The sequence below is a fragment of the Lycium barbarum genome, chromosome 12, assembly GCF_019175385.1.
Source record: "Lycium barbarum isolate Lr01 chromosome 12, ASM1917538v2, whole genome shotgun sequence".
NCBI lineage: Eukaryota > Viridiplantae > Streptophyta > Magnoliopsida > Solanales > Solanaceae > Lycium > Lycium barbarum.
Window position 1 is genome coordinate 97563909 of NC_083348.1, and position 71886 is coordinate 97635794.

The window sequence follows — 71886 nt, forward strand, 5'->3', positions numbered from 1 at the left end:
GAGATTAAAGAAGTTCATGATGCTATGATGATAATATATTATCTAAAGATAATTAATCAGTGGGTTAAAGGATATAATTGTGCAGCAATCACATGAACATCCTAGGGGTTGTCACTAGAATTCCTGCATTGTTCTATTTGTCTACTTGTATAGCTCCCAGCCTTCCACCAGGATGCCCCTGCCATTGTTTTCATCGCCTAGTCAATTCCCTGTCAGCTACAACTATATATTTTTTTCCTTTATTTCTTTTTCTTATTATGTTGATTTAATTGCTAAGTGTTCGATTACTAAAATTTAAGAACATCTTTTTACAATATGATTATGCATTTACGGCTTGCATTGGACTTCTAGTATAGCTAATTCCCTAGGTCAGTTGGTGAGATCCCAATCTTCCACAATTAAAGTGAAAGGTTCAAACTTTATTAGCAGATTATTAATCTTTTTTTCCTTCCCCATTTTCCCTCCCACGATGTAACAAAAATAATTCAAAAAGTATAGAAACTCCACGGTTTAACATGAATTTCAACGTGTTGATTCTCTTTAATTGCCAAGCATATGAATTTTCTAAAAAGATAATCGATAACTATGAAATTTGAAGCCAATACCTCTATTTGCTCTAATACTATATATGTCAAAGTGAGATTATTTCATCTCAAAGGTTAAGCAGAAGCTGTTTTGAGCATAAAGCAAAATTTATGACATCACGAGAGGACCCATATAAACGTACATATTAATGGAATACAATACAAGAATCAGTTTGTTTTTGGATAAGAACAGATCAAAAAGGTGACGATCACAATTTTTTCAAACGGGCAGTTAACTTTTTTTCTTTCTTTCGTGTGTGTGTTATATCATGTTTCTCGGTGTTTATGTTACACTGGTTTTGCTAGAATCCGTTCTAGTCACGATACTAATAACTCAACTATGTCTTTCATAGAGTGAGATCAGTCAAATTTGGTAGTTATGGGCGCAATTCAATTAACAGTTTAAATTATATACATAGTTAGTGTAAGATCTTTTTATATTATAATAGATAATTTATCTTATTTTGAACAGTACAAATCCTACATTTTAAGGCTGATGGTGTATGTAACTTAAAGTCATCAATTATTGGTGGTAAAGGCAAAATGATATGGGATAAATGCTGCGAAACGAGCATGTTCTACAGTTGATAGTGTTTCGAAGGGTCAATTCAACTAAAAGATGAGAATCTCGTGTGCGTTGAGAATTCCTGAAATGGGAGACACCAACTTTATGAATAATTTGTACGTTTCTTCACTTATGGTTTGATACCTCGTGGCCACTAAAACAAAATGGACCTTGCTCAGTTGCCCTTGCAAATTGCAATTATCTCATGATAATGAGGGATGATGAAACCCCAGACCCCAGTACGGTGGACCCCTACAAGTGTATTTTGCATGGAGTAGTGAAACGCGGGGAGAAGAAGCATTTTGCGAACTCAACTTAGCATTTTTCCTTTCTTTTACTAATGTCATGTGTTCCCTATTGCGTTTTAATTAAATATTTTTCCTTTATTTTTCTTTGTTTGTTTTGCTTATTCTTTCAAAATACTCAAGTTTGACACGTTAGATTCCCCATACTCCTAATATTATTGCCGATAAATTTTGCGTGATTAAACCGAATGCCTATATTCAAATTAGTGGTCGTAGACGATTTTGCGTGATTAAACCGAATGCCTATATTCAAATTAGTGGTCGTAGACGATGTAACATATTCTCAATGGCTCAAGTGTTCAACTAATCCAAATATTTTCAATACGGAATATAGATACATATGTGAAAAATTACTAAAATTGAAAAAACAACAAATTAATTTTAAACCTATAAATTTAAAAGTATGATAAGTTAATGCTAAAAATTTAAAAGTTGAACCCGCCAAATATAAATCATAAGTTGAACCCGCCAAAATAAATCATGAATACACCTCTGAACGTACGAGTTTCAATTAAGTTGGTAAATTTTCACTGTTATTCTAGCATGCGTCGTTCCTAGTTTTCTGATTTTATAATGCTGTTTGTTTGTTCATCCAGTTTTCCGAAGTCATTTCATCGCTATAAAGAGATACAAGGTCATCGTGGTCGAATTTCATGTAAATTGTAGTAATGATCATTCACCAAAGTCTGGCATGTTTATCACTGGGAAGACAGAAAATCTTATGTTTTGGCGTGACTTATATATATGTTTTGGCCAAAGTCGCGCACGTCTATCACTGACCAAAATCAATTTTGATGGAAGCCATATTTTGGCGTCAGATTTTGACTAATAATTAGGACAGTATATTTGCTATGTACTAGCTAGCTAGCTAATTAAGTCATCAAGATTTTTAACTTATTACGTAGGATTGCCATGATGTCTCATGCCAAAAATTAGTATTCTTATCTTAATTTTAAGAATCCTAGAAAACTATATATGCCTTGTTGCAGAAAAAAAGAAAAAGAAAAAAGAAATGAACCACATATGTGAAGGTTATATCATATGTACTGAAGCTATAAATTCTTTTACATTATTAGTGTACGTGTTTTGACCATTTATAGAAGATTGCTTCTATTTTTTCTAAGGTAACATTATATAGAGAATTTACAGCAGTTCCTAATTGTGTAAACCTTTTTTACACCATTGAGCATAGACCTTCTACTTTTTATTTTATCTAAAAGAACCCTATAAAACTACATAAATTCAATTACAACGAAAGTACTCTCCAGTAGGGGTGCTCACGGTTCGGTTTGGATTGGTTTTTATTTAAAAATAATCAAACCAATTAAGTCGGTTATGCAAATAGTCAACCCAAACCAAACCAAACTATATCGGTTTTTACCATTCGTTTTTTATCGGTTTTTTCGGTTTTTGTTGGTTTTTATCGGGTTTTTCGATTTTTATCGGTTTTTAAAAATACATTGCAGTCACTATCTAAAACCAAACTCATCTGAAATAGAAAACTGGATATTGCCACAAAAGTTTGCCACACCTTTACTAGTTATTACCTTTCTAAAAATAAAAACTTGCCACATCCTAACTATGAAAACATGGAAACGTGCCAAAGTACCTAACAGAACTAGTGACTCACTGGTCTATAGATATAATACTCCTTGGCAGAGCTTGCTATAGACATGGAAATGTGCCAAAGTAATTTTTTCAAAAGCATGGTCCAAGAGTATAAAAACATAATATAAATTGTAATTTTTTCATAAAATAAAATAAAATACACACACTTATATATACAAATATAATTTTTAAAATATGTATATATAAAGTCGGTTTGGTTCGGTTTTTTTCGGTTATTTTATACTTGAAACCAAAACCAAATCAAATATAGTCGGTTTTTAAATTTAAAAACCAAACCAAATAAATGTCGATTTTTTTTCCGATTTGATTTGGTTATCGGTTTGGTTCGATTTTTCAGGTTGGTTCGATTTTTCAATTTTTCGTGTTCAGCCCTACTCTCCAGTCTTCAATTAATTTTTACTAGGGAGATGTGACCAAGAAAACATGACAAGAAGATGACTAGGAATAGGAAAGTTGTCTAGTTTAAGAGTGACGGAGTAATTACCAAGAATTCCTCTTTATCCGTTTGATTACCTTGTGGTTGTTCCGAGGAAGCTTCAAATTTTCAGTCTTTCGGATTTTGTTTCACAAAGCAAAACAAAGAATTAGAGAAGGACAAAATTCCGCAGTTAAAAATTTCATGCTAATCTCATTTAGATACTGATTATAATTGGAAAATCTAATTAGCTAGGAGTTATTTACCAACGGATTAGCTGAAAATTATTGACATAATTCCGTAGCTAATTTTATGTTTTCTAGTAGTTTTATAGCCGGTTTGGCCAAACTTCTAAAATCAGCGTATTTTAAAAAGTAATTTTTTCAAAAGTGCTTTTCAAAAAAAATACTTTTGGCGAAAATCCGTGTTTGACCAATTAATTTGAAAAACACTTTTGAGCAGCAATTAGTGTTTGGCCATACTTTTAGAAAGTTTTCTAAGGATATTTTCTCAAAAATGTTTTTGGGCAAAAACTATTGTTTTTAGCTTCTGAAAAACTGCTTCTGCTACTCCCTAGAAGCACTTATTTTTTCCCAAAAGTTTGGCCAAACACCTCATTTTTTTAAAATAAGCACTTTGAGAAAAAATAAGCTCGGTCAAACAGGCTATTAGAGAAGTATCTAGAATAAGTAGGGTGAATCTAGAGGAGCAGAAGGGTTTTCCGAACCTCTTTTATTGAAAAATCACATTATATATAGAAGGTCAATTCCTTTTTTTTTTACGCGTAGTGAAAATCCTCCCTCCACCACTACAGAAAAAAGTATGACGATTTTCAATCTTCATTTCCCTAAGCTAATTGACTTTAAGAGCCTTGCCGTGTACAAAGTATTTTTGGAGGTTGTTTGTCTGAGTTGAAATGGAAATTTAACAACATACATAGAGCCCGATTGGATTGGCTTATAAGTTGCTTATAAGCTGTTTTCAGCTTTTTTGAGTGTTTGGCTAACCAGCTTAAAGTCATTTTGTGCTTAAAATAAGCTTAAAAAAATAATTGGACTCATTTAACTTAGCTTATCTAAAACAGCTTATAAGTCAAAAAAAATAAGTTAGACTACCCCAACTTATATTTTTTAGCTTATAAAGCTTATAGGCATAAGCCCATCCAAACAGGCTCATAGACTATACATAGTTACAGTTGAAGAGCAGCGTAAGAATAATATTTTTGACTTATGACAGACGTTCATGCATTTGATTCCATCTGCAGTGTCGTGGTCGTATTTTGCTTTCCTAAAGAACGATAGACAAAACATATAAATGCATATCTATCTTCTCTGTTGAACGATACAAGTATTATCAGATCAATAATAATGTCAGAATATTTTACTAAAAAGATTTAAAATATAAAAACGAAAATGTATATGCATAAGAATAAGTTAAGGTGAATTTACATTTATTATATATGCATAAAAATATGTTTAATATTATATATAAAGTATGATATTTCGGTATATAAAGTATAATATTTCGGCGAAGGGAATTCGGATGAACCCAAAAGCTCCCTAGCTTTGCGCCAGAGTATGACTCAACATAGAGTTACAACGGGCTTTACATGTTCATTTGAACTTATTATTTTCAGTTAGTACTGTGTATACATTTGAATTTTTATTTTTTAAAAATAACTCTGGATTCGTATCAAAGTGAAAGCCAATTACATACCCAGAAGGCTACTGATTTGTACTTAGCTAATGCGTCTTGTTAGTCATCACATACCGGTAATAAGGCAGAGGGTTTTCTGTTAGACTTTTGGAAGGTCTTACATTAATACCAACTAGTAAATATGTCCGCGCCTCACGGTCATAAATTACCTTATTGAACTTACGAAAATTCCTTCTCTAATATTTGAATATTAAAAATAACAAACGGCATATTGTTGTAAAAATTAGAAATGTTTAGAATGGTTCAACATAAAGTTAATACTTTAAAAGTAACAAAAGGCAGATTCTTGTAAAAATTATAGATGCTGAGGATATTCCAACTTAAATTAAAAGATATTGAATGATATAAAAATATTACTCTTTAATTATTTTTTTATCTTCTATATATTCTCTGATGGTAGAATTTGTCCTAAATATATATTTATATTATATTATATTATACATAAAAAAGAATGAATTCTTTAACTTTGCAGCGTACGCTATACACAAATTTATGAAATGGTCTTTTGTTAATTTAGTAGAAACATAAGAGATTAAATTATCATAAATACAAAAAAAAAAATATATATATATATAACTAAGTTATACACAAAAAATCTTAAAATATTATAAGGAAAAAATGATTAAGACATAAAACAAAATATGGATTGAGGCACTACTTTTGTAGTTACTCAACGGTGGTGTCCTTGAGGAGCGAATAACAGTCATTTTGTCTATTAATTCTAATTGAAATTATTATAAATATCAATCAATCTCACTTGTATTTTTCACAACAAACATTTTTAAGGCCATTAAGAAGATAGTGTCAAGTCTTCTTTTCAGATTTATAATCAATGTTACACACATTCCTTATTGTCTTCTAACTATGGTACCATTGTGTCTTCATAAACACATTAAAAAATATATATTCAATTAATAGACCTTGCACAGGTACATGTGGAAACGTAAGTGTATTTCTTCAAATGTTTTTAAAGTATCAAATTTAAAAAATTATCCCCCCTATTCAGCATGCCTTTTTCTCTTTATCAAAATTTCAAGTTTAAAAAAAAGCTCTCTACTTTATCTTACTCCTCTCTCCACGCCAATCAAATTTTCAGTTTTCCTTCTAATTTCTTTTGCAAAATTCTCATGCTTCTGCAAAATCAAGAAACAAAAAAATATGTTATTTTCCTTCATTAGTTCCTCTTATCATTCCTAAATAATAAAATAAATTGAAGAGAAAAAGAAAGTATTGGAGCAACACTATACATGTACACAGAGAGGAAATTTTTCTTAAAAAAGCAAAATCATACCCAAAAATGAAAGCGTTAAAAGCGAAACATAAGAATACATGTACAAAAATAAAAATTACGTAAACAATAGTGTCAATGACCGCTAAGGAGAGAATTAAACTACTAATGTAATTCATCAACTCTGTTACCTTTATTATTGGAAATTCTAAGCACATTAAAAAACATACTGCTTCTCCAAAAGCATGTCTGAAACAACAACATAGTTATACCAATTTAAATTCAAAGTACTGCTAAAATCAAAACATAATTAACAAATTGGTTAAATATAGAGCAAGAAATGCTATATTGATTGTCAGTAAATGACAAAGGAAATAGCAGCGTATAGGCAAAGGAACTCTACAATATTAGAAGTAATCGGCATGAGAAAAAGATGAATATGAATATAAATATAAAATAATAGTTAGATTAAATGAAAAGCAAAAAATTCTATATTGATTGTCAGTAAATGACAAAGGAAATAGCAGCGTATAGGCAAAGGAACTCTACAATATTAGAAGTAATCGGCATGAGAAAAAGATGAATATGAATATAAATATAAAATAATAGTTAGATTAAATGAAAAGCAAAAAATTCTATATTGATCCTCAGTAAACAACAAAGGAAATGGCAGCGTACAAGCAAAGAAATTCCACAATAGTAGAAGTAATCGGTATTTAAAATGGATGGATATGAAAGTTTAAAGGAAATGGGATTGGATGGAGGAAAGGGTCGTGGGAATGTGACGTAGGAATAGATGGGGATTAATTTACTAAGTAATAACTATAAGGAGAGAGAAAAGCAAGATTTTGGGAGACGACGTTTAAAAATTGGACAGAAAATTTTGAAAAGGAAATGTCGATTAATTTTTTTTTTACTACTTAATTAATTAATACAATAAAGGCAAAAAATTGAGGATAAAAATAAATGTGAATGCTGATTTTTTAGACTATCACATCAGCGGGCTTATGCAATTATATATATAGATTTTTCTTATCCCAACACAGGTAAAATCTAGAAAACAGAGAAGTCTTAGTTAAGATTTGAAAAAAAAAAGTCTTAGGCTAAGGGTGTGTTCGGTATGGAGGAAAAAATGTTTTCTTAGAAAATAAGTGAATTTTCATTTATTTTCTCATGTTCATTTGGTTGATAGAAAAACGTTTTCCGGAAAATACTCATCCAAGCCTCACCAACTCCAACCCAACCCCAGCCACACCCCACTCCCACCCACCCCACCGAACCCCCTCCAATTTTTTTTTTTTTTGTTTTTTACACCCCCACCCCAACCCTCACCAACCCCAACCCAACCCCATACCCCCCACCCACACCCCACTCCCACTCACCCACCCCTAAGCCCTCACCCCCCCTCCATTTTTAATTTTTTGCACCCCCTCCCCCAACCACTCCCTTAACCCATACACCACCCCCTCCCCCCGCACCTTACCCCCCACCCACCCACGCCCTCCCACAACATTTTTTTTTCTAAATTTTCTACATGACCACATCCCCCATCACCCCCCTCCCTCCTTGCGTGGAACCCATACCACACTAACACCCCCCATCCTCAACCCCAACCCCAATTTTTTTTTTTAAAGTTTTTTATTGTCTTTTGCAGGTTTCGACACCCTAGACACCTCCTACCCCAAAAAAAAACTTTTCACCACACACCCCCACGCCCCTCACCCAAAATACCCCATCACCCCTTCCAAAAGTTTTAATTTTTAACCACGCAAACATTCAATTTTTATAATTGTCAACTTTTTTTCAATTTTTTTTTTGGGGGGGGGGGGGGGGGGGGGTAAGGTGCGGAGTTGGGGGTGCAAAAAACCAAAAAAAATGTCAAAAAAAAATTTCAAAAATATTTTTTTTTTGCGGGGGGAGGGGGTCAAAAAAAAAACTTTTTTTTTCAAAAAAAATAATTTTTTTGCTGGGGGTAGGGGTGCGGGGGTGGGGGAGGGGTAGGGTGCTGGGTGGGGTGCAAAAAAAAAAGTCAACTTTTTTTTATCGGGGGAGGTAGGGGGTAGGGTGCGGGGTGGGGTGCAAAAAAAAAGTTAACTTTTTTTTTTCAAAAAAAAATTATTTTTTTTTGGGGGGGGGGTAGGGGTGAGGAGGTGGGGTGGTGGGGTGCGTGGGGGTTGGGAGTGGTTGGAGTTTGGTGGTTGGGATTGTGTTGGGCGGTGGTAGGGTGGTTGGTGGAATGAACTTGTTTTCTCTACTTTGATTAGGGAAGTCATTTTTCCTAATTTTGAGAAAAATATTTTTCAAAATTTTTGACCAAATGAACATGAGAAAACTGGAAAACAGAAAATGTTTTCCTCCATACCGAACACACCCTAAGACTTTTCATTGAGGAGTTCAAGGTAGATAAGGCAAAGCCACAAAGGATATAAAAACGAAATGTAGCGGAGTTACGTTGTTCTAGCTAAACTTAATTTATAGTATCGGAATTCCCCTATCCCATTTTAGTCGTCGTGTTTTGTTTAAAAAATTATTTTAAAATAAGTGTCACTTAATAATTCAAGATCAAAGTTGACAACTATTTTCAACTATAACCTTAACATTAAAGAAGTATTCCTTTTTAATATTGTCCAATTCGCAAAAAACATCTACTTTCATTGTTTCAATTTGTTTGACTTGAATCGGAGTACGGGGTCAAACTAACTAATGTTCAGTGTGCATTCGAAAAATAAAATCTTCAACTTTTTTGAAATAAAATTTACATATTTAGAAAGTACATAAATATAAGTCACAATAATTAAAAAAAAATATATTTGAAAAGTACTTGAAATTATGGTCAACGAAAATATCATTTTGGCTTTCCAAATAATAACTAAGGCAAACAAATTAAAATGGAGGGAGTAATAAATAGGGTAACTTAGTAAGCTATACATTGTATTAAATATTTTTTTAATGGACAGAAAAGTGCTGACAATTGAAATGGGACGGAGGGGGATCTTAGTAGCTCAGTGTTGGCTACCTGAACTTTCACCTGTACGGGTATTATTTTATGTAAGATAGAAGATGAAATAAATAATTAATACATGAATAAAAAATTGAGATGATAATATGACCCTTATCATTCCTCACTTGAAAAGTTTTACTATGTGTCTCACACAACTGACATTAGTTGTGTGAGACACATATTAAAAAATTTCGTTCTAAGAGGGAGTTCAAACATAAATTTGTACACGGGTGCAGGAAATGCAAGTTGGCGTAACTCAACTTTTGACTTGAACTTTACATATATACGTGAAAAATAAGTGCAAATAAAGTTAAAACATATATTTCAAAAGTTACATTCTGAACTTGTCTAAATCCTGGATTCTCTATTGATTGTGTTTAACTTCTGCTTAGAGAGACATTAAAATAGCAAGCGTGACAAAGAGAACTTGACAATTAAAAGACAAGTGACAAGAAAAGGTTTTAATTAACATTTGATTAGATTAGCCGTTGAATTATGGTAACAATGATTAAGGAATCTACAGCTAAAACCCAATATGTTATCATTGCCCTTTAAATTAATTTTCACTTTAAGGGCGTTATGCAGAATACATGTTTCTAGCATTGAGACGAAGCACATGACTGATGGAAGCTAAAAGGAAAGCAGTAATAATAGTACGCTTTCCGTAAAGCTTTAAAGGGTGGAACATCTTTATGGACGTAATATCACTTCGCTTCAAGTTTTAAGGGTTGTCGAGAGGAATTTGTTGGAAAAAATCTTGAATTCATGGAAATATTCGTAGCTTGAGGCGTGTCAATTAAAACACTATCCTTAAGGATATTTCACCCGGTTAAGGTGTATTCTCTCAGGATCCAACAAACTCTTCTAGTACAAAATTAGGAGTCAGAATCTAATAAAGATTAAACAATTTTATGAAACCCAACAAAAGGAAGTGAGGAGTAGGAGAATGTTTTTTGTTTCTTTCTGTGTATTTTCTATAAAAGAAAAGATATTGAAATTTATATGCTTAAGAAGTTAAATCAGATAACTTTTGAACAGCTAGCTAGTCATAGAGGCTAATCAAAGCTAATAAAAGGTTAGCAAATAACGTGGGACTTGAATACAAATAATATTCCCTCCGTCCCACAATATGTATCATCTTAGTCAAATGTTTTTGTTTCAGAATAAGTGTCACCTTAGGAAATCAATGCATATATTGACAAGTTTTTTCCTACTTTGCCCTTAGACAAAAACTGACAAATTTATGTATTCAAGACAAAAAGCACATAGAAACTTGGTATTGTTGGATTCTCAATGTTAAAATGCTTACTTTTCATGCATGCTCTAATCAAAAGAGAAAAATAATTTATTTTTATTATATAAGCGTAGTTTAGTAAACTTTACATTGCATTATTGGTTTCTTAATATGTGTGTTTTTGGCTAAGATGACACTTATTATGAGACGGAGGAAGTAGCACTTAATACTATTCAAGGATATCAACGTGGGCCGTCAGTTACTATTTCAAAAACTTGACAACTACAGATATTTGATATTATTAGTATATCAAATACTCATTAAGAAAGAATTAAGGAATGAATCTAGACCATAAAAGGTGACCAAAATTCAACCATAAAGGCTGACCAAAATTAGTGACAAAACGTTGGCACAATCAATTTCTCTCATTAAGAAATCTGCCATTAAGGCTAATAAACTATAGAATTAATACTCTTATTTCAAAGTAGTCATTAGGAATAGTCCTTCTATTTTTGAGATATCAGATAGAAAATAATATTTTTCTAACAGAATTTAACTACACAATATTAAAAGGATGTGACCAGTAGAGTCAAAATTTAAATTTTACAGGTTCTAAATTTCAAAATAGTGCCATCACATGTTAGTAATTATGTTCTAAATTTAATTATTGCACATTATAAATTTTAATGCAATTACAAGATTTGAACCAAAGTTACTAGATTCGACCGAACTCATAGCCCCGCGCCCAGTGACCATCATGATTCATAAGTATGGGAATTACAAGCAAATTGCTTATATTCCAAAATTGTTTTTGTTCTTTTGGATACAAGGAGTGATCACCCATGTATTAATTAGTTTATTACTTAAAAAGTTATTATTCTTTGTTTTATCACACAAAAGTTACTTTCATCGGAAAATGTATATGCCCGGTTAAAGTTTTTGCACATTACTAATTACCTAAGTGGCATTTCCATACCACTTATTTGTGGAACCACTTTCAAACTCAAAAAAATTAGACTCATTTAACCCACTAGAGAACTCATGTTTATCAAAATGGGACCTTGATAAGGGCTTAATTTGAGGAATAGGTTTTAATAATCCAACTGTCTATCATACATGCGATTAACATTGTATGGAAGTTCTAAACTTACAAACTAAATAGCCTAAAACAGAAATCTTCACCTCTTGTGACAAGAAAACAATTTGGCGTAATGCTATTTCCGGAACCTTTTGGAACATGCAATAAAATGCATTGCTGATTAAGAAAATCATATTGACTGTAATGCTATTTCCGGTTATATATATCCACTACATATAGATGAGATGTTTGCTTTTCTGCTTCTTTATTTTTAATAATTGCAACATAATTTTTTGGCGTTAGTCATCCTTCTTTTGGGAACTAAACTGTACATGTTGTCCTGAATAATGGACGAGGTGGGGTAAAAAATCAAGAAGACGTCTCCATTATCAACTTTTTGCTTTCTGCTCATTCTTCTGATATGTTTAGCTTTTCTTGGCAATGCTTGATAACACATATCTTTTCTGTTTGCCAACTACTAGCTTCTTTCCGATCAGCAGCCCACTCCATTGTTTAATTTTTTTCAGAAGTTTTGTACACTAATAGTGTAAAATATTTTTTGCACGATCAAGTAACTATCCACACTTGTGGTACTAGTTACCTGAAAAATAAGACAAATTAGTTTCAACAATAGGTTAAATCTATATCTATACATAATATAAAGTTAGGCATAGACAATGTGCTGTGACATCTCTCTGGCCTCCATTGGTATTTATCTTTTTTCTCAAATTTTTGACCACTTTCCTATTTTTAAAATCTATGTGCTATTTAAAAAAGTGCAAAAATAAAAAACATGAAAAGTCATCTTTAAATGTCATTTTAACTGAAATATCATTTTTATATCCTTCTTAACTGTCCAATTTACCGCACCATAATGTTTCCTTCTCTGCCTCTTCATTCTTGCACATATGTAAATCTTTATTTCTTGCACGTTAAAATATGACTATAATTTATATATATAATAAAGTTATGCATAAAGAAAGTGATGTGGCACCTCTCTATGACAAGTATTCCTATTTGTCTTTTTTTCTCTTTTTTTTTTTTTTACTTTTTATGTAATTTTCTAATTAAGTCTTTATATATTTATGTAATTACAATATAATTTAATGTTTACCAATAGTGATTGTGATTACTTTACATTAAATCTATATATAATATAAAACTAGGCATAAACAAGGTGATGTGGCACCTCTCTATGATCACCATTCTTATTTATCTTTTTTCTCCTTTTTTTGAATTTTCTCCTCATTTTAAAAATTAATAATTAATGTGCTATACTTCACAAAAGAAAAACCAATAGTCACTCATTTTAAGTTTCTTAATTACACCTCTTAATTCGTGTAATCACATCTTTTCCTTTATTTCTCTTCAGTTTCGCACAGCTTAAAAAGATCAACAGTCATAAAATGTTTCATTTGTGTTCTGCTTAAACATTGTTTCATTTGTGTTTAGTCTTCTGCTTAACTCACTTTTCTTTTTATGTAGATTGTGGTGCGGAGATTTCTACAGAGCTCAAAAGATTTTGATGACAATTCAGGTTAGTTATTCTCATAAATCTAATTTCTTTTGTCAAAAGAAACACCATATATTTTGTGGTTATTTTAAAGATATTCCCTCGATTATGTTTCACTCACCCAGCAAGAATGAATTATATGGTTTGCAAAGGTACTCTTTTCTTACAATTTAGCTATTTAGCCGAATTATATTTCATATGCAATATGTGGACCATTTGTTTTTTTTTTTTTTTTTTTTTTTTATTTCTTCTTTGTTCTTTATTTTATGTAAGAAACTCTTTTTTTCTTTGTTTTTTTCCGTGGTGATCACGGGGATGATAAATTATTATGAATATGGATGTTGTAAAGGAAATTCTCTCATCAGACATTAATTAGCTGACTATTGATTTCATTGTCATTATTTTCGAAGTATTTAACAACCAAAAGGTTTGGTTTTAAGTTTTGAAAAATAATATCATGAGTATAGTTATACTTCTTTTTAGACATTATTAATTAGGGCAGGACAGTTCGGTACACAAAGCATCTCATGTTAACAGCGTCCGGAAAAGGGTCACACCAAGGGATGTGAATTGTGTTCAAATAGCTAAATTTTTTATTTGAATAAAATGATTTTATCACGTGTTGAACTTGTATTTTACATGAGTAGTTTGACTATAGGTTTATTATATATAGTGTTGACTGATTAAATTCCTTTGAGTTGAATTACCATCACAAATTTTGAATTTATCCAGGTATATGGGAGCTCGAAATATATCTCTCTCTCTTATATATATATATATATATATATATATATATATATATATATATATATATATATATATATATATATATATATATATATATATATATATTAATGACACATGAGATATTTCGAAACTTTTGTTTTAGACTTTTCGTTACTGTGCTGCTACGTTTACTTTTTTTATTATCATTAAAAACTTTGGTGATGTTTTTATCTGTTTTCATTTTTAGTTTAGTTTTTGAATATTTAAGTTTTGAAATATACATAACGATTGAATTTATAAGCTTATACATTTATTTTATTATATTAAGATTATTTTTAATATTTGGGGTATTTGAAAAATAATCGCAAATTTAATTAGATCTTTTTTGACCGCGCGAAGCGCGGAGAAGTGCACTAGTTAATAGTAAAAGCAAAGAACTTCCCCACTCCCCCCATATATCACTAACTCCTCTTCACTCGTTCCCCTATAATTGATTGTGATTAATTTGTAGTAGTAAATTCGTTAGTAAAAGCAAAGGACTTTTTCTCTCCCCACGTTTAAGAGTTAAGACCGCTACTGCAATTGCTAAAAAAAAAAATTCTTCTTTGTATATTTAAATGGTCTAGCTTCATGTTGGGTTCCCAAAAGTGCTCCAAATTTAGAGATAAGGGTCAAAAACTATCTTAACAATTTTATTTTTTTTAGTTTCATACCTAAACTATCATAAAGTTGAGAAAACTACCTAAACTATCAATATCTAGTTTCCAAAACACACCTGAACTAAATGTGTGAACTCACTCTCCAAAAGGCAAGTGAAACTGAAATTTTCTCAAAAAAATTGTCCACATGGCATAAGTAATGCTATGATGGCACCTATATGGAAATGAAAAATAATATTTTTTATAAAAAATATCAAAAAATTTAGAAAATCAGAAAAAAAAATGATTTAAAAAATGGAAAAGTTGATTTTTTTTAAATGTGAAAACTAAATAATCAGTTTTCTTATTTTTTTTTAAAAAAATACCTTTTCCATTTTTTAAACTATTTTTTTCTATAATTTTTTATTTTTTTTTTACAAAAATTATTATTTTTCAGTTTGTTTTTTAAAACAAGTAGTTTTTTTTTTTTTTAAATTCCATGTAGGTGTCATTGTGACATTATTTATCCACGTGGACAACACTTGGCAACATTTTTATATAAAATGGAGAGTGTAGACCACATGCCATTTAAGAATAATTTGAGGTGTGTTTTGCAAATTAGATAGTGATAGTTTAGGTAGTTTTCTCAACCTTCTGATAATTTAGGTATGAAACTAAAAAAAATGATAGTTGGGGTGTCTTTTTTACCCTTATCTCCCAAATTTACGATGAATGATTATCTGTTATTCTCATGACCATCTTCAAACTAAATTCAGGTGAGAATTATCTTTATATTTCTCTCCTAATTATTTTTGTCACTTGATTTTTCTAATCAACTTAATTACTATATAAAATTTCAGAAACTCTGATCTATTTGGATAACCAATTATTTGAAGCTTTTGCTCCTTCTCTATGTGTTTGTTTGTTAATTATATATTGTTGATATGTAAGATTCTTATATGTAATTAAGGTGTTTTTGTTATACAAATTTTTTATTTAGTTGGATGATTGTTTTTGTCTTGAACAACTCGATGAACTTAGTACTTCCCCCCGGATAAGAAAAAGTGTTCACTTAATTCTTTTTTCTTGGGTCAAAAAAGGTGTTCACTTATTAAATGAAGAAACAATTGACCTTACCTTTTCAGATTTGCCCCTATTAAGTGTTATGCGATCAAATCCCAATGTCTATTTAATTAGAGATAGTTTAGTCAATTTATATATTTTTTTTTCTTGAAGTGAGTAGTTTCTTAAGGGGTGTGCAGATGGCTAAGTAGACTCTTTTTTTTATCCGGAGGGAGTAGTGTTTTAGGAGGAGGCTCAAATAACTATAGATCCAACCTATCAAATTTTACAGTACGATAATTTCTTATTTTTTCCTGAAGAAAAGATAATGTTTGGGTGCTTTTTTTTACATTATTCCATTAGTAATTACAAAGCATCTTTTTCGGGAATCTTTCTTTCTATTGATGCTCACACACATGGAATTAGAAGGTAACACACATGAAATTATGGGAGAGAATTTTTTAAAATTTATACTTCCTCCGTCCCAATTTATGTGCCACCATTTGACTTGACACGAAGTTTAAGAAAGAAAGGAAGACTTTTGAAATGTGTGGTCCAAAACAAGTCTTTTATAAATATGTGATTGTAAATCATTACATAAAGTTAAATTGTTTCTAAATATAGAAAAGTGACATTCTTTCTGGAACAAATCAAAAGAAAAATGGTGTCACATAAATTGAGGGAGTAAGTTATTGAGTGGACTGATTTAGACAAATGACTTCTGTTTCAAAGGATTTTTTTTTTTTTTGGGATCAGAAGTAATGACCTATCAATGACTATTGAGCTTTATCTTTTTTTTTTCTTCATGATCATTAAACTTTTGATTACTTTTAGAGTATGGATCATCAAAGGAATATGAAAAGAGCACTATTGATATGTTGAAAAATAAAAGTTTTTTATTTCCTTGAAAGCTTAAGTTATACATATTTTTACCATTTTTCTTATTTTAGGATGTTGTCACGGTTTAGAGGAACTATTTCATAGAGTGGAACACACATAAAAATTCAAAAATCGGTAGGTGTATATCTCTATTATATATCTTATCGCTTTATTTTCATAAAATCGTGCTTAGAAAGTGTTTGTATTTTTGGATATGTATGAAATCCTTTTTTGTTAAATTTGTGAACTTTTTAGTACATTTTAATCGAGAAGTTACATGTATATATTTTGAAGATGCATTCATAGTATAAACTTTTAATTTACGATTTAAATGGAAAGGGTATATGTAATTTGATTCCTCCCGGAGATATCACTCTTTTGCGGAAATATTTCTGTTTATCTTAATTAAATATATTTATCAAAAATAAATTAATCTTCATGAATTCTAACTGAAAGTATATTGTATATATTATCTTTTTTTTTTTTTTTTTTTTTTTGCAAAATCTGAAAATATGTTATCACATAAGAGTATTATTTGTATTTGTAGAATTTCTCTTCACAAAATATATTAGAAAAGTGGCCGGAGAATATCAGAAAAGAGCAATCAACCATGAGATTACAATTATATCAGAGAATGAATAATATTAGATTGATGTATTGGTGTAGAGAGATAAATATTTTTACTATGAAACTTATAAAAGTATTTATTTAGTCATATTTAATTTTTAATATTCGCGCGAAACGCGGACGTATTCACTAGTTACATTGATAAGGGTAAGACAATTATATTGTCAGTTTATTTTCTTTTTCTTTACTCCTTCATATTTTCAGGATGTTGCAGAAATTGGTTCATGCTGGAATCCTTGATTGTTTAGTGAAGATTGACTGAGACAAACTGAAAAAGGAAAGTGAGGAGTTCTGGTCCATAAAGATCAAAGCGTAGCGAGGCAAAGCACATGTGGAGATGACTCTGTCTACAAAAAGCAGATTGATTTATCCTTAAAGGGTGTGTCAAGTGGAGAAACTACTACTTTGTCTGTAAAAAAAAATGGATCTACTTTGGCGTTTGCATTTATTTCCCCATCCTTGCTTGTTTATTTGTCGATAATGACACTATTTCTACGGGTTATTCTTCTTTTTCTCTTTTTTCTATCTATTTTCTTCTTCCAACTCAGCCACTCAAACATCTGTTGCAAGTCTCCATCAGGAGAAGCAAATACAACGGGTGCGATAATTAATTTATCGAGGCATGCTCTTCAATTAGCTAACTTCTTAAAAAGGTACGCTCAAGTGAAAAATTTCAGAGAACTTTAGCGTTGCAATTCTTAAACTTTAGGATAGACTATTTAGCATTAGAATAAAATAAAGCAGAATTCAAGTTAAGATTTAGGCGCAATTAGTTGGTTGATTAAACGGACTAAAATCATTTGCTCCTGGTAGGATGTTAATTTGGTGGTAGAGGTAGCAATTCGGTGAGTGGAAGTAATGGTACATGAGAATAAATGACGTCAAATGAAGAGGGGTGTAAGGCAAAATCAATGAAGTAACGTTGTTCAAAGACGAAACGTGTGCTTTGCATTAATTAGAGAGTCAAACATTTGAGAGTCAAATGTCTCCTGAAATTGCAACAATTGACCAGTCATTATGGAAAACGATTATGATAGAACAATTCAAGGCCCAATACTTTGAACCATCCCAAATTGAGAGAGTCAATGAATTCATCAATTAGTGACAAGAAAATATCTAACCAATTTCAGCATCTTAGAATTAGGTAGCTGAATAGGTTAAACTTCAACTCCGGAATTCACCCAAACACCAAATACCTCATTCTAGAACGTCTTTCATTTTTAAAAATGTACAAAGAAAAATGTTTTTCATCCAAGCGGGGATTGAAGTAGGCGTTTTGCCATAGATTCCTAAGATTTTTCACTGTATTTGGAATTTATGGAGTTAAGAGTTAATGATGGAGTTGTGTTTGGTATACTTTTGGCAAAAAATATTTGAAATAATTTCATGCTTGAAAGTACTTCTTCAAATTTGAAATAAAACTTCAAAAGTGAAAACAAGTTATAAGTTGTTTTCCAAATTTGAAATACAACTTCAAGTTGGATTTGAAATTTTTATGACCACACTCATTTCCAAAAAAAGTGAAAAATTATTCCGGAAAAAAGCGAATACTATTTTTATGGCCGAAGGGGTCCTAAATCTCCAACATTTGGCCACAAACTTTTTTTTTTTTTTTTTTGCGATGAGAAAATTGTCAGGAATAACCCCTGGGACCAACCGCAACCTTTGGCCCCCCCTCCACTTAAATATCAGATTTAGTTTGCTTGTCACCAGGTTCGAAATCTAAGTCACAACTCATAAGTGCTGAACCCTTGTCAATTGAGTTAAGTTCTAAGGAAAGCATTTGATGGTGAACCTACAAGCTACTGGGTAGATATCGATCCACACCCAGCCCACTACGCAATGTCAGCTGGATCACGAATTGCATGTACTGCTTTATAAAGGGCTAGTATTTTGCTAACACTGTTACTTTTTGCTTACAGAAATTTGTGTGTCAAGCAGAGTGGTGCAGTAAAATATAAGAGGAATAGCAAGAAAACAAGGTAAGGGTTGACCAACACGATTTTACTTCTGCAATCTGTACGGGTCACTCGTATAGGAGTTGTGAAAGGTGAGGCCTGAAGCACCAGCACTAACAGAGACAATGAAAGAGATGGAAGCTTTTCAAACTGGTACTTGTAATTCCATACATTCTACTTGTTAAACATAGATAAATTCTCACACTTGTGACGGTTATGTGAGACATCAACTAAAAAAATTAACAAAAGGTGGATGAAATTAGAGTTACATCCATTAGTCTATATGGAGAATTCGAAGAAACTACTAAAATTCTTGGATCACACCCAGAGATTAGGACAGCCACGAGAACTAAAAAAAATTGTAAAGCTTGTGGAAATCCAAGTCTTCCAAATTAGTTCCAAAAAATTCTTAATCATGCATAATGAGAAATTTCGTCTCCAAAACACAAGTACACAATCTCATTACAGCAAAGGTTTGAATTGCGTCAAGCGTCTCCAAAACACAAGTACACAACAAAACCTTCCACTTCATAAATGAATAGTATGCCTAGAATCAAGTAACTGAATATTGAGAATAGTTACATCTCAATAGACACACAGAAGCATCATTTTCATATACACCACAATAATTACTGCATAGAACATTCGTCACTAATTCTGCATCAGATGGTAACTAAAGACTACAACATATGCTTTTTATGGATTTAATCAAATTGGAAGTTTAGAATCATTCTAAAAAGATGTGAATTTATTTGGCAAAGGAGGACATGAGCAGTCAGGCCCAGAATCAGATTTTCTCAGTTAAAAGCACCATCTTTTGGCAATCATTACATAGCTTTCAGGATCTTTATCCCGTAAGTGACAGCCAATCAAAAAATTTAAATACTTCAAATGAAGAGATGTCCTCTATCAACATAAAACCGTATGGACTGCGACAAGTTCTTCTAGAGAATTATCATTTCAGAGCTTTCAAGAATTCTGGAATTTCCAATATCAACCAAAAAAAAATAGGAAAGCACATTGAATTTAGAGCTTACAGCTTTGTACTTCCAGGGAAAAGTTCACCAAAAATCCTCCAAATGTTTGGTACAACAGCTTTTCCAGCTAATACGTAATGCATCCTTAAGTACCTATGGCAGATAGAAATAACGATTCAAGCCTGTATTGATTAGAAAACCATTCTACCAGTAGGGTGATTAAATCTAATAAAATTATCTTCTTGTTCTGAGATATATCTTTCACCAGCCCCCACCCAATCCTGCCGAGCTTGTGAATACCAGATGACTGAAAAAGCAAACTAAAAAGAACAATAATTCTATAAGCTGCGAACAGCAAGTATGAAGAATTGGTCAAAACGAAAACAAAACACAAAGAGGGTGATGTTGCTAGAAGCAGTATGAGTTGTGACAAGTGAAGATCTCATGAATCTTAACTTCCTAATGATTGAACTAAATTTTTTTTTTTAATAACATGGGAACCCGCAGCCACTACCCTTCGGGTGCGCACAGGGTAAACCCAGCTCCTGTGCAATAGCTCACAAATCACACATAAGAGATAACCCGCACTAGGCAAGCCCCATGCAACGAGCTCGACCCAGAAGGCAAATCTCCTGTTGCTTAAGCAGAGGGTTTCGAACCTGAGACCTCCATTAAGAAAGCCCCATGCTCAACCAACTGATCCACCCTTGCGGGTCCGAATGATTGAACTAATAATTATTAAATACCATACTAGTATTACTTCCAAAAAACAAATGACCTGAACTGACAAAAAACTTTACCAGAACACAAACAGATTATAAGCTACTCAGACAACAAACGATCCATATAACAGTTACGTGGCTAAAAGATGGCATAACACTTTTTGCATCTTATCAGTTTCTTAAACACATCCTATACTACATAAAAGAAGAAGTAGAGCAACTACATAAAGTATTGCCATCCTTAACCTCATTATCATGCAATGACTCTATCCCAAAAGAACTTCAGATCAATCAACCGTCCAGAACGGAGCTCTTCAATTTCCTGAGAAAAGCTTCTTCATTTGTTTTTAAGGAGATAAAAGCTTCTTCATGTACTTCAATCAGAGGACCTCTTCATTTACCATCACCTGATTTTCCCTCTCTGTTATGGATTCTCTCTGTTACTCAGTTCTTGTTCCTTCCCTTCAAAGTAAGCTTTTAAGAAATCCTACTCCAGCCTCTTGAAGACACTTCCCATCCTCTATGGGGATACCATCTGGACAACAGGCTTTTCTAGTCCTTATATTTTTCACGACATCTTTTACCTTTGCCGGTACAACTCTGTGAGTGTGGCTAAAGTTTCCTTCCCACACAGATGTATAGAGATCTAAGAAGTTATTCCGGAGGTTCGAGTTGAACAATTGATCCATATAGCCTCCCCATCTTTCTTTGATCTCATTATCTCCCGTCAGCGCTTGTTGAGAATCTTCTTTTAACACACTTCACCTAGTTTTAAGTCCTTACTCCTCTTCTCTCTCAGGAGTGCTAGTTTCATCATTTCTTTCTCCCCGGTCACCAACTTTTGGTACAAGACATCAAGGTCTTCCTGTCGAACTTTGCTAATAGCCTTCTTAGCCTCCTCTTACCTATATTACACTCTTGAAAGACTTCTCCATCTTGTGTTTTATAATTAGAGATATAAAATCCTATTATGTTTGGGAAACACTGCAAAAATGTGTGATTTGTTTAGATGTCTATAAATTTAAGTGAAAGGCAGAATACTTTATCAGATGTTCGAATTACCATGGGATCATTAGTGTCACTGTGGGACCAATTTATGCCCTAAATTATGTTCAAGTCCAGCCTGAACTACCTGGTAGACAAATTCAATGGTAAATAAACATCCTTCTTGGACCTGCTACAACATTTGCGTTTGACATCAAAATCCTTATGAATGCTATATTCTAGCAGTGAATATCCATATACAAAGAAAGATTATTCAGAATTCTGCCTCAATTTGCAGTCAGAACTCAATAGAGTACTAAAAACATTTAGCACCATATTTGCAATTCGTAAATACAATCCTATAATACAGAATATTCTAAACAGTCAAATTCAATGTACAGGGAAAGAGACTGACATAACTTGGACTTTCACATTGTAGTAACTAGTCGAGTGTATATGTGAAAATACCTACTAAAGTTCAAAACTACTTTACTTAGCCAAAAAAAAGGTTCAACACCACTAGCATGTGCACTTTCGCACCTTAATACGTGTAAAGCACATGTAATGCCTTGATGTCACGAAGGTTTACAATGAAATCTCGTTGTCAGTGGTATTGCATGATGGTTTGCTTAACTTAGGTTCTGTTAATGTATTTAGTAGTTGACAAGAGAAGACAAGACAAGTTGTCCCTCATTAGTAGAATGCAAGAGGAAAGAAGTGCTTTTAAGCACTTCAAATACCACTTGAAATAAAATACTTGAAGAGAAATTTGGAGGAGAAATCAAATTTGACTATATAATATATATATTCAAAGAAGTGCACTTAGGCACTGGCACCTAGGGACTAAAAGGTAGCCCAAAATTGCATATTTTACTTAAATCATCTTTTATTTTTTATGACAAGGAACCCGCAGCCGCTACCCTTCAGGTGCGCACCGGGTAAACCCCGCTCTTGTGAAATAGCCCGCAAACATTTGTTTTGAAGGTACCTTTAAAATGTCAATTAAGACGTGTATGTTAAAAACAATCACATCTATTCTGAAAAGACACTTAAATACAACCATCCAATTTTTGAAATTTTCAAAACATATAAAATGAATAATAATAAAAAAGTTAAAATAAGTTAATACGATGGTTGAAGCAAAATATTTAATCAGGCTACCTTTAAGCTCAAGGCCCAAGTGCCCTATATATATTTATATAGTCAATTTTGACTTCCCTCCAATAATTTTATTTCAAGCCGTACAAGAAGCGGTAAAAACACTTTTCTTTTGAATTCTACCAATGAGGGACATCTTGTCTTATCTTTTCTTTCCATTCACTAAGTACACTAAAAATCATCTACTCAGTGATTGATGTAGATGTAACTATTTATGATTTATGCATATAGTAGTTGTCTATTACCTTGAACCAACTAGTTGTACAAACTTTTTACTTAAGACCTCGTGGAATGCATTGCGTACACAAAATTGCCAATTACACTGGCATAATCTAATGGAGTAACAAATCTTCCCAAGTATTGAATAATTTATTATTAACAGAAATGGAGTGTTAAACTCTGTAATACCCAAAAGATTGGACTTGGAAAAAACTTTGTTAATGAAGTGAGGTTGACATAAGCAAAACAGCAACTACATTTTATGCTTGATACCTAAGATAGTGTTAACTTCAACCAAATCTTTCAGTTTAAATGGAAATGTTAAATACTTATTAGTTCATCTATGCTTAGTTCCTATGATTAGCATAACCTTAACCTAAAGACATACCATCACTCCGTAACCCTTCGTAAACTTGGATTAAATCAATTTATCAGCTCCATTATGTCAAACTTTACTTGACAATATAATGCCGCTGCTTCAGAGCTTGTTTCAATCCATACAATGACTTACCCAATTTGCAAATATTTTATCATTTTCAGAAAGCATAAAGCTTGCAGGTTGCTCCATATACACGTCATCAAAATCACCATTTATGAATGTTGTTTTGGCATACATTCGATGGACATCTAAATGATATACTGATGACAATCAAACAACATTTTTATTGAGGTAATTCGCCACCGGCAGAGGCAGATCCACGATTTCGATTTGATAGGTTCAATCTTTATCTTCTTACTTATCTTCTTACCACTGAACTCATTACACATTTGAAATTATGGATTCAGAATCTATTATTTATTAATATTTTAATAATTTTTCACATATATTTCTATACTTTGTGTCCAAAATGTTGGGTTCATATGAATCCATTACTTATAATCTATATTTTCCATTGGCCAAAGGAGCATATCTGTTAAAATAATCTACTCCTGCCTTTTCAGTTTTCACTAAATCTTTTGGCAACTACTCTAGCATTAGACAGAATGAAAAATTTACTATGTGCCTCACACAACTGACATTAGTTGTGTGAGGCTCTAATTTGTGAGATAAAAAAGTGGACCACATCTTGCATTTTTTGGTCCACAAATTTTAGATCCACCTTTTTTTTTTTTTTTTGGGATAACCGTAGAGTCCGGGCCAGCTTGCGCTCACCTCGACTAACTCTAGGGATACCTGCCGCTCCCATCACCAACAGGTATAAGGTACCTCTGTCCACCAAGGCTAGAACAAATGAGAAAAAAATCACCTAGTGTATTGTCTCTGTTGGGAATTGAAGCTGAGAACCCACTTCATAGACCACTAGGCCACACCCTTGGGTGCGATCCACTTTTTTGTCTCACAAAAAAGAGCCTCACACAGCTAATTTCAGTTGTATGAGGCACATATTAAAAAATTTCTCCAACTAAAAGTTTATCACTCATGGGAATGAAGAAACATAAACAAAGGTAAAATTTACTCCTTTTGATTAATCTATTCAGCTGTATAGCTACACTTGGTAATAATAGAAAAGAAAAATGATGAATCAAAAGAGAAAGTGCAATAAAGCATTCTGTAATTCGATTCCAAAATCAACCTTAAAGTATAAAACGGCTAGCTAAAATGGGGGAATCATATGAGGAGAACAGAACTCAAAATGTTGATTCTCCCTAACAAATACGTTGCAAACTTGTGAGTTTTATCAGGATTAGGTGCGGAAATTAGGACTCACATAATTGAAAACTACCGATCAGGGCAAGTGCGACAGAAAAAGATACCCTGAGACAACTGGCAACAAGTCCGCGCCTCCATTTGGATTTGGGCTGTCAGACGGCTGGCTGCCACCGCACTGTGAAGTGGTAGTAACGATTGCGCGCATCCTAGTACTCCATTACTCCTGAAAATTGCATAATTTAACAAATTTAAAAAGTAACCTTCATCCTCAATTTTTTTTTTTATTTAAAAAGGGGAAGGGGGGGGGGAACCAACTGCACTCCTGACCACAAGGGTCTGTACGCAGACTTTTCCTGCATTTCCGAATGCAAGAGGCTTCAACGGCATGAACCCAAACTTTATCAGTTACGCCAAGGCTCTTGTTTAAATTAAGTGAAATATAAAAGAAACCGAGATAGGGAAAGGAACCTGGTGAGGATGGTGGAAAGGGAACGGCGAGACTGAGGGCGCTGGCCGAGAAGGGATTGTAAACTTGGTGAGGAACTGACTGTTGATGGTCTACTGTTGGAGAGAAGAGTTCGAGAAAATGATATGCAGCGCCTAGCCATGATTTTTGCTTTGTGTTGTGTATCCCACTGGTTTACAGGATTCGTGGCAATAGGGAGCGGTGAGATTCAGATTTCAGGGTTCAAGGGAAGGTAACTAAATCTCGGTTCGGGCTGTTGGGCCTGTTATGAAACGGGTGCTTACTTAGAATTCGGGCTTCTTCGGATGGATGTCATTTTTTTGCGCGGATTGTCCCTCTTTTGGGGTGGTCTTTAATTCTTGGCCCTCAAATTGGTGATTTTTAATTTTAATCCTTCGCTTAATTTTTTGAGGTTCTGGATTCGAACTTCAGCGCAGTAAAAAAAAGAAAGAATTTCATAAGGCAGAAGACAAAACTCTGCCTTAAGGCATTGAAGGTGAGTAGAAAAGGGTGGTTAGGTTCAGTTAATAAGAGTACATAATTCCAAATAATATGCATTGAAGGTGAGTAGAATTCACGTACAAGATCAACCAAAGCAGCAGCTTTTTGATAAGCAGATCCATAAGCAATAGCATCTCTCCTATCAAGCTTGGAATCACTCGACCTCCTCCTATTACTTCTCTCTCCTGTAAGCAGATATTCTTCCATATGGCTTTTTAGATTCTATTTGCTCTCTGGTTCAAACTGAAGAAGAAGAAGAAGAGTGTATAAATGAATGCAGTAAGTAAAGAAAAGGGTGGTTGGGTTCAGTTAATAAGAGTACATAATATATATATGCATAAAAATAGTGCAAATTAATAATGTCAAAAAATAAAAGTGCACCCCCTATTAAAAAATCAAATAATATTCATGTAATTTCTAATGTATCTCATTAAGTCAATAATGATGAATTCATTACCACGTGCGTGTCAATACATGAAATTGCTTTTCTTCAAAATGTTAAGTAGTCAAACCATACAATTTTTTTTATATTAGCCTGAGATCTAATCTAGATATTAAACTGTTATATTTGCTATTCCGCCATGTCATTTATTTGTTATGTTTACTAAAATAAATATACTTAAAATATTTATATTTTAAAATAAGATAGAATTTAATTACTTTTTTATTTTTATTCTTACTCTAATAAATGTGAAAATAAATTAATGTCGTAAAAAAAGTATATATCAAATGCAGATCAAATAATGAATAAGGTAAATTAGTCAAATTATAATTCTAATCGACGTTTTCTTAAAAAAACCATGCAAAAGACAACATGACAAGTAAAATGAGCTAAACCAAGAATATTTACTAAAAATTAAAAAATAGTATTTTTTCGTTTAAATAAAAAATCAATTTCTACTTTGTTTAATAATTTGAATTAGAATTGTCCAAATCAAAATTTGATAAAAAATAATAAGTATTTTACACCTTTAAATTAATCGAATTAAAATTGAAAGTATCAACTGATACTTAAATATTGCTATTGTTTTATCTCAAAGAGAAGAAAATAGTTTCCTTTTAAACAAGTCTTCTCTTTTAAAAAATATTAATAAATTTGTCGATTTTGTGTTCATAGCAAACATTAATATAATAAAATTTTAGATACGGAATATATATATATATATATATATATATATATATATATATATTATCACTATTTAAAAATAACTACATACACATAAATGCACTATAATCTAAAGTGTTGGACCCGTGCCCAGCACAGACATAGGCCGTCTAGTATATCAAGAAGCTTTCTCTCCGATGGTGATTTAAAAGCCTTGTTTCCATCAAGAGCCTTCTTCTATCCAATGAAATGCTTTAGTCAAAGAGCGAACCAATAGATTGATTTAAGTTCTTTTAATTTATCTAAATTCTAGCATCAATCATCAAAAGTAGCTGATACATCTCTTTCGTGACTAGGTGTTGGTAATTAGCATTGATGTGAGGGTGTATGCGCAAAAAAAAAAAAAAATCAAACAAAATTTTAAAATTTTCATTGGATAGTACATCGATTCAACCTTCTGTTCTCACTCTTCGTTCTCAATTTAGAGTGGAAAAAAGTTAAATTGTATGTGCAATATTTTAAAAGGCTAATCCGCTGTCATACCATTATTAAATTTACTAAATTCGACAGAACTCAGAATGAAAATAAAAGAAGTTGCCTTTTATTTTACTTCCTCTTATTTTGGCTAGTTCTTAAACATAAAAATTACAATTAGAAAAAAAGATAAAAGAGATAATAGTCTTCGAGGTTTTTAAACTACATAAAAGAGCAACGAGCTAAGGTCACCTAACAAACAAATAATACATATAAAAAATTATTTGTAATCTCTTGTATCTTATGCCAAGTGGATAGATTATACATATTAGTAACAAATATAATAATTTAAAATATGCTTATGAGAATTGAAAAAGTTTAAATATACAATTAAATAATTAAAAAGGTTCAAATACATATCCAACATAAGTACATAACTTTCACCGATTGAGTGTGTAGGTATATCTGGACTTTTTAACCAAAAAAAAAAAAGAAGAAGGTATATCTGGACTTTCTAAATTTGTTCAACATTTATATTTGAGAGAAACAGTAAGGTTAAGGGTTTCTATAGCAAATTGGTTAGCGAAATACACGTACAAGACAAGTCACAGTTACTAGGAGCATCTTTGCCCTTTTCCTAAAAAGAAAATCTAATGAAAATTTACATTAGGAGGTGTAACTTTTTTGCAGTTTAATTCTATGTTTTGTATTAAGGGTCTGTTTGGAAAGCCACCTGGTAATTGAATTGGTGTAATTACTGGGGTAGTAATTACACAGCCTAGTAATTAATGATGGTCTGTTTGTTTGTCATAACGTAAATACAGTGTAATTACAAGTGTACTATTTGGTTGCACAAGTATAATTATAAAGTTTGATTAAATTTTAAAAATAAAAATTAATTTTAAAAGATTAAAAGTTAAAATTTGACAAATATGAGCCTTTATAAATGATATTTAAGACACATATTTTTCTTGAAAATATATTAATTAATAATCATATATTTCTAACTAATATTGTAAAAAATAATTGATATATATCCTTCATAGTACTAATATGTTAATTTAATTTAATTATAAAAATTAAAAGTATACATTTTGTAAGAATATCATGGACGCATGTTTGTAAAAAGGTTATTCAAATGTTTGACAAAAAAACATTCTATCAATTCTAATTGAAAAATGAACGGCATGCATGTGAAATAACAAGTCAATACTACTAAGACGAATAAATTGGAACAACGTGAAATACAACATAAGCACAAAATCCATATTTTTTTTTTTTACATAATTCTCTTATGTCAAATTCCAACATCATAGAAAATAAGTTTCAGCATGACTTAAGTAAAATATAATCAAAAGAAAAGAAAAACATAAGTATGTAACCACATTCAACAACGAAATTATACTTTAATGACATCACTCATTATATGTCAAGTTTGTTAAGGACTCGTTTTTTCTAATATTAGAAGTTGTAGTTTCAAAAACAATAGCAAACCGGTTACGCTAAATGAAGAAAATAATAAAAAAAAAACACGAGCAATTACATGAAACCATAAAAAGTAAAGATAGGAAAATGAGATGAAAGATAAATAATGTAAAATATATTTAAAAATAAAAAAAAATTAAAAAGTAAAAACAAAAAAAGACATTAAAATAACATAAATAAATAAAAATTTAAAAGAAAAGAAATTAAAATTATAGAAATATAATAATAAATTTAAAAGAAAAGAAGCTAAAGTAAAAAAACAAAAAGAAAGAAATTAAAAAGCTGTCATGTATTTATACGGTGTTATTAAGTCAATTCTCAACCCTCCATTGAGAATTGGAGAGTGTAATTACAGCCTCCCCATTACACCCAAAACCCCTCTAACTTGGTAATTATTTGGCTCAAACAAACATGTCAAACTGTGTAATTACACCCAATTACAATTGGAAATATTATGCTGGGTGTCCCTTGACCCATCTAGTTTGTCATTTTTGGCCCAACTACACCCAACTTACCAGCCTTGGCTCAATTTGGCTACGGTTACAGTAATTTACATCTAATGTTCACAAACAATACGCTTCCAATATATCCGGTGTTCCTCTCCTCTTTCTTCCTTTGTTCAACTCCATCATCGTTGTCCTTCTTCAATCCCTGTACCGATTCTCATGCTTGTTTGTGCTCTATCTTTGTAATTTTTATTTCGACAATGTGTTTGCATATGTATTGTTTTTAGTGTGTTTCGAAAACCTTAATTTTTCTTCAAGTTCTTTGGCCAACTCGACTTCTACTGCTTCTTCGTTTTTAAATCTCTATAATTGTGTGATTAATTACAATGTGTTTATTTTTAGTGTTTTTTGGAAACCCTAATCTATTTTTACTTCAATTTTATGAGTTAGTGGATTTAGAAATACGAGTTATATCCTATCAATAAGTGGATATTGTGTTGAAATTTAGGGTTTATATATAACATTATGTGATTATGTTTTTTAGTTCTACTTATATATGTGTTTGTTGTACTTTTCCCTTAATAATATGTGTATAAATTTTACTAAGTTGTGTGTTTCCAATTGAAAAATTGTGATGCCCAATTTTAAAATATTTTGGTACTTTTAAGGATTATTTGTTGAATATCATTCTCTTTTGCATCATTTAGAGTCGTTATGCAGTTCAAAATGGTTAACCATACGCCTGGAAATTTTTTAGGTCACAGGACTAAGGTGGATATGACTTCAACTGTTGTGTCTGATGACCAATCAGTTGATGTTATCTCTTATCTCTGTTCAGAGTACAACCCCTGATTCGATGAAGAAAATTTTTTCTAAACAACCGCGTGAAGTGATCTCGATTGGAAGTACTCCACTGATTGAACTGCATACCAAGCGAATAACACGTTCCTAATCTACAAGCCCTCGGCAGAAGGTTAAAACAACAAAAGTAGTGAAAGAGCATAAGAAAAAAAGAGATAGAAGTGTTGAAGGCGACGAAAGCTTGACTGCCAAGCGAAAGAAGAAAAAGGTTGACTTATTTGAAGTTGAGCCGAAGGTACTGTGTTTATTACTTTGAGAAGTTTGATTTGCTTTTGACATTTACATTTGTTGTGTGCTTCAATTAATGGCTTATGAGCTTGATTGTGGGTATAAAATATTGGGTTCACGAGCTTGGAGGACCACGTTTGGTTGAGATTTTACATTTGGAGGCTGCAAAGATGTAAATTATGATGTTCAAGAGAATGAGGAATGGCGATTGCAACAGATTTTTTTATGAACATAGTTGGATATGTAGTGTAAAGAATCTGCACAAGTTACAGTAGATATATAGATTGTTAACAGATGTAGATACCATATGATCAAATTTGGACTATCCAGCTCACAAAAGTTGACATTTTCAACTATAAACTGGATTTATTATGCATCACGACCAAAATAAGCAACACGCTTGGTAGATCAATTTCAACCACAACTGTTTTGCGGCTTTATTCACTCTTCAAATCAGCAACACTTTTGTGGGAAAAAAAAAAAAAAACTGAATCAAAAACTCTATTGAATTCAACGTCTGAGAGCCCGTTTGGATTGGCTTATAAGTTGGCTTATAAGCTGTTTTCAGCTTTTTTTAGTGTTTGGCTGGCCAGCTTAAAGTCATTTTATGCTTAAAATAAGCTCAAAAAAATAATTGGACCCATTTGACTTAGTTTATCTAAAGCAGTTTATAAGCTGAAAACAGCTTATAAGCCAAAAAAAAAAAGTTGGACTACCCCAACTTATTTTTTTCAGCTTATAAGCTGCAAACAGCTTTAAGCTGTAAGCCAATCCAAACGGGCTCTTTGAGTCTGCCTTTGGAATTTCAGTCTCCCTTTGGAATATTCCGCATGTTTTAAGTGGTTCGGGTCATATTTACCTTAAAGTGCAGGGGGCTATGGCGCGTGAAAATTAGATCATTAGGCTGTATATATGGGTTATTTGTCCATTACAATTCCCTTGTGGCTTTCCCAACTTACAACTTTTGTGATTTAATGAAATTTTAAAATATTCATAATTTCTTATTAAATATAATAATTAGAATTTCATAAATGTTTAATAAAAATAAAAATAATTCTTTATTTAATTTAAGTGATAGAAATTGGTCAAAAATATATTAGAGAAAATATTTTAAACCTTCTCTCAAATATAAGAAATTAATTTTGTCTTTTTCTCGATTAAAGTAGAGCCGACAACTATTACTTTCCCGAGCCATAAAACATGCATCGCATTTATTGACTTTGTCTAAATAACACTAAAGATTAAATTAATTTTTGAAGTATAAAGGCGACACGTACATTTTAGTCGCATAGGAATTTTAAACCGTGATGAGTGAACCCTTTGCCTACCATTCCACCAAAGCAGGGCACACTCACGCCTTAAATTGTGGCAGTTGGGCCGGCGTCTAAATTGCCTCTCTTTCTACGCTGTCAAGTCGTTGAACAGAACAAAAATTACCACCATTGACAGTGTTAAATGTTGTGGGGGAAAAAATCAGTGTTAAATGTTGAGAAATCGCTCCTTAAAAGAATTTTTATTTCTTCAATATATTAAATTAAAAGCAGAAAGTTACATATAAATCGTTTTTGACAAATCTAGAAATTATTTTGCCACCTAATTGGTAACACTATTAAAAGGAAACATAAGTGAATTTGATGAGAATTTTCCGTACTATAATGAATTAAAATTTCAATAATTGGCATCACTTTAAAGGATGACAATCAAATTAAAGATGGTAGGTCTACCTTCACTACATTATTTATTCTTGTCCCATTCAGAATCATCCAGGGCCAGGTAAGTCCTATAGCTTAGAGAAAGGGGTATCTTTTTTTTGGTTAAATAGAGAAAGGGATATCATGAAAAGATAAATCATTTTTTTAGGCAGATTGTCCTACGTTTGGGGTGGTCTTTAATTTTTGGCCCTCAAATTGCTGGTTTTCAATTTTTGCTCTTTGTTTAAAAGGGTGGTTGAAAATACCTTGAGATTCTGAATTTGAATCTCCGTTCAGTTAAAAAAAAAAAAAAATTCGCAAGGCAAGATTTTACAAAAAGTCTGTCTTATGCAGCAAACGCAGACTTTGCCTTAAGGTATGACTAAAAGTCTCTAGCAGATTTTACCTTAAGGCATAACTAAAAGCAAAGTCTACCTTTTCCTACAGACTTTTAGTTATGCTTTAAAACAAAGTCTGTCGCACAAGATAGACTTGTTGCAAAGCCTTGCCTTACAATTTTTATTTTATTTTTATGACTAAGCCGTGATTTAAAGTCATAAATATTTTAGGCGAAGAATGAAAGATGGGCAAACATTAAAGACCATCCCAACGAAGGGCAATCGTGCAAATTACCCAAGATAAATTAACCGGGGCAATTTGCAGGATTGCCCTTCGCCAGAGGTGGTCTTTAATTTTTACCCCTCAAAATGATGGTCTTTAAAATTTGCCCTTCAGGCAGAATTTGCATGGGTTGATATTCTGCCTGTGCTCATGCAAATTTTGCTTGAAGGCCCAAATTTGCATGGGCAGATTTGCAAAAATTCTTCCTAATGAAATTTTGGCTTGCGATTTTTTTTTTTTAACTGAGCTGGAGTTCGAACCCACAATCTCAGGGTGTTAGGCGAAGGGCAATACTTAAAGACTCCCCATTTGAAGGGCAAAAATTAAAGACCACCCCAAATGAAGGGCAATCCGTGCAAAAAAAAGAATTAACCGCAAGAAAATTATTACTCCTATTTCACAGGGCCTCCGCTGGAGTCGAGATTTGGTAGTTCATAAAGTTAGATCCGGAAGACTAATAAATCCCTCAGTTTTCTTTCGTCTATTACCACAAAGAATTCTTTGTGTGATAGTACTAAACTAAAATAAACAAGAAAATAAATTCTTTGCGTGAGTACTGATGGATCTACTTTCTTTATAAAGTAAAAGTTGCATAATGCATTTGGCTTTCCTATTTAAAATTAAAACGACAGTATACGTCATCTTAATCAAATTTTTTTTATCTTATAATAAGTGATATCTTAGAAAACCAAAAATGAATTGACTATTTTTTCTCTAATTCTATTCTTAGACAATAAAGTAACATCTAAGTGATAATTGTAAAAGACAAATAGTAACTTGATATGGTTAAATTCTCAATGTAAAAAGATTTACTTCTTGTGCATACTCTACTCAAAAGGTAAAAATAATTTATTTTTATTATATAAGGATAATTTAATAAACTTCACATTACATTATTAATTTCTTAATATGTATATTTTTAACTAAGATGATACTCATTACGGGACGGAAGGAGTATTATTTTGTACACAATAATTTTCTAAAATTATTTGTTGAGCCAGAGGAGTTATGTTTTGCCCATGAAGTCAGTAGCAGTAAAAGCTGGGTGTGTCGGTGGTAGTAGTAGTAAAGAACCTAACATGGTTTATTTTACACTCAAAGGTCAATTACACAAAGCAAAGCAACCACTCTGCTAAAGAATTCTATACTACAACTCTCACTTCTTCTCCATTTGTTCTATTCTCTACTTTACAGCCATTTCTTGTTTCTTCCAATTCTTCAAATTGCTTGTTTCAGTCTCTATTTCCCGTCAAATGCTTCCTCCTTACTCAGATGAGTCCTTAGAAGCCAATGAAACCATGCGCAAACCTCCCAAATCCAACAACAGTGACTTTCTAAAGAACGTTGTGAGCAAGTTTCAGTACCAGATTTCTACTCACCCACGTTTCTGGCTTTTCACTTTCTTCCTTTTTTTCCAACTTGTAGTTCTTATCTTTACTCGCAATTCCCCCTTCCCGTTCTCAGTTCACTCTCCACCCAGTCCTTCAGAAATCACCGTATTGACCGAAATACAAACAGCCCATCACAATGAAAACATAATTTATCCCTTTGGCGATTCTGAATGCGAATATGGTCGGGTCTATGTCTATAATTTACCATCCAAATTTAACAAAGACTTAGCTGTGTCTACCTGTGACGATCTAGACCCATGGAAGTGGCAGTGTGGCCTTACAACCAATGACGGATACGGAAAGAAATCGACAGAGTTCACCGGAATATTCCCCGGAAATCTCTCAGCATCTTGGTACCGCACAAATCAGTTCTCATCAGAGGTAATATTTCATTACCGTCTTTTAAATTACAAGTGTAGAACCAACGACCCAGATTCCGCTACAGCTTTCTACATCCCGTTTTACGCTGGACAGGCTGTTGGTAAATACCTATGGACTGATGAAATCGAAAACCGTGATTTGCTTAGCAACAAAGTGTTAAAATGGGTCCAAAGACAAAAGTATTTTAGAAGATATAATGGGTCGGATCATTTCCTAACTCTTGGTCGGATAACATGGGATTTTAGGCGATTAGGTGATCCAGAAAAACTGTGGGGATCCACTTTTCTTAATCGACCACAGATGCAAAATGTTACACGTTTCACAATTGAAAAAGCTCCATGGGATGCAAATGATATCAGTGTACCTTACCCTACTGGATTCCACCCTCACTCTGAGAAAGAACTAAGGGAATGGCAGAACTTTGTACTCTCACATAACCGGACGAGTCTATTCACCTTTATAGGTGCTGCACGTGGGGATATCGATACTGATTTCAGATCGAGGTTAATGAGTTACTGTAGAAACGAATCGGACACGTGTCGAGTCGTTGACTGTGCTGTGGTTCCATGTTCTAACGGTTCGTCAGAAATCCAAGAAGCACTTTTAAGTTCGGAGTTCTGTCTACAGCCTAAAGGGGATAGTTTGACCCGGCGCTCCGTTTTCGATTGTATGGTAACCGGTTCAGTACCGGTTTTTTTCTGGAGGCGAACGGCTTATACACAGTACCAGTGGTTTTTACCGAAAGATCCGGGGAGTTATTCGGTTTTTATTGACCCGGAAGCAGTGAGAAATGGGACGGCTTCGATTAAGGAGATTTTGAAGAGTTACAGTAAAGACCAAGTAAGGAGAATGAGGGAAAAAGTAGTTGAAACAATTCCAAGAATAGTGTATGCAAGGCCAAGTGGAGGTCTTGGGAGTGTCAAGGATACATTTGAAATTGCAATTGAAGGAGTATTGAAGAGGGTTAAGGATGAAAACGAATGGAAGGAATACGTCGATATGGGCAGAGGAAGATGATGAGTTTGTAATTTGGGAGATTTGATGAATGTTGTAAAGTATATACATCTTTCCCTTAATAGTCAGCTATACGTATAAATACAGGACAAGTTTGAGGCAGGATGGGTCATTCTGTATGGCTGTTGGCATATTGCCATGATTCTCAGTTTTCAGAATCAGCAGAGCTCGGATTTTATACATGTATTACCATTTATTTTTAGGGATTTGTGTTAAGATCAGATGAGAAAGTGAGGTTCAAGTGTTATTTGCTGGTAAGGTAAGAGTTATATTGATCAGATTTTGGCAATTCTTTTCTGATTTTTTCTTTCAGTTCCTTGTACTAAAATAAGGTTCATTTAGATCAACCTTTCCACCTGGCAGTGTTTAGCTTCTCATCGAGAAAAGAAGTCCTATACTTAAAAGAAGTGCTACATTTTAATCTTTTTTATCATTCGCACTGAGTGTAATGTTGTATCTGCTATCTTACAATGTGATTATCGCTAATAGATTTACAAGGAGGCACTTTCCGAAGATACAATTCTTACCTAAAGGAAAAACGAATGTACACCACGTAAAGAAATTGAAGAATGAACCCTCCCTTAAACTCCCTTCAATGCCTGAGATGAGCTTAAACGTCGGTGAGGATTCATATAATCATCCCCAACTTGTTTGCTAGAATTGGGAAAAGCATTTGTAGTTCATTATACATATAGCTGTGACCATGATATAAAGGATATTATGAAAAATTGAAGAGTGGAGACTAGGGAAGGTAACTGAGTCTAGAATATTCCCATATTACATCAAACTCAGGCATGGGATAGTGCTCTGTTCTAAACCATACAACATTTCATATGCTGGGTTGCAATGCTCAATGCTCAATGCCCAATGCCCGATGCCCCTGTTTATATAGAGCCTTCTACACTAAATATATACTCCTATGTATTGACATATGAAGATGTCTTATTTGGGAAGATGATGGAAGAACTAATTGATATTGTAAGATGAATTCCTTGACCTTTTAGAAACCTAAAGATGTCCTTTATCCAGGGGTTATTGGTACAGTATTTGGACTACTTATGGAAGCTACTGAATGAGTGTGTCAAATTGAGAGTAACGTTAAAAAGAATATACTGGAACTCAGAACTACAATGTGAATGAATTGTTTTTCCAGAAATATAAATGGGGAGTTTCAAAGTCAGAAATTTGTCAAATAATAAATATTAAGATATCAGCATGGTACTTGGAAAAATGAAGAAAAAAGCATGTTCGAAATATTGTAGTACAGTATGTGATTACTTTCGCTTAACTTGTACTATGAAGAATTGTTAATATGGTTGGGGAGAAATTAAGAAGAGCAGTACTGCAGCAGTCCACTCTGGGTCATTGTTCAGACAATTGAAAGGAAGAAAAAGAAAATGCAATCAGATGTTTGAAGGAGAGTTTCCACGAGTTTGCTTTGCTTGGTATAGAAATCTTGGCGTACAAGCAGCTATATCCAATCTAGAAATTTTCCTGAGAGTGCTTGTGATTATGCTTAGCAAATTCTGACCCGGCAGTCATTTTTTAATACTGTCGCAGTTTGAAGACTTGGACTGGTAAAAAGTCAAGAAAATTCTTCCTTCGGTGATCGATTTTGTTTTTTGCCAACCTAAAAGCTAATGTAGTATAAATTTTATAAAAATTCACACTTATAAAACTCAAAGAAACCTATGCTAGTCGCTATGATAGGCTAACTAAACAAGTTGTAGCAGCATAATATTTGAAAAGTACTTAATGGAAGAAAAGTTTGATGTACAGTAATTTTTTCTTGGAGGAAACGCAATCGCTGAATTGAAAAGTCTTTGTTGTCTCAGTAGCCTGTAAATATATAAAACAAGCAAGTGCAACAAATTCAGATATGTCCTAAGGGAAAAAAATGGATGCAACTTTGCTGTATACCTCACTTTCTATTTGCTTACTAGTACTAGCTCTGAAACTTGTTTCGTCAAAACGAAAACTCAATCTGCCACCAAGTCCACAACTTAAACTTCCAATTATAGGCCACCTTTATCTCCTTAAACCTCCTCTATATCGCACCCTCGCAAAGCTCTCAACTAAGTATGGCCCTGTTTTCTCTCTTCAATTAGGTACACGTCGTGTTGTGGCAGTTTCGTCCCCATCTGCTGCCGAAGAATGCTTCACCAAAAACGATATTGTTTTTGCAAATCGCCCTCGCTTAATTATTGGAAAATACATAGGCTATAACTATACTACTATCATTGGTTCCTCTTATGGGGATCACTGGCGCAACCTTCGCCGCCTCTGTGCACTTGAAATATTCTCCACTAATCGTCTCAACAATTTTCAGCCCATTAGACAACATGAAATCAAACTTCTTGTTCACAGAGTGCTTCAGAACTCGGGTGGAAATTTCGAGACTCCTGTTGAACTTAAGTCCAAGCTTTTTCAGATGTCGTACAATATTATCATGAGAATGGTAGCTGGAAAGAGATATTACGGTGAAGAGGTAGATAACGAGGAGGCAAACAATTTTCGGGAGCTTATAGAAGAGGTTATTTCATATGGGGGTGCTTCAAATCCCATGGATTTCATGCCTGCGATATTCCGTTGGTTTTCCAGGAGTCTCGAGAAGAATTTAGCCAGACTTGGTAAGAAAATGGACGGGTTCTTGCAAGGTTTGATTGACGAACACCGTCGTGATAAAAGCAGAAACACTATGATTGATCATTTACTTTCTTTGCAAGAATCACAACCGGAATATTACACTGATCAAATCATCAAAGGAATTATATCGGTAACCTTAATTTCTTCACTTCTGGCATCTCCCATTGCTGGTTTCTTAAAAGATGGTGCAGCAAATAGAAGATTAAATGGTTGAAAATTGTCTCTCAATAACTTTTATTAAGCATAGAAAGCTATAGAAGGCTGCATCAATTTCTTGGATTTTATGTTTATCTATAGACTAAGTTGGAAAAAATAATCACAAATATATAGTGGTATAATAGGCCTTGGTATCCACTGATTTAAAAGTCTAGATTTGTTATCAACTTACAAAAGTTGTTGGAGGACACTTTTCTCACTAACTAACAACTGCAGGTCATGCTGAATGCGGGGACTGAAACATCATCGGTGACTATTGAATGGGCGATGTCTCTTCTACTCAACCATCCAGATGTGTTGGAAAAGGCCAGAGCTGAAATAGACAATCATGTGGGTGAGGATCGTTTAGTGGATGAAGCAGATCTACCCAAGCTGAAATACCTTCAAAATATTATCTCCGAGACACTCCGATTGTTCCCAGCAGCACCATTGCTAGTGCCTCATGAATCATCTGATGATTGCAAGGTCACTGGCTTCCACGTTCCACGAGGCACGATGCTATTGGTGAATGCTTGGGCCATCCACAGGGACCCGTTACTTTGGGAGGATCCAGATAGCTTCAAGCCAGAAAGGTTTGAAGGCATGGAAGTGGAAACATGGAAGCTATTTCCATTTGGAATGGGAAGGAGAGCGTGCCCCGGTTATGGACTTGCTCAACGTGTGGTTGGTTTAACTTTAGGAACTTTGGTGCAGTGTTTTGAGTGGAAAAGGGTAAGCGACAAGAAGGTTGATTTGACAGAAGGAAAAGGTCTCACTATGCCAAAAGCCGAGCCACTCATGGCTAGGTGCGAAGCTCGTGTCATTGTTCACAGAGTTCTTTCAGAACTATCCTAATGTTTCTAGTGTCTTTCTTGCATTTTGTTCTTGCTCCATACCTTTAGAAAAGTTTGAATTCGTAATGTACAAATAAGGGTGTCAAAGTGTGCAGATTGTGCTGAATTTTAGTAAGTCAAAATGAGTTGAATCAATAAATGAATGGGTAAGGAAGTAGAACAATGTTATAAGCCTTTGGAGTTGATTACAACTCCCAATTCCAACAAGTACTTGGAAATGTTTGTTATTCAATAAAAAGGAAAAAATACACATAGTTTCTTTCTAGCAACTGATCAAATTTTAAATTTGTGTCCTCGTTGTTGAACCACTTATCATGCTTCACGGGGAAGCTGGCACCTGACAACATTTGTTGATTTTTCTAAATTTGGACCTTGAAGCTATTAGCAAGGAACGAAGTAAACGTTGTGTTTAGCTCATTAAGTGCAACATCATTGGTGTCTGTTTTAAAGTACATATGACCCATTTGTAAAGTGGGGATGTCAACCTGCTGGCATAAACAAAATGGGAGGGAAAACTTACTTCGGTGTCCAGGGCTTCAAGGACATATCTTGAAATTGGGACCCAGCCGAAACTCAACTAGAACAAAATTGGTGAGAACTCTTGAGTAAATTTCTCAAAAAGTCACTCAAGTATCTAAAATTATTTAGCAAAGTCAATTGACTTAGTTTTGCATCAGAAAAGTCACTCAACTTATGACTTTTCTCTTACAAAGTCTTTGACTTGGCAAAATAAATTGAATTTATACGCCACGTAGACATGGAATCGCAGTATGAACGGTGTTGTGTGCGCGCGTGCATCTGGCAATTAAATTTGTTTTACCATAAATGTGCAGCTTATAAAGCTGTCATTGAAATTTAAAAGATGGAGTAAAAGGAAGAAGGGGGAAAGGGTAAAAAATAAAACAATAATAATCATAAATAATAAAGTATAGGAAAAGCTGTGAATGTGTGATACACGTACGCGTCCATAACACTACTTTTATATAAATCCATTATTGTATTAGACATTAGTTCCACTTCAAACAAGAATTAAAGTTAAGGTGTGTAATTTTTTTTTTCTAGACAGCTAGAGGATGCAACTTATGTATTTTCCTTTATAAAACTGAAGAAAACATGTTTCTTTGATGAAACGTAGTACGTCTGTTACGTCTGCTATTTTTTGGAGGGGAATAGGACCCATGAGTTGAACAGTCTATTTTGACTCAGCAACCCACCATTTATAAACCAAGCAAGTACAACAAGTTGAGATATGTACTAAGGCAAAAAATAAAAATGGAAGCAACTTTGCTGTATACTTCACTCTCAATTTTGTTTCTACTTCTAGGCCCGCTTGGCTTAGCTTAAAAAAATAGCTTATAAGCCAAAAACAGCTTATGACTTATAAGCTGGCCAGTCAACTACTCAAAAAAGCTGAAAACAATTTCAGCAACTTATAAGCTAAGCCAAACGGGCTCTAGTTCTGAAACTGTTATCCTCAAAAGGAAGACGAGTTCAACTCCCACCAAGCCCACTACTTAAACTTCCAATTATAGGCCATCTCTATCTCCTTAAACCTCCTATATATCGCACTCATGCTAAGCTCACAACTAAATATGGCCCTGTTTTCTCTCTTCATTTTGGTATCCGTCTTGTTGTGGTGGTTTCCTCCTCGTCTGCTGCCGAAGAATGTTTCACCAAAAATGATATCGTTTTTGCAAACCGCACTTTCTTAATGATTGGAAAATCCATAGGTTATAACTATACTACTGTCGTTGGTTCCCCTTCGGTGATCATTGGCGCAACCTTCGTCGCCTATGTTCACTTGAAATATTTTCCACTAATCGTCTCAACAATTTTCAGCCCATTAGACAACATGAAATCAAACTTCTTATTCACAGAGTGTTTAACAACTCTAGCGACAATTTTACAACTTCTGTTGAACTGAAGTCCAAGTTGTTTCAAATGTCGTATAATATTATCACGAGAATGGTTGCTGGAAAGAGATATTACGGTGAAGATGTAGATAATGAGGAGGCAAATCATTTTCGGGAGCTTATAGAAGAGGTTATTTCGTATGGGGGTGCATCAAATCCCTCAGATTTTATGCCTTCAATATTTCAGTGGTTTTTCAGGAGTTTGGAGAAGGATTTAGCTAGGCTTGGTAAAAAGATGGATACGCTCTTGCAAGGTTTGATTGATGAACATCGTCGTGATAAAAGCAGAAATACTATGATTGATCATTTGCTTTCTTTGCAAGAATCACAACCGGAATGCTACACTGATCAAATCATCAAAGGAATTATATTGGTAAGCTTAATTTCTTCACTCCTGCATCTCCCACTCTATGTTTAATTAAGAATCTTTCTTTCGCTTGGCCCAAGGTGGATCTATACATTGTTGGGTGAATGTGAACAAAGTTCCAAATTGATAGCTGAAAAAAAGTACCAAGATACTTATAAGGTGTTGGAATACTTTTAAAGATATGAAGCCTTTTGGAGTAAATCATATGAGCTTGGCCCAAAACAGTTAATATCAAACTATTTGAAGAGTATCTTTGGACAGTTTTAGCTTAACATATACTAAGTCCTTTGACAACTATGAGGATAGAGGTGGATGGAATATCGACTTGACGTGTTCAACTTAACTCTACAAATATTATATTTTGAACCCATTATTTACATATGTGCAATAGTTTAGTACTAAGAATTTTAATAGTTGAATCCATCATATTTAAATCCTAATCCACCTTTATACATGAGGATATCAGCTTAGAAAAGCAGTTGGTCTTTCAACTAGTCAAACTATGCTCAAAGCTAAATGTCTTATTTATTTACATAGCTGGGCCTTTTTATCACCAATAGATTCCCCTGATAGCCTTTTAGATTTTGTTTGCTCTTTAGTTATGTACTAGAGCTGACATTCTTGTGCTCAATCTTTTGTAACTACTTTGCATCATCTGGATGCCTTGAATAGAATCAATTACTTCATCAAAAAAAAAAAAAAAAAAAAAAAATACAGTCGGTAGACCATTTTCTCATTAATTTAACAACTGCAGGTCATGCTGAATGCGGGGACTGAAACATCATCTGTGACAATAGAATGGGCAATGTCTCTTCTACTCAATCATCCATAGGTGTTGGAGAAGGCCAGAGCTGAAATAGACAACTATGTGGGTAAGGATCGTTTAGTGGATGAAGCAGATTTACCCAAGTTGAAATATCTTCAAAGTATTATCTCCGAGACACTCCGATTGTTCCCAGCAGTACCAATGCTACTGCCTCATGAATCATCTGATGATTGCAGGGTCGCTGGCTTCCACATTCCACATGCCACGATGCTATTGGTGAATGCTTGGGCCATCCATAGGGACCCATTACTTTTGGAGGATCCGGAGACCTTCAAGCCAGAAAGGTTTGAAGGTGTGGAAGTGGAATCATGGAAGCTGTTGCCATTTGGAATGGGAAGGAGAGCGTGCCCCGGTTATGGACTTGCTCTACGTGTGGTTTGTTTGGCTTTAGGAACTATGATACAGTGTTTTGAATGGAAAAGGGTAAGTGACGAGAAGGTTGATTTGACCGAAGGAAAAGGTCTTACGATGCCAAAAGCTGAGCCACTCATGGCTCGGTGCAAAGCTCGTGTCATTGTTCACAAAGTTCTTTCGGAAACATCCTAATCATTCCAAAGTGTTTTTGCTTATTGTTAGAACTCCACCTATAGCTTTTAGGCTAGAAAGGTTTGAATCAGTAATGTACCACATATCTTCTTTTCTCTCATATAATATGCACTATCTAAGTTTCTGATTTGTCATTCAGATACTTTGAAATAATATATATATGAGGTGCTACTTCTTTCTAATGGTGTAAACAGAGGCGGATGGACTATGGATTTGATGGATTCAATTGAACTCATCATCTCGACACGAAGCAAAAATATAGATGTGATCACTAAAATGTCAATAAGTGTTATTTGAGAACCCATATTTTTAAATGTACAATTGGTCAGTGGTAAGAACCTTAAAGGCTGAACCCATCAAATTCTAACCTCTGGGTGTAAAAAGTAGAAACAAGGTTATGAGCTTTTGGAATATTTTGAAAATAAGACATCATTTCATCCCAGGAACTGACCAAATTTCCAGTATGTAAACTTGCTGGTGTCCTCACTGTGGAACCTCTTTCCATGCTTCACGGAGAAGCTGGTATCTGACAACATTCCTTGAACGTTTTGCTAAATTTGGATAATCCTTGAAGTTATCAGCAAGGAACGAAGTAAACGGTGAGTCTAGCTCATCAAGCTCAACATCACTGGTGTATGTTTTTTTAAGCAAAGATGTCGCAGTACTCTTTGGAGCTTGATTTCCAACCTTCTCTATAAAAGTGGTGAGAGACAATGCTGGAGGAGGTGTATAGACCGTCCAAGTTGCAGTGCACGGAAAGCTAGTGGCAGATTCTCCAGGACCATCCTTCACATCATTAATCAGAAAAAAGTGTGTAAGAATATCGTAAATTGCTACTGAGCTTTATGAAATGACAAATCTGCTGGAAATAAACAAAATGAGAGGGAAAACTTACTTCAGAATCCAGGGCCTCAAGGACATTTTTTGGAATTGGATTTGGACGGAAATCATCTGGAACAAAATTCGCGAGGACTCTTTTGATCAAAGCTGGACCAAATATTGGGCAGACCTAGCAACAGCAAGTTCAAAAGTAAGTATGGAGAAAATGGATATCTAGAGATTGATCTGTCGATAGGTTAAAAGGAAAGTGGGACTAACTTCTTTTCTTGTAGATGCATCTATGAGCATTTCAAATGGAAGCATCATGAGGTTGCTCAATGCATTAAGGAGACGAAAAGCCTTGAATGATTCTGTTTTCTTGTCATTTCCCAAGATGTTATTATAATCTGGTGAATCTTCATCTTCAAAGCCAATAAGATCTGTAAGCCATCTAGACCAGCTTGCAACCTATGAACAAACCAAAATGTTCATAATCACTAAATTATTACTCCCTTGAACTAAAAGTGGTTCTTATTTCCCTTCTTAAGAGTTAAATCAAGAGATGTTCAACATTTTTACATATGAGAAATGAAGCTCAAACTATTTCTCTTAAATTTACTGCAGTGGATTCAATAGAGCAAGTTGTATCACAACTCTCAAGTAGCAAGAGAGCTATATTCTCACTTCTCATACAATGCTGTATCAACAAATACTGGCCATTGTTAGTAGCTTTGCCTTGCTTAAATGATGGAAGTGCCTCATATAATTAAATACTTCAAGAATTAAAAACAAGTATGAAACTTGTCATACTTAAGCTAACTTTTTCTACTCACAGCATTTTTCAACTGTGCACCAGCTCCAAAGCTTGATTTTCCAGCAGGAATTGGAAGGACCTTACGATCACTTATAGGATCAAATAATGGATCTGTTGGCATTTCTTCAGTGGATTCACGAAGAATAGCATTGAACATTGAGACATCCAATCTACTCACCAACTGCTTCATTACCTAGAAACAAATGAATACATTTCACTCTAAGTCCTTGCTCGAGAGAAAAAAAATGCTGGAAAATTAGTTAATCAATGGAACAACAAATGAATTAACTCACCAATTTTGGCAGAACAGGTAAGCAGCCACATTTATGACCTGTTGCCCGAAGTGGACAAAGCCTTTCACAGGCATCCTTCAGAGCCCTTTTCCAAAGTTTTACAGAAAATTTACCCTGCTCTTGATCACCCAAATAATGTCTACTCCCATATGTTTTCTTCACCCTTGAGCCCCTAGTCTTGCTAGATTTTGCAGTAGAAAACTGCATATGGGGAGTCAGAGTCTGCAGGAAAAAATAAGTCACTGGTAAATAAAGTAGCACTTGCTATGACAGAAAAGCACAGAGAAAATTTAGGTAATCAACCTGCCACCAAAGAGACTTGGTGATTTTGGTGAAGATCCAACCTTCAAGTTTTTCCAATGCTTGAGTGAATGATTCAATATCCTCCCAGTTATAAGATTGTTTAACTAAATAATTCTTGTTCCCTTGATTGGCAATGTATTTGATGCTTTGCTGCATATATATTTTTTCCAACGCAGATTTACCTCTGTTGACAGTAGTTTCAGTAGGTGCCCTTTCATTAAATTGCAGTCCTGCAGCAGCCTGGCTGGTGATTGCTCTTAACATAATGGTATTTGACAGCCAGAAAGTCAACCTATTTGTGAGAAAAATAAAATTAGAGAAATCTTGTGAAGTTTACTGTTTTATCCTTAAACATATTTGTTCCACCATATTGATAAGATTTGTGGTCAATCTATGAATGATGAGTCCTAATGCAGATATCAGGTTCTTGCGGAACTACGTTTTTTTTTTTTGAGATAATTACAGTCCAAATGCCTTTCTGTGATCTAATTTACAAAATATCCAGCAAATGTATAGGTTATGCATATTAAGTATAAATATACATCTAATATCCATATAATATACGTACAATATACATATAATATACATAATCAGTGTATAGCTAAGTTGCTCGGACTCTCTAAAAATGTTGCCGCACCCGTGTCGGATCCTCCAAAAATACACTACTTTTGGAGGATCCAACACGCACCCCTCTATATTTTTGAAGAGTCCGAGTAACATAGGTGTATAGGCTTTGTATATTTTAGCTAGCCCCGTGATTAATTTTGGCCGTCGGGCCAAAAATGAAGTAAGCCCTTGTTTTCTTAGGGGGCCACTATCCACTTAATTTACGATCATGAGAAGATTAATGCTGATATATTAATAGAAGCTGGAAAGTTCGAACTACCAAGAAACTTAAGTAGCTTATCAATCAATCACATGAGTGTACCTTGGAACGTCGCTTCCACATGCTTTAGAAACCAAAGCTAATCCAGAGACAGCGGCTCTGGCAGAACTTGCCTGTTTAGCTGGGGATTTTGTTCTCCAAGCATGGAGATAAAATCTAGCAAGGCGCCTTGCTGGAGTATGAACTTTGTTCATTGAACTTCCATGCTCAGCAACTACAGAATAAAGGCCAACCTCAAGAGCTGCAGCTTCTTTCAGTTCTTCCTCGAGTGTCTGAATTCTAGACTCCGGTTCAGGTTTACTCTTTGACAAAACATTTGCAGGAATTCTCTTTTCAGTTGCTGAAGTAGTATTAGTAGTACTCTTTGGTTCTTTTTTCTCAACAGTATTCTTTGGTTCGTTTTTCTCCACTGCAGTACCTTTAACAATACTACTAGTTTCTATAGGTGTCTGTTCTTTCATTTCATGCTTAATAATAAGCTCAGTCCCCAAAAACGGATTTGCACTTGCGGAATCTCTTATTTGAACAGACTTCGCTGGCTTCAGTCGACCATGTGTGATCTGAACTCCAAGAGCTTTCCGAATGGAACTCATCGTGACTTGTCTTTTCATAGATTTAGATATTTTGTTTTCTGACGAGTCTCGTGTGTCATCAAGGTGATGATCATCCTGTCCAAAATCATGTTCTGTTGTTTCATCCGCACTATTTTGACCATCCACACCTGCCTGAATATGCATATTTGAAGAAGTAATTTTTGATATCAATCTATCAATGTATTTTTCTTTGGCATGCTGAGGATTTTCTTCACTTTTGCTTGTTCCGCTGGATAACTCTTCGTGAAAGTCATTCTGCACTTTATCTCAGTTAATTTCTAAACAGGAAATAGCACTACAATGGACAGGAAGCACAACCTTTAATACAATTAACCAGACATTCTCCTTAACTAGTGATGTAGATCAACTGACAGCATTGAAAAGCTTTGGTCGTTTCTTCTTATTTTATTCCCTTCTATTTAGGAAAAGGGTAGCTGAAATTGGAGTCATATGTTTAATTCTAGAAGCATGATATGAACTAGATTTGTAGCCTGTAGGTTACCAAGTTGCAGATGATAAATTTCGACCAGAACTATCGAATAAAGTTTTTTCTAATAAAACATTTCAGAACATGCGTAATGTTTTCAGAGTTCCAATGGAATTGAAATGACGTTGAGAAAACTGAATGCTTGTTAACCAATAGAAGAACTTTAAGCACCTTTTCAAGTCGAGAAGGTGACGCCCGTGCAGCCTTAGAAAGAGAAGCATCAAATCAATTAGGGAGAATCAACCGTCAGTAAAAGAAGCAAAAGCAGTTATTCAGAATGATTTAATTTGACTGAACTTGAAATACCTTTACATTGTTAGATGGTGAAGCCCAGGCAGCTTCAAAAACAGAAGAAGAAAAAGTTGAAGATGATTGTGAGGAAACATCATCATCAGTGTAAGAAGCAAAATCTGAATCATATTCAACATCATCAATCATCATGTCTGATTCTTGCTTATCTTTTGATGGCTGTACCTTAACATACAGAGATGGTTGCAGCAAGCTTTTAGAACTCTTCTTGCAGTTTAAAGGAACACTAATGGCTAAAGTTTCTTTGATAACTCCATATTCTCCAAAATTAATCGAAGCTGTCCCCAATAGCGGACCTTGAGCTCCATTATCCTTTGTATATTCGTACAAGGAAAACTCCAAGTTATTCTTCAGAAATTTATCTTTTGATTTTTTCTCGCGACATAAGGTTAAGAACAGGGTGAAAGTCTTGTTAATTTCAAGATAGTCATCCTCAACTGAAGAAGTAACAAATCCAGAATTCCGATCACCATTTTCCCACTGAAGTAATACGGATTGAACAGATCTTAAAGACTCTGATGGAGGCCAAGGCCTAATGAGCTGGATATGTACAATGTACTCAATTTGGAAAGAAGCACCCTTTTTCTTCTTCTTCTTCTGTCCAAGAACCATGGCTTGATAGTAACTTAATTCAACTAATTTCCATCCATAACAAAAACCAATGTGTTAGTAAACAACAAACTATAGAAATCACAATAAGTAGACTGAAATCGTTCACAGAAAACAGTAGAGAAGATTTTTACCCGAAACTATGTGCAGTGTGCTATGCTCTTTTGTTCTATGTTCTAGGCAGAGTTTGTGAAGAATTTAATGGTACAGCGAACTTGGCTTCTTTGTGGAGACTGTTGGTTGGGAAAATAACGAGTAGCGAGAAATAGAAAACGAAGATGAACAAGTAATGCGTGCGTCCAACTACGTGAGAGAGTCATTTGTTTGGAGGGACAGAAACAAGAATGACTAAACAAATGTACGTGACTTAGGACTAATGTCCCTTAACGGCCTCTCCACCGGCCAATATTGAAGAAAAACATATAATTAACACCTTGGAGTTGGATTTAATTAATTTTTGTGGTTTGCCACTAATATTGACTAATGCCTAACCATTAGCTAAATTTAATATTAGGGGTTGTATAGGATAGTCTGTCACTCCTTGTGCATTCATCTGATTAGTGATTATTAATTGTAATATTAACACTTGCCTTTTGAATAAGCTAGATAAAAATATTCTTTTTCGTGAAGGTACAGGAGTTATTTTATTTGTTGATATAAGGCGGATGAATTCATTGTCTTGTTGATCTAGCGGTAAGCGGTGTCGTTACCATATATAGGAGGTGAAGATCACTACCGTTCCGTAAATCTTAATGCTGCCTCCTTTACTTTCTTTCTCTATTTTTTATTTATTTTTTGTGACGATTCGAGACTAACTTGCATGCACCTCAATTAATACATAACTTACATGGTACCTCTACCAACACATGTATTGTATAACTCTATCCATCAAAACTTAGACAGATGAGAAGAAACTACTTAATTTTTAGCATCTATTGGGTTTTACACCTTTGGGTCTACCATGCATCTATTGGGTTTTAAACCTTTGGGTCTACCATGATCATTTTAATTTCACTGACCACTAAGTCACACTTCTTTAAGTGTTTCCCTTCCTTCCTAAGTTAGTCCACGTTTCAGATTTCATGGGAATTCGTCTTTGATGCAGCCTTGGGAAGCATTTGAATGATCCGCTTGAATTCTTCGAATATCTGGCATTAGTTGTAAAAGTCATACTGCGAATTCCAGGTCAATTTCGAGTAAGGTAAAAGAGACTAAAAGAATTTACTGACATGCAAAATTAGAAATCCAATGTCGCAGTGACCAAAATACTTCGACATAGTTCGCATCTTTACTATTGAATTTTATCCATATCAATGCTAGAGGGTTAAGAGAGCAGTACATCCATCCTTTCAATTCTAGACAGTATTTTGATTTGCAAATGGGTACGGAAAGGTGCAGATTGTAGAACACGAGCAACTGCCACTATTAAATGACCAACGCCGTTTACTCTTTAACATTTTTCTGAAATGATGAAAACAAGAAGAGCAGAGTTGAATAATTGCGTGGCAAATGTTTGAAGATATATCGGTTACCAAACAGTCCTGTCTGAATTTGCATTACATTCAATGCACCACCAAGGAAACTTTTGCTTCTGTTCCCCGCCGGATTTGGCATCCCCACAAACAATTTCTTGTTTCTATTTTCGATACACCTCGTTTATCAACAACGTAATATGAAGGAACATTTCTAGATTATAGCCCTCTGCGTTCACCTCAACCCAAAAATTTCCGGAAAAATAAAATGAAAGGAACTCTATTTTTATTACCATCAACATTCCAGTCATTTTTCTTATTTATGAAATCCTCATACAGTCGTCAAAAAAATGTCATTCCAAAATCAAATACGGACACTTATTTCCTTTACTTGTATTAATTAAAAGCTAAAGCACTTTCTAGTTTCTATATATTTGCAATGTGTAGCTACTTATAAATTTGAATAAAAGAAGAAAGTTCATAGTATTAAACAAAAATAGTTAAAACCATACTGAATTTTTGGATATCAAATAAAGCAATATAGATACAAAAGTTTATTGTAACCAGTAAAATAATTAAGATACACGCAATCTAGTTCAGTAGAACAGTAGGGGTCGTTTGGTTGGAAACAAGTTACCCCAGGATAACTTATCCTGGGATTAGTTATTCCACCCTCCTAGAGGGCTAAAATAACACTACAATTCAGGGATTAGTTATACCACCATTTAATTTCAACCAAATATGGGATAAATTCATCTCAAATATAATCCCGGGATTATTTATCCTTATCTATTGTACCAAACGAGCCCTAATACACGCAATGTTGTAGTCGGTCAAGGTACATGCAATCTAGTCCGAAGATGTCTCAACTAATATACGAGTGAGACATAGTTGATAGTTTGAGTGAGTGATACGTATAAACAACAAAAGACGGCAAAAACAGTCGCTCTGCTTTGAAAAGCAAATTACCAATTTCGAGCTTTAATAACCAACAACATAAAGCACTCTTTTATTAGCCAGCCACGAAACATCCTTGGGCATCGTCCCTACTAGAAATTGGTACTATTTAGATACAGTGGCTTTTTGTAATGCCAACTTTCAAATAATCACACCATAGCCATGGTATCATCTCTGATTTCTCTCTCCAATCAGTCAAGATTAAAAGACAAATTCAGGAAAACAGAACAAACCATCTGACTGCTTTCTTGACTTTCGATCTAATCACTTTCGCTCCGGCTCGGTTTTGAGGAGGTAAATCCAACCTGATTAATAAGTTTAATTTGCACCAAAAAACATAAACTATAGTGTAATTAAACAAATGAGAGAGGCAATGAGATAGGTCATCAAAATGCACCTGATAATCATCACTGCTGGGAATCCAGTCATTTGTCGCTGGATTAGTCTTGAACACTCTGGCTCTGCCATTCTCTTGACCACCATTCAATTGAAGATTGTAAATGTTTCCATCCGTTTGATCAACCGCCTTAATGAACCCACTTCCGGTCTGCCAAAAATTAAACATTAGCCCAATAAAAAATAGGAACAATATAAACTGCCTTTATATCTTTGATTCATCTCTACCCACGGGCGGTGCTAGGGGTGCAGGGGGTTCGTCCTAATCCCCTTCCCCGAAAAATTGCACAGCGTATACAAGGTTAGATGTTGAATCCTCTTAGCTTCTTCATGTATTCACTTTATGTTTTAGATTCCCCTAATGAAAATTCTTGCTCCGCTACTGTCTCTAACTAGAGGTTGATGCAACCTATTGAATATGGTCTAATTGAACCCACAATTTCCTACACGAATCAGTAATGTGTGAAAAAATAGTACTCCCTCCGTCCCATTTTATGTGGGACCTTTCGCATTTTGAGATTCAAACAACCTTTCTTTGATCGTAATTTTTCATATATCTTTTAAATATTTTGAATTGTCAATTATTGTGACTTATAGTGCTTTTAAAGTAGTTTCCAAACATGTAAAATTTAATTCAAAAAACATAAATATTCCATACCCGAATTCACGGTGAAAATTAAACCGTCTGACTTTCAAAATTTGAAGTGTAACACATAAATTGTGACAGAGTGAGTACTAAAATTTCAACAAGTATCAAATTCTGCAGTCATAAATTCAAAAGTACAATATAGTTAGAATTCGCCTATATGTCTCAAGACAAAGTAAAGAATTAAAGATGTAAGGGTAGAAAGATAAAGAGCAGAGAACCGTGTGATGCTGTTTGTCAATGGAAACCAACTCATCATAGTACTGAGTTTCCACAAACTCTTCTTGCTCCGAGCAATTAGTTTCCGAAAAGACACTACCACCCTGACCAAAAATTTAAAAAAGGACAGATCAGAGAAAGTATAATTGCACCAAAAAGGTGGTATGAAAGTTGAAACATACTTGAGATTGAAGAGATCGGAGATTGTCAAGCTCAGGAATAGGGATATCCTCTAAAGGGGAAGTGGGGTTGACTGAATATTCAGGTTCACTGCGGTTAGGTTTTGGGAGTCTTTTAGGTGCTTGTGCTTCGAACAGCGCTTTGACTTCATTGGCGATCCGCAACTGCTCATCTTCGTCTAAAACTTCGTCACTCCGGCTAGGTTTCGTCACCGTTACATGTCGTTCCATGACGTAACAAAGCTATTAGGTGTAGGTCGTCGACGCCTAGTGATATTACTAGTATATTGAAGACATTCCACGTTACAGTTCACAACAAAACCATGGGCGCATTCTCCACTGTTGCTACTTGCCACGTCTCTCCGTCTCACCAAACGTTTAATTTAATGCTCTACGTTTTAACATGTCAATTGAACTAACTTAAGGGTAGAATTCATCAAAAAGTTCTTGTAAAATGTTAAAATTCGTAGTAAAAAATTTATTACTCCCTTCGTCCCAATTTATGTCATATTTTTTGCTTTTCGAGAGTCACTTTGCTTATAATTTAAGCTAAATTGTATTAGATTAACTCAATCAGTTAATATTAAAATTTATATACTCCCTCCGTTTCAATTTAAGTGTTTTACTTTTATTGGAGGATCTTATATTGGAAGATCTTATGGGATCACTTACACAATCAGAGGGATATATTTCCTTACTTATATGAATCAGATTATTTGTAATTAATTGTAAAGATATGTTTCCTTAGTTATAGAGATACAACTTGTATATATAATAGAGAGCTATTATCAATAAAATCAGTTCACTCGGGTAATCCCATTTTACATGTTATCAGAAGCGTGTTAAAAGATCCTGAGATTTCTTTTTGTTCAGTCATGGGAACTGAAGGACGGAGTGATAAAAGCACGGGAGAACTAGCAAGTCTGCCTCAACTCAAAGTTGCAGATGCTTCTCCCTATTCCTTGCATCCATCCGATCACCCAGGTTTGATTTTTGTTACCGATCCTCTTAGCGAAAATGGAGAAAACTATTTCACTTGGAGAAGAACTTTTCTTAACGCACTGCACTCTAAAAACAAGGCTGGATTTGTTAATGGAACCGTCGAGAGACCAAAAGAAAACTCTCAGGATTTACAGCCATGGATACAGTGCAATGCCATTGTGCTTTCATGGCTTACGAATGCAATTGCCAAAGAACTGCAGGGTAGTGCCGCACGTGTTGAAACTGCCAGAGAAATTTGGGTAGATCTGGAAGAGCGATTTACCCAAGGAAGCGGTCTACCCAAGTAATTGCACCAAGAGTTTATGAACTGAAACGTGCCATTGCTCTCTTGTAACAAGAGAGAGCGTCTATTTCATCCTATTAGGGTAAACTTAAGTCCGTGTGGGGTGACATGCAAAATCTCGTTCCAACTCCGTCTTGCACATGTGGTTGCGTTTGTGATGCATCAAAGAAGATGCAATCCATAAGAGAGGAGGAAAAGGTTTTTGATTTTCTAATGGGACTTGATGATGCATATTCAACTGTGCATTCTCAAATATTAAGTGTCGACCCGTTGCCAAACTTAGAAAGAGCCTATTCTATCGCGGCTCAAGAAGAGAAGCAGAGATCTGTTGCTGCGAATCGCATACCCACTATTGAAGCAACTGTCTTGCTGACTAAAGGAGGTGAATCACGACAAAGGAAAATTGAAGATGGTACTCGGTATCAATTTCCACCTTGCATACACTGTGGGAAAACAAATCACAACAAAGATTTTTGCTACACAATGATCGGTTATCCTTCAGATTGGCGTAAACCTGGCAAGAAAAACAGCAAGCATACCAATAATGACAAGATGCAGTTCCGTGGGAACCAGAAGAATCAGAAAAAATCAAATGCACTCACGGGTGTGGCCCTTGCCGCAACTACTAAAGAGGCTATGTCGCCAATTCCAGGTTTGATGCATGCTCAACACCAACAACTTTTGGCATTATTGGGCAGCCATGGAGCACCGACAGGTAACTCATCTGCGAGTATGGCAACCTCTAATTCTTCAGGTAAGACAAAAGAGGAGTGGATAGTTGATTCGGGAGCTACGAATCATGTAACTCATGATATGAACTCTCTGTCAAATAAGAAAGTTGATGCAGATTTACCATCAGTGCAAATCCCAAATGGTGATATGGTGAAAGTTCATGCCTTGGGACAAGTGGCTCTTAGAAAAAGATTAATTCTTGAACATGTTCTTGGAGTTCCTGATTTTCGCTTTAATTTATTGTCAGTTAGCAAATTGACAAATGATTTACAATGTGCAGTAACCTTTGGCCCAAATTCTTTTGTGATTCAGGACTTACCTTCGAGGACGCCGATTGGAGTGGGTAGAAAGCCAAATGGTCTTTATTACTTGGAGCCGATGGAAGGGGGGGGGGGGGGGGGGGGGGGAGCATTGATGGTCCAGAAGTCTGTTAGTGCAAGTTTGTGGCATCGGCGTTTGGGGCATTTACCAATGAATCGTATTTCTCTAGTTCCTAGTTTATCTATTCGTTTTGATGGCAATAAAAGTATGTTTTGTGATGCTTGTTGTAAGGTAAAACAAACGCGTTTATCTTTCCCTGCTAGTATGATTAAGACAGAGCATGCTTTTGATTTAATACATTGTGATATTTGGGGACCATACAAGACCCAATCTCTTTCTGGATCTCATTACTTCCTCACAATAGTTGATGATTTTAGTCGAGCAACATGGGTTTTTCTCATGAAGAATAAATCTGAAACTAAAGCCTATTTGTTACAATTTTTTAATTGGGTAAACACGCAGTTCAACTTGCGAGTTAAAATCCTGCGAACAGACAATGGGCTAGAATTTAAGCATGAGGATTTATTATAACATTATTTTGATTATGGCATGGAGCGTCAAAGCAGTTGTACAGACACTCCACAACAAAATGGAGTAGTCGAAAGAAAGCATAAACATCTATTAGAAGTGGCTCGTGCATTGTGATTTCAATCGCACCTACCTATCAAGTTTTGGGGAGAATGCGTCCTTACTGCGACATATTTAATCAATCGAATGCCTCTTTCTAATCTGCAAAATATAACCCCATATGAGAGGCTACTTGGAAAAGTACCCACATATGACCATTGTCATACCCCATTTTAACCGGGTTAAATTAGAAGTACGACATATTGGTGATTCCTCTTTTTGTTTATTTTAAGGAGTCGCCACCTAATTATTTATGGTGAATTAGGACACCTAAATTGATTAAAGTTATTTTAAAGTTAACTCTATTTTAAAAGTCTGTGAAACTTAAGATTCTAGGTAAGGGTTCAATTAGTCTAAAGGGAAGGTATTAGGCATCCTTTAAGACCCATTAACAATGGTTAACCGACCGGACTTATAATTTGTTAGGCTTAAGTGTAAATATAGTATTTTAAATATTTTAAGAAAATATCTTGAAAGTATTGCTAAGGCCTTAAATAATAATGTTATTCACAAAATAAGATTTGTAGAAAATAGGATGATTTGCCTATGAATAATAGCCTTTTAAACGATAATTTGACAAAAGTGATCTTTAAGTAAAAAACGATATTATATGAATATGATGGTATAGAAATGCCTGGACTTATGTTCTTAAATATGATGAAAAAGGCCATGAATTTCTTTCTATTTTTTTTTTATCGGCTAAAATATGTATAATTGGGTAAATCTTAAAAATGTTTATAAAATACAATTGGTTTCATATTTTGTGTGTTAGTGACATTTTGAAATTCCTAAGATGGTAATAATGAGAAATGATTCCTTTAACCCAAAAATATGTAGGCATACTATTTGAAAATCAATTATTCAAATAAATATTATAGATACCATAAATAGTTTAGAAAATAGAAGTGAATGTGATTTGTGGAATCAACTACCCATTACTAAACTAAAACATTAACAAACAAGAAAAAATGTTAGTCATACAATACACATTAAATGCACATAAAAAAAAAAATAGAGGAATAGGAATGATGCAAATGGACTCATCCCATTAAAGAATGCTGCTGTCCGCTACTGTTGTTGTTCACGTTTATTGGGCTTTGGCCCAAATTTTATTTCCTTGTTTGGTTGTAACTATATGGGCTGATTCGAGAGAAGTTGTGTTGGGCTTTTAGCCCAACGCCAAGTGCGGAAGGGGATGACGAATCGCTTGGACTCGTATGCGAGGTGTCATGCATAAAAATGAAAAGAAAAGGATTAGTGTATAATCGATGAATAAGATTAAACACGTAAAATATACATTCAAAACAAATCAGTAGATTACTATGTATATTTAGATATATCACATGTATACACATTCCTAAGGATGTATAGGCTAAAGCATACCAGTCATGCACGTACATATACATAATCGATACAAGTATACTTAGCATGTAAAGATGAACAAATGCAGATATATAACATGCTTTATGAAGCTATAGGCAGCCAACAAAGCACAACATAAGTTGCATAAGAGTGTAGAATATGACAACAGATGGTGACAATAATGAGAAAACAGTCTTATTCAAGTTGGTGAGAATCCATGGTCCAAGAATAACAATGAGGATCATATGGCATACAGAAAGAGGGAATGTTAATATGTGTTCAAATTATATAAGAGCAACACTTAGATGAAAAGAAAGAACAAGGAAAACATCTCGTAAGTAATGGCATCCCAAAACAAAGCTCACTGTCGAACTGGAGACATATAGAGATAAACGAAATGGGCAGTAAGGCTCCATACCAACAAACAATTAAGAGGAAAACAGGTTCAGACCTAAAATCGTGTTCAAGCAACCAAAAGAGCAGAGCGAATTCAGTTTCCAGGGCAACAATACACGAATAAAGTCAAACAAACCTCAAACTATTAACAGAGAAACTGAGGAAGAAATCAACCATTTGCCCATTTAGAGTATTAAATTTGCTTACAGGAAGGGAACTGTACATGGTGACATTCTATATGTATAAAATGAAGTACATTTATTTAGTCACGCCTAACTGAACAACTATTGGACAGAAGCAGGGTTATTCATTCAGTTAAAGGGGGGGGGGGGGGGGGCTGGAAATAGAGGAATCGTGCAAGGTTCAGATGATGCTTCCAGAAGGAACATACATATAATCAACACATCGCATTCGGGAGAATAAAAGAGGGGACACCCTCAAACATGAAGGAAAACAGAGCACTTATTTTTAAGCAAACACTATGAAGTTCCTGAGATCCCATTTTGGACTTAACATGGTACTTCAAGTTATTACACATAAGATTCTCTTCAATACTTAACATTTCAAGGACCTATACACATTCGTTATATCGGTCTAAACTGGTTTCATTCAGCAGATAGGTTAAACTTCCTACAATGTTACCAAAATTCAAGTATAGAACCCAACTCAACAAACCAATATGCGACTCTTTGGACTATCACCTGTTTGGCAGATCTGTGGAGGGAATTTACAGGATGTTACACTGAGCATAAATCATTTGTGAATCTTATTTTCTAAACCAACATTTAATAACTACAGATTCAAGGAAAACTGAAACATGCTTGCTCATTCTTTAACTGGCAGAACTTACTGTAAAAGAGAGAAAGACTGAAACCATACAAGGATTTTTTAACTTCATTCTAGGTAAGACACATGTAGCATATAGCATTTTCCACAAGATCATTTGTAAATTTAGAAACCAAGAAACTGTTTTAATGGAACATGATGTATGCATATTTAACACTGATGGAGATGAGACAAAGATCAATGATAGGTTCAAATTCTGAAAGTTCGACATACAAATAATGCTAGTAGGTATATAATGCAAGCAAGCTTGTCATAAACCTTAAATAAAATGGGCAGTCACTGCAGACATCTGAATCATACTTAGACAATCATAGGCATATATTTAAATCGTACAGGATCTTCACAAGCTAAATTTTGGCCCAACTAATCCACAGAGAAACCAGAGTTTATAGACAGATGATGAAAGCAAGGAAGGACACAATGGGTTAAAGCCATTTCTTTATTTATTCCAGCACAACAGAACAAAGAATTTTGACACAGATTTCCCATTCACAAACTTATGGCTTCAACTTAAAAGAGTAAAACATCATTCATGTTCAATTTAATGGGCCTTCATAGTTCCAAACAGAGGTATACTAAACAGATCGAATCAAACAGTCTTCCATTTTCAAATTAGGCATAAGATCACTCATGTTCGAATAAAGGGACATGACCCAAAATTACCTAAACACAGAAGTCACACATTTCTGGTGGTAACAACAATTCACGGAACACACATTCTTTATCTTAACAGTTTTGACGATATGAGTCTGTTCCAACACCATTTATACTAACAACAAGCTACTGTTTGATCATATAATTAAAAGGTGCGTTAAACAATGTCTTCCTTTTAACATTTAGCCTAATCATATTTTAGTCGAAGACACTAGATTGGTATCATAATCCAAATAACATCGACTGCATAAATCAAGCTATTACGTACAGGTTTATAACTTATATTCAAACACCATCGATAATCAGAAATGGACATTCAGAATTTCATGGTACTTAACACATAAGGATTCGAAGGAAATCCAACAGCCCAAAACCTATAATAGAACATGCACACATTAGAAACTTTAAGTTCGAAATAAAAGAGAAACGTACTGACCTTTTGTTGGTGCAGTGAAATGGGGGCGTTGAGGCCTCGAATCTAATCTCGTTGGGAACTGATTAGGACTCGATACAAATGAGTCCAAAATCTCTGTCGCGGTCAAAGTCCACCAAGACAGAGCGAATGTTTAACGGTCTTAAAGTTAGAACGATAATCGAACGAATGAAAGTTGTAAAATCTATGGATTTCTGGAAAATTTGAGGCGATTAGAACTTGTGTTTTGTAGGGGAATTTTGGGGTTCCAGATCTTGTGATTATCCAGTCTGTTCTTCCCTTTTAGTTGATTTCGGGTTCGATGTCCCTCAAAACCATTGAAAAATCCCCCCCTAATACGATTCAACTCAGATTCATTTATAGGGTTTTGATTGCGTTAAAGTGCAGAGAGGAGCGTGGGAGAGAGATGAACGGTGTGAGGAACAAGAGGAAGTGCGGAGCAGAGGCGTGGGGGGACAAGGGAGTGTGGAGGTGCAGAGAGAACGTGAGGGAGAGGAAGAGGAAAGAGAGGAGCGATGTGAGAGAAGAGAGGAGAAAGTAGAGGCGGCTGAAGTGGAATGAACCCTAGTGGTTCATTTGTTTGAGTAAACCGGGTCGGGTAGAAGCGGGTATGGGCTGGTCCAGAGTAATGGGCTGCTGAGTAATGGACTTAAAGGTGGGCTGGGTATTAAAATGTGGGCTGATTATTTGGGTAGGGGAATAATTTTGTATTTGTATTTTGGGCCATTAATTTAGCTGAAAATTATTGATCCTTCCTCCTCTATTTAGTTATTTTTGGGCTTCTAATTTAACAATTAGTACAATATATACTATGTGGAGGAAATTAATAATTAATGTGTAAAAAAATAAGGATTTTACAAAGTGTTGTCTTGTAATTAATTTAACGAGTCCAAACCCGAAAATGAAACGATGACGAACATTTAAAATTTGTGATAAAGTAATGTTCGTAATGTTGAAAATAAAAGTAGCGATATTAGTAGTAGTAGCAATAAAAAATAAAATAGTGAAAATAAAGTATTTTGCTTGTCAATAAATTTAGAACCCGAGTGAATAAAATTAGATAAGGAGGGACAAAATTGGGCGTCAACAACCATTTGAGAAATTTTGGATGTCTTTGTTATAGACATTTGAATAGAAAGCCTCGAGATAAATTTGCTCCACGTGCAAAACCTGGCCTATTTGTTAGATATCCTAATAGTCAGAAAGGATATAGAATTTATGATCTTGAGGATAAAAGGATTTATGTTTCACGTGATGTACATTTTTTTGAAGATATTTATCTTTTTTAAGGTTCTCAGGAAGCAAATATTATGCCGCGTATTGACTTGGATCAACCGATTGCATACGATGAGTCATCTAGACAAGCACCCAATTGCCTATAGCATTGTGACACAAATGGGAATTCAACTGCCATTGAGAATCCAGAAGCCATATCCAGTTCTCCATTACTAGTAGCTACACCAAGCCTTCATGCTCCTTCTGATGAAAATTCTTCTGCTACCGTTCCAATTAATACATCTGATAACATTGATTTTACTAGCCTTGCATCTGGTAAATGCTCTCGACAAGTCTCGCGAAAGCTGTCAGGATATGATTATGTTTTGCCCCCTTCTCTTGCTCAGTTGAATGATCATTCGCTCTCATCTACTCCATCGGCCAACTCAACGATACATCCTCTATCTCACTCTATTTCATATTCTAAAATGTCATCCAGTCACATTGCTTTTCTAGTAGCCATCTCATCTGTCGATGAGTCGAGGTCCTTTACTCAAGCAATTAAGAACAAACATTGGAGAGAAGCCATGGCAAAGGAAAATTCTGCGTTAGAAGCCAACGATACTTGGACTTTACAAATTTTACCTCAAGGTAAACGAGTTATAAATTCGAAATGGGTCTATAAATTCAAATATAAACCTAAGGAAAGTATAGAGCGCTACAAGGCGCGCTTGGTAGCAAAAGGATACACTCAGATTGAAGGGGTTGATTTTCATGAAACATTTGCACCTGTTGCAAAACTTGTCATTGTTCGTTGTTTGTTAGCGGTTGTTGCGATTCAAAATTGGGAACTTCACCAGTTAGATGTCAACAATGTTTTTCTCCATGGAGACTTGCACGAACAAGTCTATATAAAGATCCCTCAAGGTTTTTCCAAACAAGGGGAGCAAAGAGTCTGTCGATTACAAAAATCATTGTATGGCCTTCTTCGAGCTTCTCGAAATTGGTATCATAAATTCACCACTTCCTTACTTTCCCTTGGTTTCCAACAATCAAATGCGGACTATTCCTTGTTTACATTGTCCTATCCTGGAGGTGTTTTTGTCGCCGTTCTTATATATGTGGATGATCTTATCATCAAGGGAAATAATTCTGATTGCATAGCCAAGCTGAAAGATCATTTAAATGCAAAATTTCATATCAAAGATCTTGGAAAGCTCAAACATTTTCTTGGCATTGAAGTGGCAAGGTCACTAGCAGGCATCGTATTAAGCCAACGTCAATACGTGCTTGATATATTAGCAGAGAGTGGACTCACAGGTTGCAAGCCAGCTAGTTTCCCCATGGAGGAACAATATAAGCTTTCTCTTGATTCTGGAGAAATTTGTCATGATCCAGGGCAATATCGTCGTCTTGTTGGACGCTTGCTCTACCTCACCATCACTCGTCCAGATATTAGCTATGCCGTTCATGTACTTATCCAATTCATGCATGCACCAAGACAACCTCATCTGGACGCTGCTTACAGAAATCTTACACTATCTCAAAGGAAATCCGGGTTAAGGGATTCTACTTCCTTTGGATAATTCAATGTCTATAAAAGCTTACTGTGATGCGGATTGGGCAAGGTGTCCAATGACACGTCGATCAACTACAGGATACATTGTGTTTCTTGGTAAATCACCCATCTCTTGGAGATCTAAGAAACAAATAGTGGTCTCTCGTTCCTCTGCTGAAGCAGAATATAGAGCCATGGCTGCTACTACTAGCGAGATTGTTTGGTTACTTCGCCTTCTACAAAATCTTCAAGTAAGGCACGCAACACCAGTTTCTCTCTATTGTGATAACCAAGCAGCTATCCATATTGCTGCCAATCCTGTTTTTCATGAACGTACGAAGCACATCGACATATATTGTCACTTCATTCGGCAATACCTACAGTCAAAGACAATCGTGACTCGTCATATATCTTCACAGGACCAATTGGCTGATATGCTCACAAAGGCCCTTGGTCGTGACCAATTTCATAAGCTGCTGGCCAAGTTGGGCATTTCCACAATTCATGCTCCAACTTGAGGGGGAGTATTGGAGGATCTTATATTGGAAGATCTTATGGGATCACTTACACAATCAGAGGGATATATTTCCTTACTTATATGAATCAAATTATTTGTAATTGATTGTAAAGATATGTTTCCTTAGTTATAGAGATACAACTTGTATATATATATGAGAGAGCTATTATCAATAAAATCAGTTCACTCGGGTAATCCCATTTTACAACTTTCCTGTTTGGTTTGTACCAAAAAGAGTGCCTCTATCTATATTTAGTAAATTTTTTAATTCTAAATTTTACATGAAAAGTTTAAGATAATACGATTTAAATACTACACACATCTTTTATTTAAAACTACAAGATTCAAAAGTCTCCCTTTGTTTCTTATCTCCGTGCCTAATCAAACTAATGGACTTAAATTGGGACGGAGGGAGTATAAAAAAACTACTAGGTTATTTTTCTCATATCAATTTGACGAATAAATACATCTTAAAATGTTGGTCAAAATTCATAATTTAAAATTTAAATTTCAAAAAGCGAAAGTATCACATAAATTGGGAGAGATAAACAAGTATTTGATTTTCGAGTAAAATTTACATTACCCCCTAAACCTTTTGAGGCAAGGAAACAATATCCTCCTCACTTGTTAAATTGGAAAGAGAACCCCTTTGACCAAAACGTCAACAAAAAATGGAAAACCCCTTGCCGAAATTTATAAAATATCGTTACTATCCCTTGTTGGAGGGAAATTTAAATATTACAACAATGCCATTAATGTTCTTCCTTCGAATAGAAATATCTTCGGAAAATGCAAATACTACACTAATTGCACTAATTAAGTAATACTTTCTACAAAGGACTATAATAATATAATTAATCTTATGCACTAATATTGTTGTTCAAAAGAGATACCATTACTTAATTATTCTACACCTAGAACTTTCGAAGTCTTAAAGTGCAATAATTTTTGGGAGGGGGGGGGGGTGTTTGATGAGATAGAGTTAAACTCTCTCCTCTACAAAATTTCTAGTAATTACTTTTTTTGTCGAATTTATCACCTATGACAAGGGGATAAGTGATGAGTTTAAGACTTCACAGAGATAAGCATAGGAGCTTAAAATTGACAGAGTCCTAATTTAAATAATATGCATAATCGACTATGTCAATTTGTACATTGGATGAATAAAAAACAATTTCAGTTAAGTGTTATCTAAAGTTGTAAACTATCCTGGCTAACCTACCATTGTAGTATTACATACAGTGCCTGTATGTCGCACAAGGTGAAATAAAAACAATCAAGAACTTTAGAAAAGCCAATCTTTAATGGCCGATGCCCTTTCTGCTGGGGCCAGAAGCAAACGTGTACATTCTTTGATTCCTCATATTATTGTTGCTTCTGTGTTTCGTTCTTGTACTAGTGGGCGATTTAGACAAATCATCAGTGTCATTTGCAGTTGCGGCTTCGGAGTTCTCCACCTCTTTGTTATACTTAGCAGCAGAAGCAGAATTGAGAACTCTACATTCAACCATAATGCAAGTTGTGCAAAGCAGTACCATCAGAAAAATCACCAGCAAACAACGGCATTTCATGGTTACCGCTAATATTAATTCCTGCTAAATAGTTGTTGACGGATAATATAATAGAGAGATTGAATGTGGTGAAGCGGGTATAAGCTCTGTGTTAATCAGATTAATTTGTTGGAATATAATGTTGCAGCAGGAAATTAGGAGTATTAATGTAGCAAAAACTGGCTTCTTGGAGTTTATATAAGGGCTAATTTTGGTTTTGTTGGTTATTTGGTGGACCCTTTTGACTCGGAACCTTTGGGTCGGTCATGACGGTGAGATTGAAAAGGAATTTGTCAGATGGCTGGATTTATTTCACACTTGGGGATTCTCTAAAGCGTTTCAATGTATTCTTGAATTCAAGCTATTTCTTGTTCTACTCAGCAGCTATCACAAGTTCCGAATTTGCTGTATGGCCGGTTGATCCGTGAATTATTCGGAGGGAGACAAAATGGTGTAATTGCCATGTGTTTGATATTCATATAGTACCATTTTCACAACCAAGGGCAGGAGCAGCATGTAACAAATATTGGTCAAACCTGCTGACTTTAGTAGCTGAATTAATTGAAATGAATTGGTTTCCTGTCTCTCAAAATCAACTTAAAAAGTGGACGACAAATATTCCTAACAGCCGCGCAAATCCTTGAAATTTTGTGGACGGAAGAAGTTCCTAATTTCTTGGGCGCCAAACGCTGTATATATACTCTGTTTCTCAAAGTGCACATGGAATGTCACCCACAATTCTTCTGCCTTTTTTGGTAATTAGATTGGTAATAGGACTTGACAGTTAATTGGATCCCGCATTTGGCAAGAAAATTAGCAGATGATCAATCTGTTTAATTTTCTCAATCGATTCTGGGCTTAAACCATCGGAAAATAACTCAATTTGGGTAATGCCCATATTAAGAACAGAGGCGGTGTCATTAGATTAGAGGATATGCTGCCTTTGATCAAACTGTGACGAGCAATATCAGTGGAGGCCAAGGTCACATGCGAATTCAAATTTTTGAGTTTATGGATTTGATCTAAATTTTTAGGTTCTGCAGTGTCCGTTGCTAGAACTCTAACTCCACCTATGGCCAAAATTATGTGAAGAGACCTATTGAGATGTCGAGATGAAAATGCATATGCACTAAAAAATATTGGAATGGTATAAAATAATAAAACAAGAACAAAAATATTGTAGAGAAAGAGATAAGAGAGTGGAATTCTTTATTTCTCTTGAGGGATTACTTTACAATGAAGGAGAACCTTTATATTTATAGGGGAAAAGTGACTTGATCCCAAAGTTACTAACCCTAATATTTCTCCTAAAGATAGACATCCACAATAATAAATAATATTTATAACACTCCCCCTTAAATGTCTATTTGATAGATAATGTGCCTCGTTAAAACCTTATTAGAAAAAACCCAATGGGAAATAATCTAGTGAAGGAAAAAGAGTACACATTTCTAATAATACGCTATTTGGTTGCCTCATTAAAACCCTTACAAGGAAAAACCCAATGGGACAAAAACCTTGAAAGGGAAAAAAAGTACAGCGCGTATTAACTCCCCCTGATGAGAACTTCAATCCAAGAACTTGAATTTTCACATCTTCACTCAAAAGTTGCAGTTGGTATAGACTTGGTGAATAAATCAGCCATATTATCACTTGAACAATTTGTTGCACCTTGATATCACCATTCTTTTGGAGCTCGTTTGTGAAGAACAACTTTGGTGAAATGAGCTTTGTCCTTTTATGAATCCACTCTTTAGTTGAACTATGTATGTTGTTGCATCTTCAGTCTTTAGATAGAGTTGCATCAACATATAAAAATGTTGAAATCACTCCAAGTGCATTCCTGACTTACTTTATAAACAGATGTTATCTTTATATGATTGGACTGTCATGTAGAACAACATCATATGACTATAATCCCTTATAGTCATAGCAAAATATATAAATGCATCAATTGCATAAAGATATGGCACTTCAGGACTAAAAAATTCTCCAAGTTTCTCATTTCAACTTCTTTCAATAGATAATATACTGCTTTTGAGAACTCTTCAAGAGTTTCAATAATATTCAAGTAATCAACTTGCACCAACAATATGACAGATTTTGAATTTCACAAAGACGTAAGGATAAATAGAGTCATTTGTGCCCTTAGTCAGTAAATATTCATTAAGGTGATAAAATCGCATTCACCTTGCTTAACTTAATTTATATAAGAATTATGAACAAATTTCTACAACTTGTATATGCTTCAGGCATTTAAAATTCTTCAGGAATTTTCATATAATTTTGTCAAGTAATTCATATAGGTTGTGACAACATCTATTTCTATTTAAATATGTAACATCTTCTGGTGTCTGGACAACAGGTCCAATAAGCTTTACGCTTACCAAGATGCATTATTTCACTTGATAATAATTTCTACTTTAGCATGCTTTAATAGATGTAGAATTTAGATCCTCACAATCTTTTACAATATTGCGCTATATTGTACCAAAATATCGTCGACGATATATCATTTGTATCGGTTCGCAATGTGACATAACTTATTGAGATCTCATCACTTCCATTATTTTTAGGTACCTAAACCTCTCATGAGGTTTCATGAAGTGTTATATCGTAGGCTCTTCAAGAGCACATTGCCTCCTTATAATGATCATTGATCATATGCTCCTCTTTCTTTTCAATGATTATTGCGTTTGGAACCGATTAGTCTACCACGCTTCATGCATGTTGTAGACTCTGTCCATCAGGGACATGAATTTAATAGGAGCACTTTGCAGCTAAAATTAGAAATTAATTTTGGGTCAGCAAATGCTTCTAGCATTTGAGTTGAATTATCTTTTGAATGAGGATCATACTAATGATAATTCATAACATATTCTTCAGCTGCTTATTCTCTCTCCCTTATGTTAGAAAAACTAACATATATCCCATCTTCTTTGGGGGAATTCATCTTTGTGCATCATGGTAGATTAATTAATCGTATACCACACATAAAAACTATTAGATGGACATATCTGGTTCCTAACCCTGAACCAATTGTGAGGGGGGAATTTATCATAATTTATTGGTCTGAATCATACAATATATCACATCTCAGACCAGCACATGAAGCTTTGTTCTCATAAGCAGTGGTTTAGCTATTTAGTGGAGGCATTTAACGCCAAACCAACATTATCAAGATGGATTGTTTTGTTTACATAACCTGAAAATTGTGCTCTTAACTCAATTATTTTGAGCAAGTAATTTTGTAAATGTCAAACTGCAGGTTGACAATAAACGCACATGTGATCATCTCATTGATGCATCTATTTAAGACATCACATAACAGGTGAACGGGCCCATATTCACCTTTTATATTTTTTCAGAATTTAGGAAATTCAATCCCAACATTAGCCAGTATAATCAACTTATCACGAGAACAAGCAACAAAATAAATTCTTGAAGAATCTTCTGGTTCTTCAATATATGTCAAAATACTCAATCTGCACATCATATTTGAATCGGGATGGCCAAACCGCTCATACCGACTAATAAAATTGTTTATACTAGTAAACTTCAAGTTTATCATGCCATGTGTTATTTGTTTTAGTAAACTTCTGGTTTACTATGGCATGAATTATTAATTTTTTGTACCAATAAACTTCTGGTTTACCGTGACATGTGATTTCATCATGCTAATATTTGTGTAGTATAATTTGGAGAATAAAGAGGGTAACCATTCACATACATATTTCTTACCTAATATGATTTTGAAGATATTTAATCCTCTAATCATTTATACCTTTAATATGATAGCCACTAACAAGATTAGAGGGTGGCACACCAAACTTCTATCCACTGGTGGGAGAGCCACTCTAATCAGACACGTCCTACTAGCTCTCCCTTCCCATCTTCTTAGTGCTATTACACCCCACCCCCCCCCCCCCCCCAAAAAAAAAGGCACTCTGGAACTGATTGAAAAAATCATAGCTAGGTTCTTCTGGTCCGGAAATGAAAATGGGGGTAAGCATTATTGGGTCGCCTGGGAAAACCTTAGCTACCCTTATGATGAAGGTGGAGCAAACTTCAGAAAAATCTCTGATATATGCTTAGCCTTCAAAGCTAAACAGTGGTGGAATTTGAGGACTAATAATTCTTTATGGAGTGAGTTCATATGGGCCAAATACCTTCTAAATCAGCATCCATCCACGGCGCAATGGACTGCTAGGAATTCGCAAGGCTGGAAAGCCATTTGTGAAGCTAAAAAGCACACGGATCACCATATTTTCTGGAAAATTGGCAGAGAAGAGGTCTCTTTTTGGTTCGATAACTGGTCCAAGTTAGGGCCTCTCTACTTATTGTGTCCTAATGTTGATGAGCAAAACAGTATTAAGCTCAACGAAGTATATGTTAATGGAGTATGGGACTGGTACAATCTCTATGTTCAACCACCCGATGATGTGAAAAATAAGATCAGCAGCCTTGAGATTGTTTTGAACAATCACGCTAAAGATAAAGCCATCTGGACTGCCACAAACAGTGGGCAGTTCACGGTCCATTCAGCTTGGAACAACATTAGACACAAAAAAGCTCCTAACTACGCCACTAGTAAGATTTGGAGCAAGAATATCCCTTTCAAGATGGCTTTTCTTACTTGGAGAGCCATATACAACAGGCTTTCTACCGATGATAATGTTGTCAAGTTTGGGATCAACATCTCTCCTGGATGCCACTACTGTGATGCTACCAACACCAATACTACTTGTGAGACTGTGGACCATCTATTCTGCCAGGGAAACTTTGCTAAAAGAGTGTGGAGTGAAGTTGCCAATCCATTGGGTGTGAGACTAACCAACAACAACCTTAGGATTCTTATCCTCACCTGGTGGAACACTCGGACCAAAAATCCCATTGCTACTTTCGTCCTTCAAAATCTCCCTCCTATAATATGTTGGGAAATTTGGAGAGCAAGATGTGCTAACAAATTTGAAAATATTATTCCTTATGTGTACAGGGTCAAGGCTAACAGTTTATTTTCTATTGTGCAGATAACGAAAAAACTGTTTGGTAAAGAAAGAATAGAGGAAAGCTGGAGAAGCATACATCACATATTTGAAGCTGAATTCCGTCAAAGAAGCATCATCATGATCAAATGGACTAAACCACCGGACTAGACTATCAAACTCAACACTAAACCACCGGATTTGACTATCAAACTCAACACTGATGGTAGTTGTATACAAGGGAAGTGTGGAGGAGGTGGTATAGTCAGAAACTGCTTAGGAAACATCATTTTCGCTTTTTCTATGAACTTGGGTCCCGGCTCTAGCAACATGGCAGAAGCAACTGCTCTCCTCTTTGGCCTTAAATGGTGTGTTGACAATGGTTTTTCTAGGGTCTGGGGTGAAACAGACTCCTTACTTTTGGCCAAGTGTATAAACAGGAATGGAAGCCTCCTTGGAGAATCTCAGACACGGTCCATAAGGCGCAGAAGTTAGTTGAAGAACATGGATTCCATATAAGTCACTGCTTTAGAGAGGCGAATAAACCTGCAGACAAACTAGCATCTCTTAGTCATGAACATGGTGGGACCCATGTATTCAACTCTTTCTCTACCATGCCTCAGCAAGTCAGAGGTCTTACTTGCATGGACAAATGGGATATGCCTTCGTTCATAAATAAGCCAAGAAGGCCCTCCAATATTGTATATGACCCTCCCTAGGCGATTATGTATAGCTAGCGTCCAATTAAGTAGCTCGCCCTTAATTGGCCTTTTTTGGTGTTACTTAGGAGCTCAATACTAATTTGGCTCAACTCTATGATCAAAGGAGGAATTCAACCAAAAAATAAATAAATATGATAGTCATTTACTTTTAGTAAACTTCGGGTTTACTACAACTTGTGTTTCGATCATAACACCTTCATATATTACACTCTAGAACGAATGACATAATACTATATATGCTCTTCAGGAGCCTTTAATTTATTCTCCGTAATCACATATTGTTTGGACACTACTAGTGTCATGATCTTCTAGAGAAATAATTAGCTCTTCTAGAGCCCTTGATCATTAACTCTGTAAACATTGTTTAGATACTGCAGGTATCATAAAAGGAATTATAGTTAGACACTGCTGGTGTCATAATTAGTACTGTCAGAAAATACAAAGTGAAAACTAAGTATATAACAAACTCCGTCATATATTTAAAACTGATTGGTTTTGACGAGTCCTATTAAGTATAACAACTCACTTTATCTGTCTTAATAAATATTGACACTAAGATAAGTCCTATTAGGATACAACAATTTGCTTAGTGACTTATATGGTCAATATGATAATTTAATAACATATAATGATAAAGTGTGAACACTATGATTAAATGTATATGCATTGTGCTAGTAAAACATAACCATCTACAATACGAATGTGATCAGAATGTGACAAGTTCAAATAATATATAAGGATCAAATAACAACTGTAACCATAATTAACGCAAAAACTAATTACAAATAATGGAACACAACGCCATATATAATCATCAAGTATATATGTAATTTGCTATTAAATGATAAGATCAAGTTAAACTAAAATATTCCAGTGGGCACCCATATCTTTGGTCATAAAATACATCATCTGCCTTAGAAAAGTTTTCATCATTTTAATTAGTACTTTACCCATGCATATGGTGGTTTTATGCTCAAAACGTGAGTAACTTTACACTTTTATTCAGTAAATAAGTAAACTAACACTAATATTCAAACATTCTACAAGATATGTTTCAATTTGCCTTAGAATGATGCTTAATATAAAAAAAAAAAAAAAAAAAAAAAACAATATGCTTTTACGTACTACAGGCACGTGTTGCAATAACTTTTATACCACAGGAATAGTATATACATCCTTTATTATTCCATCTCTGCAAGAGATAAGTTGTGGTATTTCTTTCATTCACTTCGGGTAATCAAGTCTGGTCATTTAGATGCACTTTATAATAGCTCATCATTTTTCTCAAGTACAAGAAAATATTTCTTCAAAATAATGTCTCAGATATACTACCAATTCTTTCTGCTTCAGGAGTTAAGTTTCAGAGTTTTACTACTTCAGGACTAAAGTTTAAAGGTTTACCATTTCAAAAGTAAATTTCAAGGTCTTACTACATCAGAAGTAAATTTCAAAGTTCTACTACTTCACGAGTAGATTTCAGAATATTTACTACTTCAAGAGTAAACTTCTTCAGGAGTAGATTTCAAGGTCCTACTACTTCGGGAGTAGGATCAGGGTCTTACTTGTAACTACCCCTTCCACTCGTTATGGAAATTTAGGACTCCATTGGGAATTTCGAGGCCACAGGTGGATTCATAGGGCGTCTTTTTGTATGTATGCATGTTTTGTGTTTTAAGGCCTTGGATGAAATGTGGGGTGATAGAAGGAAAAACTGGACAGAAAACGACCTCACTGCCCAAAATGGACCGCTACAGCGGTGGGATTACCGCTGTAGCGGTGCCTCAACCGCTTCCAGCAGCCAACCATTTCTTTGGTGGCCGCTGTGGCGGAAGGTGAACCGCTATGGCGGTACCGTTATAGCGGTGAAACGACCGCCATAGCGGTCAGACGATAAATTTGGGGACTGCTGCAGCGGCTTAGCGACCACCGCAGTGGTTGACGGGAGGCAGAATGCGGGTTTTAAATGCCTTAGTTTTATTTTCTCATTCATAACACCCCAACACACTTCCCAACAAACACTTAGAGAGAATTTTCAAGCTAGGGCAAGACAATCTTTTGAGGTAAGTTCCATTGCTTCCATTCTATCATTCCTTTCCCTTTCATGATTATAATCATCCTCATGGGTCTTTAATGGTAAAACTGAATTAGAAACCCTAGAGTATTAATGAAACTTCTAAACTTGTTGGGTTATGATTATTATCGCTTAGTTATCATCTAAATGCGTTGGTTAGTTGTTATTTGTCATAAATTAAACATTTAGAGACATAAACTAAGTGATTGGAGACCTAGGGTTCTATAAAAATGGTGTCTTGTCATAGAAAACTGCTTGTAATAAGAATATTGATAGAATGTGGTTATAAACTGATGATTAATGATCGCTAAGGGTCTAAATAGGTTGTTTATCACCTAGAAAATCATCCAACTCTTGGAATGGGGTAAGGGGAGGGTATTTTGCGTTGGAACTTGTGATTGAGTATTATGACTCGTTGAGCCCTCTATTTCTAAACTTTGAGCGTTATGAGGCTTTGAGGAAAGAAAAGGTTGTAGCAGAGTGACTTGCATTGTTCCAGCTCTGCTTTGAGGTAGGTTACGGTTTACTTGAGTTAGACTTTAGTTAGTTGAATGTATGTTTGTTATTTCATTAGGAGAAAGCATGTCTAGTATTCATTACATGATATTGTATGGTTGAGCTCCTATGTGTTGTGATTGAATGTTGTGTATGCTTCATGCCATTATTTCTGTGTGATTCAATCTGCAGTGGTTGTATTTTAATGAGAAGTTAATATAGTCTTCTCGAGGGTAGTGTGACATGAAATGATGA

The 71886-nt window shown here is 34.6% G+C and overlaps 6 protein-coding genes and 1 pseudogene across 11 annotated transcripts; 4 read left to right on the top strand and 3 right to left on the bottom strand.

The window, feature by feature from the left end:
* Nucleotides 1–19884: 19884 nt before the first annotated feature.
* Nucleotides 19885–26133, bottom strand: LOC132621866 (protein NONRESPONDING TO OXYLIPINS 2, mitochondrial-like). Of its 4 annotated transcripts, none has more exons than XM_060336334.1 (3): nt 25338–25858; nt 24974–25092; nt 19885–20288 (listed from the first exon to the last, which is right to left on the bottom strand). In XM_060336334.1, the coding sequence occupies exons 1-3, from the start codon at nt 25475–25477 to the stop codon at nt 20281–20283; spliced, it is 267 nt and encodes an 88-aa protein (XP_060192317.1). In that variant the 5' UTR covers nt 25478–25858; the 3' UTR covers nt 19885–20280. The 4 variants fall into 4 exon arrangements, with proteins under 4 accessions (XP_060192317.1, XP_060192318.1, XP_060192314.1 ...); XM_060336335.1 differs by lacking the exon at nt 25338–25858 and adding an exon at nt 25918–26133 and having other exon boundaries at nt 20241–20455; XM_060336331.1 differs by having other exon boundaries at nt 20241–20455; nt 25338–25874.
* A 7648-nt stretch (nt 26134–33781) lies between these two features.
* LOC132621699 (xyloglucan galactosyltransferase XLT2-like) lies at nt 33782–35966 on the top strand. The gene has a single exon (XM_060336055.1). The coding sequence runs from the start codon at nt 34001–34003 to the stop codon at nt 35534–35536; it is 1536 nt and encodes a 511-aa protein (XP_060192038.1). The 5' UTR covers nt 33782–34000; the 3' UTR covers nt 35537–35966.
* A 1265-nt stretch (nt 35967–37231) lies between these two features.
* Nucleotides 37232–39493, top strand: LOC132624051 (cytochrome P450 81Q32-like). Its single transcript, XM_060338871.1, has 2 exons — nt 37232–38309; nt 38612–39493. Exons 1-2 carry the CDS (start codon nt 37431–37433, stop codon nt 39227–39229), a joined length of 1497 nt encoding a protein of 498 aa, XP_060194854.1. The 5' UTR covers nt 37232–37430; the 3' UTR covers nt 39230–39493.
* A 1007-nt stretch (nt 39494–40500) lies between these two features.
* On the top strand, nt 40501–42995 carry LOC132621164 (cytochrome P450 81Q32-like; annotated as a pseudogene).
* A 127-nt stretch (nt 42996–43122) lies between these two features.
* LOC132621162 (uncharacterized) lies at nt 43123–48779 on the bottom strand. Of its 3 annotated transcripts, none has more exons than XM_060335324.1 (10): nt 48128–48779; nt 47388–48019; nt 47247–47279; nt 46038–46843; nt 45110–45401; nt 44807–45028; nt 44533–44706; nt 43979–44167; nt 43776–43889; nt 43123–43666 (listed from the first exon to the last, which is right to left on the bottom strand). In XM_060335324.1, the coding sequence occupies exons 2-10, from the start codon at nt 47994–47996 to the stop codon at nt 43364–43366; spliced, it is 2742 nt and encodes a 913-aa protein (XP_060191307.1). In that variant the 5' UTR covers nt 47997–48019; nt 48128–48779; the 3' UTR covers nt 43123–43363. The 3 variants fall into 3 exon arrangements, with proteins under 3 accessions (XP_060191307.1, XP_060191306.1, XP_060191308.1); XM_060335323.1 differs by having other exon boundaries at nt 47382–48019; nt 48128–48772; XM_060335325.1 differs by lacking the exon at nt 47247–47279 and having other exon boundaries at nt 47382–48019; nt 48128–48777.
* A 1666-nt stretch (nt 48780–50445) lies between these two features.
* Nucleotides 50446–52224, bottom strand: LOC132621163 (uncharacterized). The gene is made up of 4 exons (XM_060335327.1): nt 51866–52224; nt 51686–51787; nt 50820–50969; nt 50446–50727 (listed from the first exon to the last, which is right to left on the bottom strand). Exons 1-4 carry the CDS (start codon nt 52091–52093, stop codon nt 50683–50685), a joined length of 525 nt encoding a protein of 174 aa, XP_060191310.1. The 5' UTR covers nt 52094–52224; the 3' UTR covers nt 50446–50682.
* A 513-nt stretch (nt 52225–52737) lies between these two features.
* LOC132624710 (uncharacterized) lies at nt 52738–53151 on the top strand. Its single transcript, XM_060339449.1, has one exon. The coding sequence runs from the start codon at nt 52738–52740 to the stop codon at nt 53149–53151; it is 414 nt and encodes a 137-aa protein (XP_060195432.1).
* The last annotated feature ends 18735 nt before the right edge of the window (nt 53152–71886 follow it).

What these genes read in the sequence shown, in the direction of transcription:
- LOC132624710 (XM_060339449.1), top strand. Translation starts at nt 52,738, where the DNA reads ATGGGAACTGAAGGACGGAGTGATAAAAGCACGGGAGAACTAGCAAGT.
- LOC132621866 (XM_060336331.1), bottom strand. Translation starts at nt 25,477, where the DNA reads ATGGCTAGGCGCTGCATATCATTTTCTCGAACTCTTCTCTCCAACAGT. An exon ending in CTTTCCACCATCCTCACCAG is followed by an intron (nt 25,093 to 25,337) that starts GTTCCTTTCCCT and finishes TGCAATTTTCAG; the next exon opens with GAGTAATGGAGTACTAGGAT. An exon ending in TTGTTGCCAGTTGTCTCAGG is followed by an intron (nt 20,456 to 24,973) that starts GTATCTTTTTCT and finishes TGTTCTTTTTAG; the next exon opens with TTTGCTTTTTCAGTCATCTG.
- LOC132624051 (XM_060338871.1), top strand. Translation starts at nt 37,431, where the DNA reads ATGGATGCAACTTTGCTGTATACCTCACTTTCTATTTGCTTACTAGTA. An exon ending in TCATCAAAGGAATTATATCG is followed by an intron (nt 38,310 to 38,611) that starts GTAACCTTAATT and finishes TAACAACTGCAG; the next exon opens with GTCATGCTGAATGCGGGGAC.
- LOC132621162 (XM_060335323.1), bottom strand. Translation starts at nt 47,996, where the DNA reads ATGGTTCTTGGACAGAAGAAGAAGAAGAAAAAGGGTGCTTCTTTCCAA. An exon ending in TGTGGAAGCGACGTTCCAAG is followed by an intron (nt 45,402 to 46,037) that starts GTACACTCATGT and finishes TCTCACAAATAG; the next exon opens with GTTGACTTTCTGGCTGTCAA. An exon ending in CCAAGTCTCTTTGGTGGCAG is followed by an intron (nt 45,029 to 45,109) that starts GTTGATTACCTA and finishes TTTTTCCTGCAG; the next exon opens with ACTCTGACTCCCCATATGCA.
- LOC132621699 (XM_060336055.1), top strand. Translation starts at nt 34,001, where the DNA reads ATGCTTCCTCCTTACTCAGATGAGTCCTTAGAAGCCAATGAAACCATG.
- LOC132621163 (XM_060335327.1), bottom strand. Translation starts at nt 52,093, where the DNA reads ATGGAACGACATGTAACGGTGACGAAACCTAGCCGGAGTGACGAAGTT. An exon ending in TCCGATCTCTTCAATCTCAA is followed by an intron (nt 51,788 to 51,865) that starts GTATGTTTCAAC and finishes ATTTTTGGTCAG; the next exon opens with GGTGGTAGTGTCTTTTCGGA. An exon ending in TTGACAAACAGCATCACACG is followed by an intron (nt 50,970 to 51,685) that starts GTTCTCTGCTCT and finishes AATTTTTGGCAG; the next exon opens with ACCGGAAGTGGGTTCATTAA.